This window comes from Barbus barbus, assembly GCF_936440315.1.
Source record: "Barbus barbus genome assembly, chromosome: 3".
Taxonomy (NCBI): domain Eukaryota; kingdom Metazoa; phylum Chordata; class Actinopteri; order Cypriniformes; family Cyprinidae; genus Barbus; species Barbus barbus.
In genome coordinates, this window is record NC_136731.1 from 20293170 (window position 1) to 20365258 (window position 72089).

A 72089-nucleotide genomic window follows, 5' to 3' on the forward strand; every position below is an offset into this window, starting at 1 on the left:
TCATGGAAACATTGCTAGTGATTGAACCGTTATGTGACAGGAACACAGTACACGCACACTCAGACAACACATGCAACATTTTTTTGTGCTACATTTAAAGCTATTTGGCCAAGTATGGTAACCCATACTCGGAATTTGTGCTCTGCATTTATCCAAAGTGCACACACACCCAGAGCAGTGGGCAGCCATTTATGCTGCCCCGCCCCAGAGAGCAGTTGGGGGTTCAGTGCCTTACTCAACGAAATTTCGAATGAAAAACGAGATTTCGGCTTGATTTTTCGTTTTTTAGTTCAGAGGCATAAAACGAATAAATGACTTCAAAATTCGTTTTCCACATGAATAAAAAATAAAACAAGGTAATTGCGACTTTTTATCTCACAATTCTGACTTTTTTTCTCGCAATTCTGATTTTATAACTCGCAATTCTGACTTTATAACTTGCAATTCTGACTTTATAACTTGCAATTCTGACTTTATAACTCGCAATTCTGACTTTATAACTTGCAATTCTGACTTTATAACTCGCAATTCTGACTTTATAACTCGCAATTCTGACTTTATAACTCGCAATTCTGAGATATAAACTCGCAATTCTGACTTTATAACTCGCAATTCTGAGATATAAACTCGCAATTCTGACTTTATAACTCGCAATTCTGACTTTATAACTCGCAATTCTGAGATATAAACTCGCAATTCTGACTTTATAACTCGCAATTCTGACTTTATAACTCGCAATTCTGACTTTATAACTCGCAATTCTGACTTTTTTTCTCACAATTGCGAGTTTATATCTCACAACTCTGACTTTCTCGCACCATAGCAAACCACTCTCCGTGTAAGGCTTTGCAGTACTTCGTTCAGTTTGCTATAGATGAACTATATATTGAACTAGATGAATGTTGCTCCGAATATGATTTTTGAACAAACATAAAAATGACTAATTCTTCTTTATTTCTGTGTTTTGCGCTCGCGGTTGGACAGTACCATTACTGCCGGGCTTTCAGACACAACATTCTTCATTTCTTTATAGTTCTGAGTTTGAGGCAGCTTCTATCGCGTTATTTTAATAACAGCTGTCAAGTAAAAACACGAGAGTGGATATATATGAATGCACGCAGGTGGATTTCCTTCACACTCGCATAAAGCGCGATTTCATCTCTATGTTCTTGCTATAGAATTATCTTATCTCCTGTATTTAATGTTGTAAGATATCAAGCAAGACATCCCCAATGAAAATTATAAATAAATTAAGGATTCATTAATTTGAAATAAGTTATTATTATTATTATTATTATTTAGTCAATTATATATGAAGAGTTCAGATGCAAAAGCCTCTAAGTGCCATCTGAAATTTTATTCTAAAATGAGCATTTTTCTCAGGTACAGGTTCTTTTCATTGTCATTAAAACCCTCTGATTGTTTACGGGGTCTTTTTTTTTACCCCAAATGACTTTTGCTCAATTTTTTAAAAATGTTCCCTTTGTCCAAATGGTATGAAACCTTCTATGGCTCTCAACACTTTCTAGATCTACAAAAAAAAATTAATTGGAATGATATCTGTTTTTATGTTAGCGTGACAAAATTTGTGACACTCGTGGCTTTCGGGGTCTCTGGAGACCCCGCAATCAAAATAGACAAAATTCATCATCAAAATCAGAAACAACGCAGAACACATCGACAGAAATGGCACAAATAAAGTGGCACACTTCCACCAATGCAAAAAACATCCACAATGCTAAATTATATTGCTCACAACACACACACACACACACACACACACATAGAGGAACACATTTTTAGAGACTATAAAAACTGTTCTCTTATCATTTGTAAAATAAAATCATCCAAAATGCAGTACCACCACAAAAATAAATTGGTGACACTGACACATTGAAAATGTGCACACTCACACACACACACACACACACACACACACACACACACACACACACACACACACACACACATTTGTAAGGCTATAATTTGTCAAATAAAATCATCCAAAATGCAGAACCAACACAAATATAAAGAGGTGACACTGACACCGACAATGTGTACTCACACACTCTCTCTCTCTCACACACACACACACACACACACACACACACACACACACTTATTGTTCCTCGTTGTTTGATTTCTTTTACTAAATTTTCTTTTTACTGCTTTATTTGCTCACTTGTTATTGCTGTTCAGTTCATGTGTTCATATGTAATATAACTGTTAATTTCTGTTCATTTTTGTTCTGTTACAGTTAGTAACTGAAATATTGATTAAAATTGTAGAATTATATTAAAAATAGATAATTGAAATAAATGATAAAATCTTAAGACTCCAACATTTCTCTTTGTAACATTTTGTTCAGGTTTGATTCTAATCATAATGTAACATTATTGAAAAACTGGGGGGTTTTCAGTACAAAAAAATACTAAACTTTGACAAAAAATATTTTATTTTTGTTATAATTGTGATTTTATAATATTTAGATATGAATCCAACTGAATCCAACTTGTGAAAAGATATCTTTCAGGTCTCTCAAATAGCAAATAGCATATAGTGGAGCTCTATGGCCATCTAGTGGTTAAAGGGATATTTTTTTATTTTAAAACTGCATTTTCCAAAAAATGGGTATAAATGTTACATTAAATCATTTAAAATGATCCATGTTATCCCCATGAATGAAAGTTAGAAATCTGGGCCTTTTATAAAGTGAATTTTACATCAAATGCTGTTTTTTTGTAAATTTGTAATTTAAATAAATATTTATTTATTTATAGAAATTTAAAAGATATCATAAATCCTCCAAAAACTGCACAAATGTTGAGTAAAAACATCAACAAACAGAGTAAAATTACATTTGTAAAAAAAAACAAAACTATTATCTTGTTACAAAATTAAATGTTATTGTCTGGGGTCTCTGGAGACCCCAAAAAAACTATAGGGTACAGAGATTTAAACCATCAGAGGGTTAAATTAAAATAACTGAATATAAACGAAAAATACTAATTTTAGAAGAGAATTTCAGATGGCATTTAAGCTTTTGCATCTGAACTCTTCATATATAATTGACTAAATAATTTTAATTTATTTATAATTTTCATTGGGGATGTCTTGCTTGATATCTTACAACATTAAATGCAGGAGATAAGATAATTCTATAGCAAGAACATAGAGATGAAAGCGCGCTTTATGCGAGTGTGAAGGAAATCCACCTGCGTGCATTCATATATATCCACTCTCGTGTTACAATAATACGCGCTTTACTTGACAGCTGTTATTAAAATAACGTGATAGAAGCTGCCTCAAACTCAGAACTATAACGAAATGAAGAATGTTGTGTCTGAAAGCCCGGCGGTAATGGTACTGTCCAACCGCGTCCAAAAGCCTTACGCGGAGAGTGGTTTGCTATGGTGCGAGAAAGTCAGAGTTGTGAGATAAAAACTCGCAATTGTGAGAAAAAAAGTCAGAATTGCGAGTTTATATCTCAGAATTGCGAGTTATAAAGTCAGAATTGCGAGTTATAAAGTCAGAATTGCGAGTTATAAAGTCAGAATTGCGAGAAAAAAAAGTCAGAATTGTGAGATAAAAAGTCAGAATTGTGAGATAAAAAGTCGCAATTACCTTGTTTTATTTTTTATTCATTGGCGGAAACGGGCTTCCATATCAAACTAATAAGACGGGTGACATAAAATACCCATACTATAACAAATAAATAAAATATATTTGGAAATCGCCCTTTAAAACGAAGGCTCGGTTTGTGGTTCACAATTATTTAATTAAAACAAAGACAAAGCCACTTATATATAAAAAAATATATATATGTTTTTGTTAACAGAAGTCATATTGCGCTTTTAATTGCCTCCGGTATCGTCCTGTCAATCATACTCGCGGGTCATTTTCAGTAAAAATGTATTTCACCATTATAGGTACCCAAGTTCTGACTGCTGACTGAACACTGGTCAGTGATCCTCTCTCGCTCGGCGCTGTCTAGCGCAGCTTCATCACACAGATTTAACTCTGCACAGCTAAATAAAACGGGCTGGTGGCAGACTAATATTTAATATTTCTGATGTAAAGATTTCTGTGAAACGCGTAAAGTTGCACAGAAGAAAGCCCAACAGGACCTGCCCTGTACAGTTTAAGAATCGGTAGCCATAGTAACGTTAGAGGACTATTATTTTGTTGAACAGACCTGAGCGACTACTGATGACGTCACATGCTCAGATTTGCTTGACCAATCGGCGGAAGGGGGCGTCTCAGGACCGCCCACATGTGGAAAACGAATTTTGAAGTCATTTATTCGTTTTATGCCTCTGAACTAAAAAACGAAAAATCAAGCCGAAATCTCGTTTTTTCGTTTTTTTAAAAAAAACGAAAAAACGAATAAAGGTGCCGTTTTCTCGTTTCTGCTTATTTCGTTTCAAATTGGAAAACAAACTATCAAAACGTACACGGACCGTACACGGACCCTAATGCCAGTTAACAATGCTGTTTACTGTTCACCCGGCTATGAAGTGAGACTTGATAAGTCATATTCCGTAACACTGACTTAGACTGAAACTGACACAAGAATGTTATTGTAGAAATACAACAAATATTACTGGTATAAACATTGGCCAGCGGATTTTAATTCGTCTTCACTATCCCGCCGGCGGGACAGTTATCCACCCCAAACATTCTCAGTTGTATGCACCATATTGGTATATGCTATGTTTTTCAATGTACAATCTGTATAGTGCATTATACTGTCAGATTAATCTTACTATGTCAAATTTAATCAAAAATGCCCTCCTCCTTGTGCTTCTACACAAAAGGGTTCATATGCAGTAAGCATTTGATTGTCAGTATGCATTTTGGATAACCAAAAGTCCTATGGGGAGTTTCCATAGGGCATTTTTTTACAAAACGCATGAGCATATCTTGACAAATAATGGTGAAATGGCAAACAAGCTTATTCACAATTTCAGCAACTTTGGTTCATTATCAAAAGATATGCATCAAAATATCTTGTGAGTAATGTATGTATTGTGTGCCTGTTTTCCATACAAGGCGGTTGGAATAACAATCCATCGGCACGCCAGTTCCAGGCCATCTTCCGCCGTCTGATGGTTCGGTGTGGTGTCTCACCTGGTGAGACAGGCAATGTGGCTGCCCAAGATAGCACTGTGTCCCTGTCTGCTGTGGAGATGTCCTCTGCTGAAACTGCTGAAGAGCACCCATCTCCATTCACCAACATTTCAGCCCTTGTGTGTGACCACAGTTATCTCCCCACTCGGTTTGGTGGTCTGGTGGAAAATGCTCTGGTCTACATAGCAGGGTTTGTAGTCCGGCAGGTTCTACGAAAGCTGTCCTGTGATGTGTGTCATGTAAGCTTGGTCAGTGATGCTGTACCATCTTCATTTGACAAGAGCTACCACCTTCTAACCCTGAAAAATAACGGCGGCCTAGTGATTCCATCACAAGGCACAGTGAATGTTTGATTTTATTATCTTGTTTTTTTCATCTTTGTATATTAAGGTTGATTTGTTCTTATTTCCTCTGTTCTATAAAGTGTCTTTGAGCACTGTGTAAAGCGCTATATAATTATAAATATAATGTATTATTTTTATTATTATTATTATTATAAGGTGCTGAGAGCTGCATGAGAGGGTGATCCGCCAATCTTCAACAAATCAAGCTCCGAAGGTGTCGACAGTCACACACATCGTCCGGGAGGAGATTGGAACAGAGGATGTTTTTCTACTTGGGGAACACATTGAGGACACACAGTTTGGGATTGACAACCATCATTTCGACCTGTTGTCATTGGTTGTGTCTGTGTTTCTCAAGATAAGGCTGCACCACATTGCCAAGCTCACCTCTCTTGAACTTCAGAAAGGGAGCACGAGAAAAAAGCTCTGCAAAACAGTCCTTTTTCAGGGTTTTTAATGTGCGTGTGTGTGTGTGTGTGTGTGTGTGTGTGAGCGAGAGAGAATGAAATACTCCAAGTAGACTCTAATGTAATATTCATATAGTGTTTCTTCAACTTATTAAAATACCTTTACCGTCACTATCTGTTTCTGCTTCTCTATCATATTTATAGTATGTGATTTGCAAAATTCCTATCATAGCCTACACCTCATATGGTTATGGTTGTGCTTTTGTCCAAAGTGACATAAATACAAAACAATATAATACTTAAATTTAACAGGGAACAGATTGAGATGTTGGTCAGATTATAGCTAATAAGGAGAATAGCAAAAATGAACAACGTCAATTCAGTCAATAGCATAATGAAATAAACAATGAAAATGAGGGAAAACAGCAATAATAAACAATGTAAATTCAAGCAAAATATAATAACAGCATGGTAAGACTACATTAAGGAGAATATCAGTAATGAACAACAATGTCAAATTAATAAACAGCCAAATGAAAATAGATTAAAACTATACAAACCATAACGCATTAGAAGTGCTTAATGAACTAAGTCCATGTTGTAAGTCTTTAGACCCTCTTAAAAGACCCAATACTATCACAGGAACTGAGATATTCATTATATTACTGTTAAGCTCACTATCAATATTAAAATACGCCAAACCATGTGTCATGTATCACAGCTACATTTATGACCATTGCAGCAAAAAAAACCGCGTGAAAATCAGTTCGGTATTCCGTGAGGTATGATTAATTAAATGCGTTGACAGCTCATTACACCTGCCAAACAGATTACACTGAGTGGAGCGGGTGACCGGCCCAAGATGGCGGCCCCACGTCTCGTCAGCCCCAGTAGGGAGTATCGGTCGATGCTGCGTCTACTCTCTATTATGTCTATGGCGTAGAGAGGGTCGAGCAAGTGCTACTCGATCAGCGCCGTTCTCGCGAGAGCGCATTTTTGCCCACGGATACTGTTCTGTGCGCACATATCATGTGCTCGCGTCTTGTTTTTATGTGCGCGACATTTGACACTATTTAAACGCCATATTACTCTTACCTTTATCAAAAATAAAAAATTAAATAAAAAAAATGCCTCCATGTCCTGCAGAGCGCGCTTTAGCTTCCACTCTCAGCACAAACTGAGATATAGGCTAGGGCACATTATTATTATAGCGCAGATTTAACGTTTAAACATTGTTATATACTTGAACTGTTTTAGTATATCTATAGATTTTATTTTAGGCAAGTCGTGATGATATGAGAAGGCTAAATTTATCAAACATAGGCTATCAGCTCACTGTCTGCCGCTGGCCGCTTGGTCGTTACTTTAAAAAAACAAAAACTTATAGGCTATTTAACGAACAAAACTGCTCCAGTCCAAACGTTTTTCTAAATTAACTTAATAAAAAAACAAAACGAAATATAAGAATTTTTCCATTACACACTACTGTTTCGGCTATTAAAATAGTTTTGTATAAACTGTTTTAGGAGATGGGGGGGAAAAGACGGGCTCGGGTGGGTAATTCTGATAAGTTGTCGGACGTGGGCCGGGCTAGGGCCTGAGCGTCTCGGGCCAGGGCCGAGCTAGGGCCTAAATTTTAGGCACGTGCAGGGCTCTACCTCAGTCATGGTATTGAAGGAGGAGAGAGAGCGCTGTACATTCACTCCCCCCACCTACAATCCCTGCCGGTACCAAGACTCGAACCCGCGGTCTTCACATAATCTGTGATTTATATGCTGTATACACATCCAAGTGAGTTCTAATTGTGGTAAACAAATGTGGCTTCCATGTCTCAAAATTTGTACAAACAGCCACTGAGTTACTGATGCTTAAACAAAAAGCGTTACAACCATCCTCAGACTCCCCTATAGGGACACATTAAAGTGTTCAGACCTTAAAGAAACGGAGGCTGAAACACCTTTCCTAGATGATGAGTCCCTGCACTCTGCAGAGAGGTTTTTCAAAGTCCTAGTGCCTCCCATGTGGACGTGCCTTAGTGTTTCACAGGTCTGGGAGGCACACAAAGCTCTAAAGGCTGTACTCTTTTCACATTAAAGAATATGTGAGAAGCATGACAAGAAGCCGCCTATCTTCTGCACTGGGGACCCCTGACTGTGGGCATTGCCTCAAATTAGGGAGCCAAAAAATCAGAGCATATCCTCTGAAGAGACACTGAGGTGTGATGGAAATTCACTGCATTCCACATGATTTTCAGAATTCATAAATAAGTTAATCATAATTTACATACACAGATTAAGCTCATGATACAGCATGATAATTTTATTTGTTGCACATCAAGATGCTAGGGTCTATGGCAACATCATTATCCAGCTAATGGAAATGATTAATAGGAACAAATGCTGTCTTCACATCATAGATCTGTCTGTGAGCATTTATGTCCAGACATCAAGTCTAAAGGTCAAGCGTCTGGAGTATGAAAAGGCACATAGGGAGCAGTGATATTTTTATCTATAACACTTAGGACCGAAGACGCAGTATATCTGTTCAGCTTATCATCAGAGAAAATGGAGGATGATTCGCTGCTCTTAGAGGAAGACCCTTCTTGTTCGGTGTGTGGGGAAGTGTTCAGTGTTCCAGTGGTCCTCTGCTGTGTTTCTTGTGGGTGCAGCTTCTGTGAAATTTGCTCTCAGCAGTTTTGGGAGACGCAATGTCCCTTCTGCAGAAAAGAGGCCTCTGGATTCCATCTCAGAAAGTTCAGGGAGCAAAGACTGAAGGCATTAAATACAGCACAGCTCAATGATAAAGATCTAATAAAGACCGCATCAGATTGCACAAGCTTATCAATACATGAAAATAATCAGTAAATCTTATTTTGTGTATCGTATCACTTTCTTGTGTAATCTAACTTATGTTTTAATCAGCGACATAAATTTAGGTCCAGTCCTTTTCAACAAGGACCAGCAATCTTGTTACAGTCTTACAAGACTTTCTTTATATATTCTATTGCTAAATTCTCAGTTTCACAGTTCTGTGAATAAGTTTGTGCTCCTTGTCTGAATTTGGACACATTAACGTTGTAAGTGGTCAGATTTTATGGATTTTTTTCACCTTATTTTTAATGTAAGAACTTGAATTAATTTTATAACTTGAATATGCGAGGCTTCTGGTGTCATTTGTCATCTGTTTACTAATAGAGCATAATGAATCTTGCACATTCACAGAAAATAGCTTGCTTTCATGTTGCATATTTGCTATTTCGAAGGCTCTAAACAACCACTGAACCACAATCAGAGTCATATTATCCAAAAGTATACAGTTTGGAATAGTCTAAATATCTTCAAGCCTCTTATGTCTGCATTTCATACAAATAGCTGGTCAAAAACAGTGGTGCTAGTTTGATGATTTGGAAATGTTTAGCTGTAACAGTACCAGGACATCTTGGCATCATTGAAAGAATTATAAAGAATGTTAAGCCTCCTGTTTTTAAATTTAGGCTGAAGCCTGACTGTTATGCTCCAAAACAATGATCCCTAAAAAAACCTAATCTTCTGAAATGGTCTAGTCACATTCCAGAATGAAACCGCAACGAAGTGTAGTTGAAGTGGCAGGATCTAAACGCACCGTTCACGCGTCAATGCCTACAAATGCCACTGGGCTGAAGCAGTTCTGCAAGCAGGAGTGGGCCAAAATTCCTCCATATAAATAACTACAGGAAACATTTGGTTGCAGTTATTGCTGCTAATGGGGGTGCAACCAGATACTGGTTACATCTCCATTAGCAGCATTAACTGCAAATAGCGCCGAATGTTTTATAACCATCTTTAATGAATGTATGAAAGATTTAACTTGTTGTGTTATGTATGAAGATTCATGGACGAGTTTTGGATAAAGCTTTCTTATGATATTCAGTGGGGGCAAAAACTTTTTCAGCCAGTTTTGTTCTTGCCAGTTTTGTTTATTTTTCCTGCCTTTTAATTATTCTTATGAGGTGGCATACATTATCTTTCCCAAAGAAAATCTTGACATATTTCCTCTTACGTCAGCGCCGGGGTCAAATCGCTTTCCGGGAGCTTGATGTTGCATAATGTAATGTTTAGGCATTCATCAGTGGATATCATGTGTCAGCCTAGTCCTTGCTCAGTGATGTATAATACTCTGAGTAAATACTGCAGCCAATCAGAAAACAGATCTCCCAAGGGTAATCTTAAATGAGAGGGAGGGCATAGTATCCCCTTGTGACCCAAATGGGAAATGAAGGGCTCAAAGGAGCAATGGCCTCCAAGCAGTCACATCTCGCAGAAGACCTGTCATGCCCCATCTGTGGAAATATCCTACAAAAGCCAGTAGTGCTGTTTTGCAGACATCGCTTCTGTAAACTCTGTCTGGAGAGCCTGTGGAATGGTGGAGGATCTTGCGAATGCCCCCTTTGCTGTCAGCCATCATGTATGGGGGAGCTAATAGTCAACACCATGCTTGAAAAGACCTGTGAGGGCTTTCTGGAGCGCTGCAAAAATGACCCTCTTGCGTGCAAGGAGCATGGTCAGACCTTGACGCTCTTTTGTTTGGAGGACCTGGAACCCACTTGTAGCAAATGCAAATCATCTGCCAACCACAAGAGTCACAGGCTATATCCCTTAAATGAAGCTTCACACGACTGCAAGGTATGTCTACATACAGATTCATGGTCGTTTGAATCAATGTTTGACATTGTTTAGATACAATGTTGTTTCAACAATTGTACCTTCAATTCAAGGACAAGAAGGAAACCAAAAACTTTTTTATGAGAATAACCATTTGGACAACCGTTCCTTCTCTTTAGGACCTCAGAAATGGTTATTTATGGATTCTTGGCTGGGTTCATTATCAGACTATTAATAGCGGTATGCTAGGTTTGAGGCCTCCTGGTAGGGCTGAAACCAGATGCCCATGCGCTTAGTTTAGAGTTGATGAAAGTTTACACTTGTAAATAAAAAAAAAAAAATTATCTCCTCAAAAGAATCAAAAAAATCTATTAAGGTCAAGACCAAGGACAGATTAAGGTTACGAGGCCCCCTCTTATCAGTCCACATTCTGCTGAAAAGGGAAACAAGACAGAATTTTTCTCTCATAATATTGGCCTGATCTTGGAAGCTAAGCAATATTTGGCTTGGTTAGTACTTAGAAGGGACTGGCAGTCCATCCAAGGTGGTTCTCAAGACATTGGGATAGATTCCAGCCCTTCCACCACCTTACGCTGGACAAGCAGTTTGGAAAATTAATGGATTTATGGAGGGGTTCCATGGATGTTAAATTCTAATTCCACTGGTCCAGGCTATTTCATCCTTGGTCAGGACTATTAATTATAATGCTTCTTTCTCCCTAATGGACCCTTTTCACACTTCAAAGTTTGTAAACCTGCAATAAAATATAGGGTGAAATTCTCTAGAGTTAGAGCAAATATTATTTTTGCACTCATATTTCTCCCAAACCAAAAATAAAACACTATTGCATTTCCATGCCTTTAATTTACAGCAGTTCAGTAGCAGCATTAGGAATCCCCTTGAAGCAGCGTTGATGAGTCCTTCGTGAGTTAATTCCAGGGTAATGTAACACAAAGTATGTTGTTATAAATGTACATTACATAAATAAAAGAATAAACGAACGTAAAAAAATGTTAGAAAAAGTCATCGAAGGCTATGAAAAGGGTCCATTCTTTTTGTGGATGCTGGTCCCTTTATATTTTGCCATTGTTTTTGTCCCAAAGATATTTAACAGAAAAGTTCAAAAAAGCTAACCCTAACCCTAAATGAATAACTAAGCAGGTGTGTTTCATTACTGGCACATCTAGTAATTACTAAACCTTTTTTGTGTTATTTGTATTCAGGAGGAACTCAAAAATGCTTTGAAACCACTTCAGGAAAAACTGAAGCTCTTCCGAAAAGCGAAACTCACTTGTGAGCAAACAATAGATCATATTAAGGTATTTTCAATTTGAATTGGCTTTGCTAAATCAAAAAATTATAGAAAGAGATAACAAATTTTCCATTTCAGGAAAGCAAATGATAGCATTCTCATTACAGAGTCAGGCAGAGAACACAGAGAGACAGATACGAGAGGAGTTTGAGGCGCTGCACCAGTTCCTGCGAGACGAGGAGGCATCCAGGCTTTGCATGCTAAAGCAGGAGAATGATCAGAAAAAGCAGATGATGACCGATAAAATTGAAGATTTGGAGAATGACATCACTTCACTTAGCAACACTATACAAACTGTTGAACAGGAGATGAGATCTCAGGATATACCATTTCTCAAGGTGAACATTTGTAAAGGAATGACTTAAACCACAAATTGCAATTCACATCTTGCACTTTTAGTAATCTGCTTCTGTTTTTATTTAACCTAGAATTATAAAGACACCATAAAGAGGTACAAATCCTTTGTTATAAATTTGACTTGTTTTTCCCCCATCTAAATAAGTATAATTTGCTGTGACCTAGTCCCAGAATAACTATATTCTTTGCTGTATTGACAGAACCTGGTGTATTCCCCAGGATCCAGAGATGATAACAGGTTCACTGCTTGATGTAGCCAAACATCTAGGCTCATTGAAGTTTAAAGTCTGGGAAAGAATGATGGAATTCATTCAATACAGTGAGTATATTCAGTATCAAATTACCAAGTCATTTCCACATTTATACAGTTATTTATTTGCCACTTTTAAACCACTATCAAGAAATGTCTGGATCAAATTTAACCAAAAAGGAAAAGAGACAATTATTTTGTATTTTTCCAAGATTAAACATTAGCAATTGCCAGTAGCCTATGTATTACTGTAATAATAAAAAAACTAAAATAATTACATTCAATGACATTTTATTTACGGTGCCCTTGTTACAATGTAATTATACTTTTGAGTACTGAGTAAAATGCATTAACTACCCTTATTGACCCAAATTTAAGACAATGTTTTTTTTTCTTGGAAATACATCTGAAAAAACGCGGTCGTCTTATATTCAGGGTCTAGACTTTGACATGTCAATAATACACCGACAACAATAGGTGACGCCAAACACGCATTAAACGAGTGTGCCATGAAATATGTAATGTAATGCGTGTTGTAAAGATCGCGAGTGAAAACAAAAGAAAAAGAAAATGCATACAGCGGCTTACTGAGTCGTGAATGTCATGTTAGCCTGATGGGAACAAACTTCCTCTGTAAGAGATTTTAAAATGTAAGACAGATTTGAACGCTACAACTATATAATGTAAATAAAATTTTGGTAGGCTACTATGAGATGGATAGCCTAAATGTTATAGAATTCAGATGGACTACCTGTTATTTTTAAGGTGTATCAAAAATTGTATGTTTTTAAATGTGATTGTTGGTACATTTTACCAGTATTTACCATACTTTCTAAACAAATAAAAAAATGAAAATAATTTAAGAAAAAAAAAAAGTTTTTTTTTTCTCAGTAAAACACAAGATTTGGTTTTCAAAAAGCCTTTTTCCAAGAGGTACATGTGGAAAAAGGGGAGTCGTCTTATAATCAGGTTCGTCTTATATTCGGGTCAATACAGTACATGTATATACTTAATGATTAGGATGAGGGGTTGTTTTAAGGTTGTGTGCAATTATGCATAATTTATTGTTATTAATATAGTAAGTACTTTATTTATAAGGACAACACACATTAATCAACATTTCTGTAAATGTGCCAATGTTTATCCAGTTGGCTAATTTTCAACAGCAGTCGTTTGGAAAGATGTTTCAAAACCCTTTTAAAATATAAAGAACACCAAACAAAACATCATGACAACAGTACTAAGACTATGACAACAATCAACGTTTTCACACAATCAGCCATACAAGCAAGCGACAACACACAACCTTCAATAGGTATATGTAAGCATGCTGAAAGACATCAATCATACATGAAGTACAAAAGAATCCAACATACCAGATAATTAGTCAAATATTATTAAAATAATCCAAAACATACATTTAGCCACCTGACAGTGAGCAAAGGTCATGGAACAAGTTAACAGTGGATTAAATAATACCAACATTAATAGTAAAATGAGCAGTAAGATTTATAAATTAAAAATGATCACCTGTTTTTTTTAACAGCCAGGCTTTAAGACTTTGCCTAAAGAAATGATATATGGTAATGTTAAATGTAACTTTTTTTATTTTAATGCTGCTAATTAGATTGCGCTTACATAATTTCGTTGTATAAGCATATGCAATGACAATAATAAAGATCTGATATGGTATACTTTCTTAAATTCAGTTGGAAGTGTATTTCACATCTGAGAAGCTCTTATAGAAAAGCATGATTGACTAAAGGAGGTGGACCTGAAAGGAATTTCACAGTCTCCTCTCTGAGTAGATCTTGTAGATCTGTTGTTTAAATTTTTCTGCTTAATAAAAACACTAAGGCCTGGTTTCACAAACAGGGTTTAGACAAAGCCAGGATTAGGCCATTGTTCAGTTAGGACAATTAAGTCATTTTTATTAACGTGCCTTAGAAAAAAACATGACTGGTGTGAATCTTGAGACAAAACAAGGGCACTGATATATTTGAAGATCAATCAGTGCAAGTTTCTTTCTGTTGAAACAGCTCAGACTTACATTTTAGTCTGGGACTAGGCTTAAACCTTGTCTGAGAACCGGGGGTAAGTGGTGGAGGAGCTTTTCCATTTAAGATCTTGAACATCCGACAGGCATCATTGTATTTTATTCAATTATCCCAACTAATATCATCATATTTGCCCAAAATATTGCAGTGGTGGTAAGTATTAGGTTTTCTATCTAATACTTTTTATGCCTGCTACAGAGAGAGAACAGGCTTTAGTGTTGTTCCTTTAGCTTGAGGCTAAGTTGTCAAACAATGTTAAGTGAGGAATAATCATTTAATTTATATATAATTTTGCTGCTGTAGTTGTTAAACAATTTCTTATATACCTAAAATTAACAAGATTATATTTAGTTATTTGCAATACTTTCTTCACTTGTTTTTTGAAGGATAGAGTGGAATCAAGGATACTACCAAGATATTTAACATGAGAGACTACCTGAATGATTTCTCCAGACACATACATTTTGGGATCACAGTCAATTACAGAGTGAGTTTTTGTGAAAAACATGCAAAAAGTCTTCTTTACATTAAGAACCAAATGTGACAAATTAAGACATTTGTTTACATTTATCATTATTGCACTTAGCTTAGAAGCTACTTGTGCTTTGCTTTTTGCATGGACATAAATTACAGTATCGTCTGCGTACATCTGAACATCACACCCTGTACAAACAGAGGGTAAATCATTTATATATATATAAACTAAAAAGCAGAGGCCCCAGGATGGATCCCTGAGGGACACCCATTTCATTAGACAGGAAAGGTGAAGTTGCACACATGTAACAAGGACACTAGAATAATGTGTTACCAAAAGTAGACAAACTGTAAAGTGTGTTTGGCAGTAATAGGTATTGAATTTAAATATTTTTTTTTATTAAAAAAAAAAAAAAATGCACCACAGTAATGAGAATTCGAGGGGAAAGTGGTTTAATTGTCATAAAAATGGTCAGTAATGTCATAATGCAAAAATATATATTAATTGAAGAAAAAATATTACTTATGTAAAAATATAATTTATGTATGCATGTATATATTTAGGTTGAAATGACCCGGGCTGTGTTTCCCAAAAGCATAAGCTGATCGTAGCTCCATTGGTTTCAATGGGTCTACGATGTACTTAAACTTACAATGCTTTTGGGAACCGCAGACCTGGAGATTTCCTCACGATATTCACACTTAAAGCAACTGCATGTAGTTTTGTGTATTTTTGCGACTTTGGAGCCCCTGCAGTTAAGCGGGTGGAATTCACAGGTAAATAACAGTGGATAACTGTTCACGTGCCGTAAAGCAATCTGCCCTTTTCTTGGAATCTGCTCACCAAACTTCCATGCTTCCCATCTGTTCTGGGAGCATGTAAAAAAACAGAAACCATTCACCTTATTAGAAGTCACTGCACCAATAAAATGATTTTGAAACTTGACATTTTAAGGTAAAAAACAAAGAAACAAAACTTGCACACAGTTGCTTTAAAGGCATTTTCAAACTATTCCTTTGCTGCAGCTCCAGTGACTCTTGATCCAAACACTGCGGCAAGCTGCTTCCTCCTGTCAGAGGATCTGACTACAATACAGTGCTGTTCTCAGACCTTTAAACTCCCAGAAAACCCTGAACGCTTCGATATAGGTGCAGAGGTGCTGGGCTATGAGGGCTTCAGCTCTGGGCGACACAGCTGGGAGGTGGAGGTCAAAAACAACACCTACTGGGTCATTGGAGTTGCAAGCACATCCATCAGCCGGAAGGGAAAACACGTGCTGACCCCTGCAGAGGGATTCTGGACCATTAGGCTACGAAACGGAGAGTATAAAGCCTGTACTGCCCCATGGTCCCCACTCACTATGACTAAGGAGCTGCAGGTGGTTAGGATTGTATTGGACATGAACAGGTCCAGGGTGACTTTCTACGACCCACGAGAGAGAACGCCTCTATTCACCTTCACAGATATCATCACTCTGAGAGCATTCCCATACTTCTGCAGCGCCTGTAAGGAGCACCCATTGAAAGTGTTGCCAGCATGGATCTCTATTAAGACAGACTAATGTGAAGAACGTCCTTCTCAGCATTTTTTTCCTCAAGTCTCACACGTTGCGTGTGGGTGAGCTAGGATGGAAGTAGTTTCACTTGTTTTGGATTTTAAAAATCCTGATAGATGATATAGTAGGTGAAAAACAGTATGTGAAATGAGTATTGAAGTTAAATGAAATTGAGAAGTATGTACAAATTTACAGTATACACAAGTGCTCAGGTGACCTGCTACTTCCAGCATGATTCTGAAGTGTGCATCCAATAGACACTTTTCTATCCCATAAGGCCACAGGAGAGTAGTTGTGAATGACAGTGAAGCAAGGCAACTGCTGGTAGGTCACATGACAATGACGTATGTCCAAATTACGTTAATTCTATATTGAACTTTTTTCATGGTCGCAAAGTAATTACTTATTCAAAAGTACCGACTCAAAAAGTATGTGAAACTCAGCTAACGTGTAGCTGCTACTGCTATTTTTGGATTTGTTTTTTACAATTAGTATATACTTTAAAATATGACCTATGCACAATTTTTGTGAGATTCAAGAAAAAGCAAACATCAATACAAGGACATTAAAATCATTTAACAAAAATTTAATGTTTATGTCAGGACATTAGAATAAGAAAAGAGCAGTCTGCAGTAAAAATTATTATTTATTATTTTAATCATTCACAAGTCTGCAGTAAATTAACGTGATTACACAGTTTTAGTTTTTAAAACGTCATGTGACATGTGAGGCAATTCATCTTGTCATACCACACATGGGCAAAGCTTGAGGAGGTACAATCTAAGGCACTTTGTTTTGGCTCTTTACAATGATACTCTGTAACTTTGAGCTTTCTAAACATCACTTTGGAGTTAGACATTTTAACAACAATTATGTAGTAAAAATCTTAAGTCTGTTAACATAATCATCATCTTTTCAGGCTCAAAAAGTATTGTAGTGGTTTAAGTCTATAGTGTCAAAATCAGACAGTGAAGTCTCATCTTTCATCCTGTTGGCTTTATTTTTTTTTTTTTTTAACTGGTTAAATTGGGAGTGCACATATTGTCACCTATACGCTACCATCAAATCAGAATAACATGTTAAAATAATTCTCTCTCACCGTCTCATCTATTGCATATCACATACTCAGCTTGTCATTGTGAAGACAGCTACCTACCAAATAGAAGAAACCTGTTCAAAAGCCATTTTTTTTTTCAACTAAAATGTATATGCAAAAACTGTCTAAATACTAGCAGAACAAATTTGAGTGGGTTCTGTTGCATTGTGGTAACACTGTGCGCGGTCACAGGTCAGAAGACCAGGTAAGTTCAGACTACCTTCTCTTCTTCGTCTCAAATGGATATCCTGCCTTCTTCAAAAGCACTGTACAGTTCCTCGGTCACAAGCTCATAACGGCCTGCTCTGGAGTTCAGAAAGTAGATCTGGTCAGTTGTGAGCCGTGGATTGTATCCTTCCCTCTGCAATCTGGTCTTCTGAATTTTAAATGTTCCTGTGAATAGTTAAAGGGTTAGTTCACCCAAAAATGAAAATTAGCCTGTGATTTATTCACCCTCGAGGCATCCTAGGTGTATATGACTTTCTTCTTTCAGACGAATCCAATCTGAGTTATACTAAAAATTGTCCTGGCTCCTCCAAGTGTCATCATTGTAGTCGGCGGTGTTTCTGTTGAACAGTCCACAAGACATCAAATAAAGCGCACACTTCCATAATAAAACGTGCCTCACACGGCTCCGGGGCGTGAATAAAGGCCTCCTGTAGCATATCCATGCATTTTTGTAATAAAAATTTTCAAATGTAATAAACACTTTTCTCTCACTCCTGCTGACTGTTGTACGCGGAAACCGTTTGGCGGATGATGTAGGACGTATGCGTCACGTGCCTCTGAGAAATGCTAGTCTCACGAGTTAGTTTACAGGAGCAAAGGAAGCAAAGTTTCCTTACTTTAGCAAAGGAAAACCAGCCTCCTCTTGGCTTTTATCGAAATCCCCTGACATTTTTCTTAACAAATCCTCGGTTTGTACTTCTAATTTTTGTGACCGGTGTTTTGTTTTCATTCTCTCTCTGCGTTCGTCACTAATCACGCAATGCCGACATCCTACGTCATCCGCTAGAACGACTTCCACGCACCACAGTTAGATGAAGTAAAAAATAAGTGTTGATTATGTTTGAAATATGGATATTTTTCTTATAAAAACGCATCGACTCGCTACAGGAGGTCGTTATTCATGCCCGGAGCCGTGTTGGGCACATTTTATTATGAATGCGCGCGCTTTATTTGACGTCTTTTGGACTGTTGAACAGAAACACCCGCCCACTGCAGTGATAACGCTTAGAAGAGATTTCTGTTATAACTCCGATTGGATTCATCTGAAAGAAGAAAGTCATATACACCTAGGATGCCTCGAGGGTGAGTAAAACACAGGCTAATTGTCATTTTTGCGTGAACTAACCCTTTAAGAGTAGGAAATCAGCTCACAGCATGCATATTAATATTTTAGAAAAGGGTGATTTTTTTTCAGATTAAACATAACCCTAATCTAACACTAGTGAACATGATAATATTTAGTTTATATTAAAAAAAAAATAATTGTAAATATATTTAAATAATATTATCTATAATTTCTTATCTATACATTTCATTCAGATTCAACACAAATTAAATGCCCATGGTAGGACAGAAAAATACAAAATGAGGAATGCAGTAAAAAATCTGATATTGTGACAGCCCTAATCATTATAATACTCAATATAATTTAAAAAATTAGTAACTATATTTAAATTTGACCCATACATTTATTTTTGTGATTCAACAAAAACTAAATGTCAAAAATTTGAAATTAGGAGTGTAGTAAAAATCTGATATTCTGACAGCCCTAATAAAAAATATATTTATTATAAATAATATATTGTTTTTTATAAATGAGTAATTGTATATTTTATTTAAATATGACCAATACCATGACCATACTCATTTAAAAAGTACAGTAGAAATCTAGTTTAAATAATGCAAAATGGTATTGAATAATTTGTAGTTATTAACAGAAACTTAATTTTTTTACAAAAATATTTTAATAAATGAGAAATGTTATGCTGAGATTTCTGTGAGCATTTTTAGATGATGAAAAATTATTTGAAACGGACTGTTTGAAGAAAGTTTAAATAAGAGAAACTTGTAACATCTCTAAACGCTCTCATATTTAGACAAGTTTGCTAAATGAATTGGTTTGATAGCTTGATAAAAGCACATTAATCATTGTGATATTCACAATGTTGCTTAATTTTATATTGCTTGCAAAACTACAGTACAGTGCATATGGCATAATACTTAATATATTATTGTTTCCAGGCCGTTTATTTTTATTTAATGCTATGTCAGCATCTTAGGCTATTTACATGGCAAAAACAATAAAAAAAATACAAGTATAACAAATACAATAAAAACCAGCAAACAAACAAAAGTTATATTACACAAGAATTTTTAAATTAAAGGTGCCATAGAATGCATTGATACCATATTTTAAATTGTACTCATGTAAGGGCAATGGAAATGGTTTTACATATCCATTTAAAACCCTAGCATTTGTCCCTAGAATGAAATGGTCAGTTACTACCTTACTTGGAAGGGTCATGAATAATAATGTTGATTGGCTGTTTCACAGTGCGTCTCAATGTTGAGCTCTGCTCTGATTGGCTGTTTCACAGTGCGTCTCAATGTTGAGCTCTGCTCTGATTGGCTGTTTCACAGTGTGGCTCGTTTCAGTAGCTCACAAAGCAGGAAGGAAACACAGAGAAAATATATACTTCAATACTTTCTCTCGCAGTTATAGTGTACAACGGGGCTAAAGGCCCCCCTTAAGAAAAAATGTGCTATTCACTGTGCCTAAAATGTATAATTGCAGAAAAAATACATACGTTGTATTGAACATTAACGGATTTTGTATGAAAATAAATCATTCAAGTGGTTTATTTTGTTTAAAAATCTTATAAATGTATGAGGTGGCAAGAGGAGCCTGTTACCCCACACCCGGGGGTAAAAGGCCCACCAGCCTGGGGTAAAAGGCACACGGTATTGATACAAATACTTCAGCTAAAATAATGGTTTTTAAAATAATGTCTAAGTTGATACTTGTTCAAAACAATCACTTTAGCAAAGTTTGTAGTATTTTCTGCTTATTTTGAAAAATGAATACTACTGTCATTAAAATATGTTAATAGAAAAAATATATTTTAAAATAGAGAAACAAAATCATTTTAATAAGTAAAGATTCTGAACGTATTGAAGGAGATCCAATAATAATTGAATATATATTTACAGTAATAAATTATATTTTATTATGTGACATGATTAATATGTTTTTAAATATGATGGTTTCATTCTAAATGGTGATTATCTCTAATATGGACACCCAACATAATATATGATTTACCATCTGAATCTAACCATGTCATGTCAACAAATGGACAAGTCATTGATCTATTAATTATCATGTTAATTACTGTGCGCCTTTAGCCCCAACAGCAGGGGCGCTTTTTATCCCAAATACCATACTTTTACATATTCTTTCGTTATTTAAAAACTGTTGCTTTAATTATCTTAAACAAAACTGAAAATCATAAAGAAGACCTTTATCTCAAAATATATGCATTCATTTTAGTGATTCTCATTTGCTACTTAAATCAACAACATTTTAAAAAACATAATATATTAGATCAAGTAAGCACAGAATCAACTTTGCACTGCTGCGTGCGATCTCGTCAAAGATCAGATAAACATACAAGTGCATCTTGAAAAGCAGATGTTTTGGAAAGTGCTAAGCCATGTTTTTGTGCCATCTAGTGGTGTAGATGAAAATAATATCAAAGGCGCCTTTTACCCCGGGGCGCCTTTAGCGCCGTTGTACCCTATCGTTGGGTAATTATACTGTATATAAAATGCGGGCATCAGGGAGCCGCTATTAATATGCGGGGCATTGAAACTGCTTTCGAATGCACGATCACTTTTTACTTTCACTTTCGGGATTCGCGAACGCACAAACTCTTTATACTATGGAGCGGCAGTACTTACCACACATTTTACAAGATCAGATGCTTGTCAGTGGTGCTCAGGATCTGTAAATCATTCACCATCATCCTCAGTCATCTCTCCTTACTCGGTTTATGTGATAAGTGAAATCTCATGTACTGTAATGTAACAGGCTACTATTAGCAAGAAGCTAACCATGCCCCTTTAGTGGCTCGCGTTATTTTATTAGAACGCGTTATTTGCTTTCCGTGCCTTTCTGAATACAGGCACCAACCCATCCCTGCACATCATCCCCTGCACAGCTTGGAACATAACATTTATTTCCATGAGCTGCCATTTTTGCTATTATCCTCACTTGTTTCTTCATAATATAATTTGGCTGTGCACATTCGGCTGGTGGCTGACATAGAACATGGCAAATGTGTATATGCAAATGTTTGGGGCGTAACTATTAATGATCCCGACTGTTACGTCACAGTTGGTGTTATATTCTGATTCGCCTGTTTTTCAGTGGTCTTTTGGAAACAATGGTGTTTGAGGCTCATGGTATATCATTTCCATGTACAGAACTTATTATTCAACTATGCCAAGGTAAATACAGTTTTCCATTCTATGGCACCTTTAAAATATGATAAAAATTCTAAAACTTTTTTCCAGGCCGTATAGCATCTGGAGATCTTTCCTCACCTGTGGTATCTACACATGGGGAGATGCGTAGAAATATTGGCCGTGCGTATGGGGGAAGAGCTTGCTGAACCTCTTTCAGGAAAGAATTACAGTTGAAGTTTCCTGTTGAGTCAGCAATGGCAGCCATTCCAGCCTTTCCCTCCACACCTATACAAACACACACACACACACAGTACATGAGGATATCTAACCTATACATATGGAATTATGGGTCCTGGGAACTTTAGGACAAAATTTGCTGTATCTGTCTCACCTGGTACGTTTACTCCAAACACTGCTACATCAGTTTGTCCCAACAGGCTGCTCAGTGTTCCCTCCACTTCAGTAGTGGACACGTTCTCACCTTTCCAACGAAACGTGTCACCACACCGGTCCCGGAAGTACATGTATCCAAGCTCGTCCATAACTAAAACATCACCTAAGAGACACCATACCAACAAAATAAGTTTACTACATAGTGAAACAGCCAATTTCATAAGTTTAAAATGTGTTGAACCAGAAACCAACACCTTTGAGGGTGTTGAAGAAAAATAGCAATATCTCTTGACTAAGAAGAACATAAAAAGTAGACTTCATAATGCTACAAAGAATTTGCATAGACCTGTGGAGTTATGGAAGAATGTTTTATGGATTGATGTGACAAACTTTTCGGAGCCATCAGCAGTATGTCTGGTGCAACAACGTCAAAGTTTATGAGTGGAAGAACACAATCCCCACAACATCATGGATTCTTGGAAGTATCATGGAAGTTTCAAGCCATTTTGGCAAAAATTGTGATGCTTTTGGTGCACAGACTGAAGCTTGATAACTGGACTTCCAGCGGGGCAATCATCCCAAACTATACATCCAAATCTACTGGAGCTTCGTTCAGGGATCAGTCATAGAATGTTCATAAATGATGCATCAACACAACACACACACTCTTTTTAGAATCCAGATTCTTATATATTATTTAAAAAAAACTAAAGTGTACTTTTTTTGTAAGCCCCAGTTGGCATTCAGGATTTGGCGTTTTCTAAGACATCAATTACATGTTCATGTTACATTTTGGTTGCATTTGTAAATGAATGAAAATAAGATAATAATATCCTAATATCAATTGCAGGCCACTAATTGTATTTTGGCATGATTTGAGGTATCTGTAAATAACGTTTGATAAAATACTGAGAATCGTCATGTATCAGAATGTCACATGCTATTAGCATATACATTTACATTATTATTTTTTCATTTCACCTTCCACAACGGTAACTTTCACACTGTTAAAAACTTCTAGACACTGGCACTTCATTGCAGTTTGTTATGGGTGCACCTGACAGATATGCAGAGTCGTTTTTCTTGAACACATTGTAGGCAATCTTCTTCCTGGTGACATCCTGACTTGCGTACCCATCAAACCGACGCAGAGGATCCTCCTGATTAATTCTCCCCACCAACAGCCCAGGCTCTCCTGTGAGTGGAAGTCAATACATGAAGATAAAAACCCATGATAAGAGCACAAAAGAAATCTGTGGGAGGAAAATGACTGCTGATTATTTTGTACATTGTTCTAGTCTGATGCAGTCAAATAATAGCCATTTTTACTTGATAAGCATGCTTATTGTTTTCTTTAAACAAATTAAAATAAACAGCATTTGGAAAAAATTCAATGGCTTTTAAATTTGATATTTTATGCAACACATTAACATTAATATATTTTTAAAGGGGTCATGATATAAGAAATCAAATTTGCCTTGATCTTTTGCCATATAAGTGGTCTTTGTACCATTAAAACATCAGAAGGATCCCAGTGTAAGGAACAAGTGGATAGTTTAATTTTAATGGCACCCCAGATCATGTCAGAGGATTGTTCGGAGTGTTTTGTTTTGTAGGCACAGTGTCACGGAGAGTTCACAAAGAAACATTTGTTGAAAGATGAAGCGGTACTAGATATGACTGCAGCTGCATCACAAGCCAAAAGTAAATGATTTCATATAATGCTTTGTCTGGAAATTACCATTTTATTTTTGACCACGTTGTCGAAACACTTGCATGCAATAGTGAGGGGGCGTTGATACTGTTTCCTATGCTATGATGTTAGACAATCATAACAGAGGCCGATTCCTGACAACCCTTAAAGAACACACCCCTTAAAACAGGCCGTTTTAGAGAGGGTCAGAATGAGGGTTTTGCGTGCGCAAAAAAACCTCAAGGAACATAAAAATAGTAAAAAAAAAAAAAACGAAAGAAGAATCCATGTCATGACCCCTTTAAAGTTTCCAAATACGTTTTGAGGCCACCATATATCAGACTTCAATTACAAAGATTAGATCTGAAATTATGCGAAACCTATTTCATTAACATATATTTGGGAAACATAAATCAAAGGGTACTTGGCAGTGAACGCACCAGGTCGGCAAGGCACACACAGTCCCTGCTTGTCCCGAACCAGTTCCATGTTTTCCTCGTTCACTTTCAGCAGTCGGATGGGGTACACGTTTGGCAGAATGCGACTGTTAAAACCACAAGCTCCAACCTGAAGCATTCAGAGTGAGTGTTTTACTATTCAGTTACCGGTTACAACTGATAATTGCATATTCAACGTTCTCAGAACAACACTGTAGGGTATCAGAGCGAATCAGACAATTTAAGATTCAATCAAGAACATGGTTGAAACTAGGGATGGGTATCGTTAAGGTTTTAACGGTATTACTACTCTTATCGATACTGCTTATCGATCCGGTACTTTAACGGTATTCTTATCGGTACTTTTTGTTTTACTTTGTTTCTTTGTTCATATTCTTACAGTATCTTATCTTATGTATATAAAACACTAAAAATGCCTGCTCTTCATCAATTTGTAAATGCACCAGTGTGCAGGTGTTTTTAGTGTTTTATATACATAAGATAAGATACGGTAACAACATGAACAAAGAAACAAAGTAAAACAAACTGACAAATACAATAAAACAAACACACAAACGAAATGAAATAAACAGTGCTTTCATTTTTCCATGAAGGTCTACTAATATTAATGTTCAGGTAAGTAATAGTTACAAAAGTAATCAAATGTAAATGAGCACTGCATAGTTTTCACTGTATGTACTGATAAATTTATGTTTATTAAAGCTATAACGTTGTTCAGATTAAGAGCTGTGGGTGATTTTCTCTTTGCATTTTGTTCTTTGATTAACATTGATGGCTCAAGCTCCAGTCTAACACTTTAAGACAATATACTGACACGCAACGGATTTTCTCCCAACTGTTCTCGTCCACTTAAAACATAAAAGTGAAGACTCTCATAACCGGCCATTTTGACACATTGTGTGTGTATTTTTTGGCATATTTTTGTGTGTTATATCGACGCGCCCAAAGCTCAAAGTGTACTTTGCTTGTCCGTTTTGGAGCACGCCGCCGCGCAGACACACGCGCGCACACACATTTCAGCCTGGGGAACAGCAGATTGTACTTTCAACGTTTTACTATCAAATATGTCCTGCAATGTAGCAACAGTAAAGACGACATTTTATAACAATCACTGATTGAGCTGATTCAGATGTTAAGTTTTGGTTCGGAGGAACGAATCCGCGCCGCTATGAAGGGAAGGGAAATGCGGCTATAATCCTTGGAAGCCAAAATCAAAAAAAAAAAAAAAAATACTTGGCTTAATATAACAGCCACAGGCCTAAAGTGTGAGCAGATGTTTGAATAGTTGGTTCTCTCTTCTATCATAATTAAACAGGACTTTCATGTTGCGTGTGCTGAAGCTCCTCCGCGTGAGCGCGATCTGGCTTCTGAATTGCGCATAGCAAAAATGCATCATAGACAAATGTTTGAATATTATTGCACATAAAAACAGCTGGCGACATATATATATATATATATATATATATATATATATATATATATAGAGAGAGAGATAGAGAGAGAGAGAGAGCAACAATAAATGTATGTTTGTTTTCTTAATTTCTCCAATACCGACAGAAGTACCCATAACATCAGAGCTTATCGATACTCCGGTCTTTCATAATTTAGCCCCGAGACCGATTTAATACCGAGTTTTGGTACCCATCCCTAAACATGAGGAGCCGAATTCCACAAAGAGGCCCAAGACAACCGGATGTTTGTAAATCAGATCCTAGCACAAAAGAACACTTATTTATAATCACAACTCAGGAAGGAGATTGTCAAATTTGGGGCAAGTAACCAAGATTAATGGTCAAAGAGATGCACAGCATGGCCATCACATGTAAATCAATGAAATTATGAGCTAAAGACTTCCTCAGATTGACTTCCCCCAACTAGCAGACAAAGACCAGACCGAGATTCCTTCTAAACCCTTTTGATCTTCTTGGTATGTCTTTTGAATAACTATTGAATAGTTTATAAGTTTATATTCACGTGGGGTATGTATGAGTTTGAAAATTCATGCTTTAAATGTTTCCATCAATCAATACTTTGTAAAATGTATTATATTCTTTTTATATGAAATGTCCAAAATTATACTCTGCAAGAGCGGGAAAATTCGGACCATGTGACTGATAAGATAACATGTTGATTTATGTATTGGGAGGAGAAACAGAGTAACACCCCAAGCTAAGACGATGTCTAATTGGTAAAGACACCATTTGGGATGGGTCCAACAGCCCAGTTTATAAATTCAGGACACCATCAAATTATGCTTTTAGTCATTGCTTTTTGCATTAGGGCTCTTAGCCATGCTTTTTGCACCGTTCCAGCGTGCTTCGGCCTGCATGCCTGCTGCTACTTAACCACGATGAGAAGAAAAACCATCTAGTCTTGTTACATCCCTTTTATTCTTTTACTTTAGTTTCTTTTCTTTTCCGTTGTGAGTTTAGTGTTCTGAGTCAAGTTTGCCGCAACGCCGTGTCTCCGCGTTCACCCCGAGTCTGTGACCACCTCAAAACTTCAACTGGACTTCCAGCCAATCAACAAACTTGGGAAACTCCCTTTCTGCAATGACGATAACAATCCCTTAACACAAAGGCAATGCAAGTACAACCTCTGTATTCTAGCTAAACTGGTGCATCTAATATAAATTTTAACCTTATTCAGGAACTCAATGCGAGGGTTAATTAGATGATTGATGGTTGTTCAGGCCTATGCAATTGCATATATTGCTGTAAACTTGGGATTTCAGATTTTCACTCTACTAAACTCATTCTTTCCTCACTTTCTCTCTTTTCTGCAACCTATATGAATATATGAGCTAAATTAACCTGTTTCCTTTACAACACTGATACTTGACCTTGCCATCCATATTGGCAATGCTGCAGTTGCACTCGGTGGCTCCATAGAACTCGCCGATCTGTTTTACTCCGAAACGCTCCATGAAAGCCTCCCATACGCTCGGCCGCAGCCCATTTCCCACGGCTAAACGCACACGGTGCTGACGGTCAGAGGGGCGCACAGGCTGAGACAGCAAGTAACGGCAAATCTCGCCTATGTACTGCACAACCTGCAAGAAAGAAAAAAAAAAAAAAAAAAAAACAGTTGTAAGAGCACAAACTATCCATACTTATATGACCTTTTTATTTTTTTATTACTCAATTTACGTATTCAGTAACAATTAATCATTAAAGGGGTCACCGGATGTCCGTTTTCCACAAGTTGATATGATTCTTTAGGGTCTTAATGAAAAGTCTATAACGTACTTTCTCAATGGTAGTGTAAAAAAAAAACACCCTTTTTACCCTGTCAAAACCAGCTCTTTTCACAGCAACCCGTTTTAGTCCATGTTGCTTTAAATGCTCATGAGCTCTGCTGACCCTGACCCTGCCCCTCTCTTCCATGGGGGGACGACCTGTTCTCATGAGACTAGGGATGCTCCGGTCGATAATCACATTTTATGACTCGATTGGTTCTCACTACATTTGACCGATCTCACGAAGCGATTGCAATTTAATGACGTCAGCACGTCACAACATATATGATTTGGCGCCGCAGTCATGTCATCGCCGGTGTGGAAATGTGTATATTTTGCATGATGATATGATGAATGGATGGTTCATTTTTAACAGCAGATTCAGTGACGTTAGAGCTGATCTGCACATCAGTGCACGCGTCTGCAGTGTGTTATGGAGCTGATCGCGGCCGCTCAGTCAGTGCTTGTGTTTATATCGGCCACTCGGCATGTTTCTGAAGTGGCTCTCCACACTGCTTGGCTAAAAATAGTTATTTGAGTTGTCACCGCGTAGAGGATGGAACAAAACCTCGTCGGAGCTGTAACATAACAGTAACATAATACGCTGCTTTTAAATGAACATTTATTTATAAAACAAAATATCCTCTTTGGCCATATTAGCCTACTCAATAGCATTAACACCTTTCAAACTATCTGGAATGCCACTGTTTCTGTCACTGCAACTTGATCAGGCGGACACACACACACACACACAAATGAAATTGTCTGCCTGATGAAAAATGTATTTTTTAAAAAATGTAGTTAACATTTTTGCATCATTTATGATCATTTTATTCAGCTGCAAATAATCAGAATATTTTTTTTGTATTACCCCACCCGTGAATTATCTGCAGCGCCCGTGGATATAACCGTGATCAAACTACTGTTTTGTTCTTTCAGTAGTTTAAACATTTAAAAATTGGACCGCATTAAACCTTAGGAGTTACATCAGACTTCTCCATGTTGGAGTTTAAATGTTTCTATTCATTTTGTCCTCTCTCTAACATTGGACAATGTTAAATTAAACTAATCCAATTAGTTCTTAGGAGTTAAAATTTTATTTTTTTAAGTAATCTTGTTAAAACTGATTTCATAAAATTGCTATTGAAAAAAGTATCGTTCAGGAATCGGTATCGAACTGAAGGTATCGGTATTAGTATCAATATCGAACATTTTTGAACGATGCCCAGACCTATCGAGGGCGCATTCCCTTCAAAAACAAACGTAATCCTCTGCCTCTTCAGCGGCTCAGATGTTGGGAGATAATGACGACTGCTATGTTCATTATTACATCCAACAACAAAACACCTCAATCGCTTAATCAGAGACATTCTTGTCTACTCCTGCTCCAGCGTCGAAACAATGGTGGACAGCTCACTCAGGGTGGGTCTAAGGTAAGACGGCAGGGTCAATCAACAATTGTGGGAGGGGCCTGTGTGACATCACACATCCAAGAATCAGAGAATGACTTGATTTGAAAAAGGGGATTTTATTTATAGTGTAGCAAATTAGATCAAAGTAAGATGAACATAATTTATCATAACGGGTTGTTATCAATTATATATTCATCTTCAGGAATTAACTGTAGCATTAACAGTACAATAAAATGATTTGTTCGTCCGCAGTATGGACAGTTTCATTCGTCTATTGACTAAGGAAAATTATTTCTCTGGTCACTAAGAATAATCTCCTTCTTAACACGTCTCTCATAGAGCGTGTAACAAAACCGGAACGTTAAAGTGACCTCCTTCTGTGAGCTGCAGACACAGACAACCAAGCGTGAATACATATGGATGTTTATTAAACTACACTACAGGGGTACATGTAACATTGAACTAAACACAACATACATACATTAAACACAGATGCCAACGCAAGGAAGGCATGGAGAGAGTGAGAGAGAGGGAGAGAGAAAGAGAGAGAGAGCACGCTTGCGCGCGTGCGCAAGGGAGAGAAGGAGTATAATGGCAGGAGTTGTACATCAGCTGACACAACCTGTTAGAACCATCAAAGAATTACATCACCTTAATCAAAAGTGGTCGAAGCCTAGAAGCGCGTCTAAACATTATCAAGCGGTTGCTTGCACTGGTTTGTTGCAATGTTGAAAGTGTCCTGCTGCATATATAATGCGCAGATTCTTGATGAATTCCTTTAGGAGTGGAAGCTTTGTCATTCCAGTCATGGGTTGATTGGTCCGAAGTTAAATCGCCAAAGTTACTGAGCTCAAAGCTGCCAGGAGCTCGGACTCCCCCGGAGGGGAGTCGCTAAGTTTCCACGGTGATGATGTCTCTAGTGCACCGAAGGTAAAAGAGAAGAGAAGAAGAAACTCTTTTGGGTGGTGTTAGAAGTTTTTATCTGGATCCAGCAACGCCCATTTCTGGTCAGTTCGACCAGTAACAACGCGCATAGTTTCGGCGGGAGAGTGTTCCTTTGTCTCACTTACACCTCATTTGCATGTTTTATGACTTCTGCTGGATCAGTGTAATTCTTCCCACAGTACTGTAGGAATATTATGATGCATTTCACAAGTTCACAGTGTACATCATTGTTTGAGAAACGAAGAGCAGATCATTTTGATATCAAGAAAGAAACATCTAGCATATATTAAACCAGAGATACATTCATACACCTGAATATAGGCGTTTAGAGTCTAACTAATACAAGTAAAGGGTTGTAACTAGGTTAATATAATAGGGGAATATACATACAACACACGCATATATCAGATACATTTATAACTGCTTAATTATAGCCTAAATAAAGCAAATGTCTTTATGTGTGTGTGTGTGTGTGTGTGTGATGTGTATTTGAAATTGTGGAGACCACTGGTCTAGTCAGGCCATTGGTGCCTGGCACAGGGGGGGGGTCATTCACTCCTTTTCGGAATGTGTTTGAAGTCCGATGGAGAGAATAGATAGTCAATTTTGCTTAGCATCTGACAGTGGGGGGGAACAACCACTGGCAATTACGCACCATATAAATGTAGAATTTGGGGCCAGGTCTGTGAGTTATTTAGCTAATGTCACAGGTTAAAAGGGGTCTCTAAGACATAAAACCACAATGACCATCAAGGATCATAAGCAGACGCTACAATAGAGATTTAAAAAAAAAAAAAATACCACTGGGTGGATTTTTATCATCATAGTGTGGTTGTGTACACACATTTATGTTCAAACAATACGTTGTTTTTTTCTTATGTTTTCTATTATATATTACAATACATTTTGATGTTTTTGAGGGTATTATATGCAATCAATGTCAGGCTCATATCTCCCTCCCTCCAGCTCACTAAATGAGCAACACCTTGATGTTCCTTCACAATGAACCAAAATCTCACTTTCCACAACCTTCACCCTCTCTGGTGGAATAAGCTACCAAGCAACTGAAGACATACCTCTTCCACAAGCCCTTAACCCATTGGTCTGAAACTCAATTCCTGGAGGGCCACAGCTCTGCACAGTTTAGCTCCAGCCCTAATCAAACACACCTGATCCAGATAATCAAGGTCTTCAAGATCACTAGAAATTTCCAAGGTACGATTTAGAGCTGAACTCTGCAGAGCTGCGGCCCTCCAGGAATTGAGTTTGAGACCACTGCCTTAACCACTCAAACCTTAAACCAATGCACTTAACGCAAACACACACAGAGTCAGGTCAGCTATCCTTGTAGGGACTCTCCATAGGCGTAATGGTTTTTATACTGTACAAACCGTATTTTCTATCGCCGTACATCAACCCTACCCCTTACAGTAAACTTTCTGCATTTTTACTTTCTCAAAAAAGCTCATTCTGTTTGATTTATAAACTCTTGTACCCATGGGGACCTCAATTTAGGACCCCACTATGACAAGAGTCCCCATGAGTCTGTGTGTATTCATGTTTAAATCCCCAACAGGATATATAAACCTGTACACACACACAAATTATCCTCTTCTATGGATCTATTCATATTTATATCCTCAATATGAATTTCTCATTTCTCAAATCTTTGTTGGAAATGGTATAAAGGTTTTTCAAAAGCTATATGTAACTAGTGAAAATGTTACAAACTTGATCAAAATGATTTATTCATAAAAATGATCATTGATGATGGTTTAAAATGATCATATTCATAATTTTGGCCATTCTTATTTGTCATTAATAACCCTAATAAAAGTGACTTACGGTGCAGTTATGTTTGATGCAGTCTTCCCAGAAGCGACTTGCAGAGAACTTCTTCTTGACCACCACAGTTATACCGTGAATCAGACACTGGCCCACCCCCATAATATTACCTGTAAAAGAGTACATTCAACAGATGCGCAGCATGCGTTTGGCTGTTTGTAAAATCTACAACAAGTATGTTTGAAACCAACAACTTCTAACAGCTTATTCATTGAAAGACAAGGAGCCTATAATGTCAGCAGCTGATCAGAAGCAGCATGTCTGCCATATGTACAATAATATACCTGCTGAATGGTAGAGGGGTAAACAATCATAGATGATATCATCTGGCCGCATCCGAAAAGAATGGTACCCGAAAGCGGCAATCCTGTAATACCTAGGAAATAGAAGCAATTTATGAAAACTCATTTCAAAAATGGGCCTAAAAGTATTTCTCTCTGAGATTTATGAATGTGATATGGCTGTGAGCAGGTTACCGACTGTGCACCACTATAGCAGCTTTAGGGAGTCCTGTGGTGCCAGAAGTGTAGATATAGAACAAACGATCTGTGACAGAAAGGGGGGAAAAAATGGATAAAACTTAATAAATGCATATGTAATGTAAATAAAACAGTGATGAGACATGGTTGATGCTTGGACTAGTAGTTTTCTGCTAACTGTGCATGATATACTGCTTACTATGTTTAAAAACGTAAACATAATACACACAATTTGAAATTATGAACTATGAAAATTCTCATAATATATTTGCTTAATTCAGTAAGTTCCATCTTTTTAAAATCACAGAATTAAATATGTCAACATGTCTTAACTATTAGCAGTCTGGTTAAATAACACATTGACATTTATAATTTACTTATAATTCACTTATTATTATAAAAGCAATAGCACATTATCTTTTGCTGTAGTACCAAAAATTGTATTGACAATCATGATATTTCACTGCCATTACTACAAACTACTGACATTTTGGTACTGTAACATACCTAGTGCACAAATGGATGTTGAATTTTGCACTGGCTATGATGAACATGGTGCAATTATGCTATTCTAAGATTTTTAAATTCTGAAACATTCTAAATTTATTCTACTCTGACATTCAAATATTTCTTTCTCTGTATTTTCTGTCTGACTCGTGCCTTTCTCACGCAGACACTTTTCTTCAAGTATCATCAAAAGAGCTCTTGACAGAATTGAGGGCCACTTCAGATGAGTGTGTACATTTATTTCAGGTAATTAAAAATCGAATTAATATGCCTCTCAAACTTGTGACTGATTAAGGGGTATTATGCAAAGAAAACAATTGCCAGCAGCACATTCTGAAGTGGTCTTATAACAACTTGTGTAATAGGTAATCCACCATATTTTGTAATGAATAGAGGGCAAATGCAGTCTTGGAGGACTTTCTTATTAGACATCAAAAATATACTTTACATACTAATAACCAAGAATAAACACAACTAACCACCAGGATAAGCAGACAAAGTTTATACATCATTCTAATACCGTCTGTCCACCTTAAAGGCTTTAAACTAATTGTCTAGAAGTTCCTAACTTACCTCCATAAAAACTTTAATAATGGCCCTCAACAGAAATTTTGCTACAAAACTGCAGCAGCAGAGATTGTAAAAGCACAAGACATGAAATAAATGTAACACTCCAGTGCGCTGATAGTCAAAGTAATGTGCACATAAAGAGGCTAATATTTCCACCTGATCCATTCATCAGACGGTTCATTTGAGTCCTCTCTGAATGAACCTCTAAAGCAAGAATGTCAAACTCATTTTAATCGTGCATGCCACTTTTTTAAAGGGCAATAACTTGGGTGCCCTTTTAGGATAAAAAGATGTGGGTTTACATGCAAAGTTGATCTGTCCTTCTGTAACTAAAAAAAAGAATATTTTGAATACATCATACCCATTTACAGGGGTCATGAATTGATTTTTTTATTATTATTTTATAATATTCTCTGAGGTCCACTTATAATATTGGTACATCAAAAGCAGTCATAACTTAAACATAACTTTTTTTGTTAATATTCTGAATAATATTTTAATTTTACATTTTCTGTTTACGTTTTCATTTTAGTTCAAGTATTAATAACTTTGTTGTGCTTTGTCATTTTTATTGGTTGTTTTTAAATATGTCTATATGGTTTATTAAGTTTTTGTTATTTTAGTACTTGTGAATATGACTTTAGTACAATGTGAATATGAATATTCAGTTGATTGCTTGATTTTGCATGATGAATAAACCAAAATTCATTTATTTTATTTATCAATACTTTACATATAAAAAGAATTTAACACAGACCAGGCTTTAGAATTAAGCTGCTTACTTCAACCATTTTTTTCAATAAAAGTGTTTGCAAATCTTGTGTTGAAGGCATGCAAAGATAATGTTCTTCCATACCTAAAAACTGCAGAACATTTGGAAAATCTATATCTAAATCTATATTTATTCCAAGTGATCCTGTTGTGATCCACATGTGCAAGAACGAAAGATGCGTTGATCGGTGTCTGTGCAGGCAGTCTTGCGCTAATGTATTCATCTCTCCTACATAATCAAATCCTTGTAGTAGAAACTGAGTCAGCTTGGTTTCAATAAAAGCAGTTTCTGGACTGACAAGGAAGTTTTGAGTTACTTGCGATATGTTTTTGAGAAAATTTTGATTTATCAATTCATGACCCTTTTAATAAATGGAACATCTTTTTCCCTAAAATCTATCCAGACTCCTCCACAAGCCGTATCTGACCATGACCCATGTGCTCTAAATCTCTGCTCTAAAGCTAAAACCTCGTAATGCTGTAAAACTCACTGTTGAAGCCCTTGGACACGGTACAGGGTGGTGGATTTCGACAGGCAGATGCCAGAATGGAGTCAAGGGGGTGACATTTCAGAGCGGCCATCTGGTCTGGTCTGAGGTCTCCCGTGCTGAACCGCACCATACTCTCACTCAAAGAGGAGCTCACTTCAGACATAGCTACATACACACAGGGAGGAACGTGCAATTAATTAGGTGCATGATCCAGGTAAAAGTTAGGGAGAATGTGGTAGGCTCACCGTCTGCTAGCTCTGCTCCAAAAACCAGCGCTCGGGATGCTGACACCCCCACACAGTGCATGAGTGAATCCCGTCGGAGGTTAAAGTTGATGAGCGCGGCTTCTACTCCTACTTTGGCCAGGCCCAGCCAGAGTGCTACTTGGAGCGGCCGGCTCTCCATGAATAGCGCCACCACGTCTCCTGAGGTCCAGCCCTGGCTCAGTGCCCAGTGAGCCACAGCATTGGAGATCTGATCTAACTGGGAGAAAGTCCACGTTTCCCCAGTGGCTTCATACACTAGCGCAGGCTTGTCTGGGTGCCGAGCCACGGTTTGTGCAAAGATGGAGGGTATGGTGTTTCCGTTTCGAATATGATGCCGTAGTGCCAGTTTAACCCTCAACAGCACGTAAAGACCGCTGATGGACAAGAGGAGGAGAAATCGGTTATTCAAGCATGCTGAGAACAATATAGTGAAGCATTAAGACCCCGATATACTTCAAACGAAGTTCGTTTTCATTCTTCGTTTGGGGGCAAAAAGAAGTTCGAAATGCCTGAGCGACAGTATACTGTTTTCGAACATTCCAACACCCCCGAGGTGTATCTAAGTGTGAGACGGGTACCAATGGTCAGAATATTATAAACAAAAGAATAATGATTAGCAGCAGTTCAGAGTCAAGTATCATGTTTGCAAAACAAAAAAGCACCATTTCCATAATCAGTCCTTTAAGTGTGAATGGCTCATAGTCTGAAAACTTTAGCATCAGGGCTCGCAAAATCGCTAGCCCGACGTCCCGGGGCTATTGACCTTGTTTTTGAGTCTTTGACTTTGAGTCTCTTGCTCATCAAGGCTGTATTCATTTCAAAAATACAGAAAAAACATTGATATAGTGAAATATTATTGCAATTTCTAATATTGGTTTCCTATTTTAATACCTATACTTTAAAATAGCATTTATTTCTGTGATCAAAGCTGAATGTTCAGCATCATTACTCCAGTCTTCAGTGTCCCATGATCCTTCAGAAATCATTCTAATATGCTGATTTATTATCAGTGTTGAAACTGTTCTGCTGCTTAATATTTTTTTGGAACCTGTGTTCCTTTTACCTTTGATTAATAAAAAGTTTAAAAGAACAGCATTTATTCAAAATAGAAATATTTTCTAACAATAGAAGTCTTTACTATCAATTTTATCCATTTAACACATCCTTGCTGAATAAAGTTTATTGAACTTTCTTTAAACTTTTTTAAAAAAGAAAAACATTTCTGACCCCAAACTTTTGAATAGTTTATATTGTAACACAAAATCTCTATTTTGACTAAACACTGTTATTTTTACCTTTTTATATTTTTTTTTGAAATCACAGGTCCCAAAAAATATAGTATAAAAAGTAAAATAAAATAAAAGCAGTACAACTGTTTCCAACATTGATTAAAAATCAGCGTATTAGAATGACTTAAGGATCATGTGACTCTGAAAATACTGCTTTGCTTCACAGGAATTAATTACATTTTAAAGTATATTAAAATAGAAAACATTTATTTTAAATTGCAATATTTCACAATATTATTTTGTGAAATAATATTCAGTATTTTTATCAAATAGATACAGCCTTGATGAACATAAGAAACTTCTTTAAAAAACTTTATTGATCCAAACTTTGAACTGCAGTGTATTGTACAGTAAAAATGTTTTCTCAGGTAAAATGTACATAATTTAGTTACATCAAGGGTCAAATATAAATAGCACATGAAAGTTAAAAGTTACACACTTTTTTTGTGTGCGTGCTGTACAGGTCTGGTATAAAGAATGCTTTTGCTCAGGTGCCCGAAATGTCCGCCCAATAGAGAAAAGTTTTGCTCAGCAAGAAAAAAAAATTGAGGAACATTGCTCACACGGGTCCTTAAATTTGATACAACTAAACTGAAGAGTTTTTAAGGCCTTAGACAGTTTTAAATACGTTAAATGGTATAAGAAATTATTTTTCAAATTGCCTTAAATGAAGAATTCTGCAAATACCTTGTAAATAGTAAAATAAAACTCTTTCCTTGATATTCGTTGATATTTGTGTATTGAAAATGGTTTTGATTGACATTTATGGTCTATTATATTTAGGCTAGTTAAATTAATTTTCGGGTTACCAAAATCTGAAGAGTACCTGCCCGAAGGGCTACCATGGATTTAGAAATTTTCCGAGCCCTCAGCATGATGTGGAAAAAATATTGGAGTCATCTCAATAACACAAACCTGTTTGTTACTTTATTTTATTAAACTGGATAAATTATTACACCTTTTTATATTTTATTTGAAACTCATCTATTTGGTACTTGCTATTTCTTTACTCTTTTCTGTCATTCTTTTCATGGCTTTGGAAAACTTGCATCTGATGTTTCTCTCTTTTTGCATAACTACGGGTCGTCGACACCAAGCTTCGTTGCGATTTCTTTCTAGGAATTAAATGCTTTCTCTGAATCTTTAAAGTCTCTGCGTGAGCGATCGTTCAGGTGCGGATATATTCGACACAATGTATTTATGTTGCTAGTGACTTGGAGATGTTGTTCTCCTGCCTGACCTTTGTTGAACTGGAAACGAACCAGGGAGAGAAAAAAAAATTAAAAATTGCATGTCAAAGAAGGTGAAGGTCCCGAACCCACCCACCGATTGCATAATCGCCACGGACCAATGGTAGCTCAAAGGAGAAAACAAAGGTGTTTAGAATTAGAAAACATTATTACAAGCTAACCGTTGTGACTCGGGCTAAAGTAAGATGATAGTTTTGAACACTGGCAGGTTATGTACTTGCTCAAATATTGATTTCGGATTATTTTTAACCAAAAAAAGTTACAGACTGCAGCTTTAAGGTTCTGTCACATTTAACACTCTTTGGCAATTTTTTTGCTGCCGAAATCCAGTTATTTCAACAGGAATCCACACGATTGAGAATTTTGTGTGAGGATGAAAGATTTCCCTGTGATTATTTCACAACAGGTTCACCAGGATTATGTTAATGTGGATTATGTTCTTTGGTTTCACAACCAAATTTGCACTGATTTGCCAACCACTTAAAGTTGGCACAAAATGGACATTGCGACAGAAAGAGAAAGTTACTATACTATGTATGGATGCTACGCCTTAAAAAAATACATGGATGAACTGTTTACAACAAGACCAGTGACATGCATTAAAAAACTTTAAAGGTGCCATAGAATGAAAAACTGTCTTTACCCTGGCATATTTAAATAATAACAGTTCTGTACATGGAAATGACATACAGTGAGCCTCAAACACCATAGTTTCCTCCTTCATATGTAAATCTCGTGATTAAAAAAGAGGGCTTTCACACTAAGAGGGCTTCACACGACGACTGCCGCGGTATGATAACCTTTATTATACCAAACCAACAAATGGTCATTTCAATTCAGCTGGACCCACTTTCCTGTTTATCAACTACAAATGGCCAAGCAAGTGCACACACTGACAAGATACACGATACAGTACGAGACCAAACGCGATTTCAGCAACTCTCATCCTAGTAAACAAAATAAGCGTTTCCTAGCAACGGCAAATGCGCTAAACACTGAGACAAGTAAATACACTTACAAGCTGATTTTAAACTTCCGCTGATAGACTGCTTCTCTTAAAGACCACTTCCATTACACTGCCTTCTGCTGGCGCTTGAACCCACTTTCCTGTTTATCAACTACAAATGGCCAAGCAAGTGCACACACTGACAAGATACACGATACAGTACGAGACCAAACGCGATTTCAGCAACTCTCATTCAAAAGCAGTTTCAATGCCTCGCATATTAATAACGGCTCCCTGATGCCCGCGTTTTATATGCAGTATAATTACCCGACGATATAACTGCGAGAGAAAGTATTTAAATATATATTTTCCTCCCTGTGCTTCCTTCTTGCTGATGAGCCGTACTGTGAAACAGCCAATCAGAGCAGAGCTCATTATTATTCATGACCCTGCCAAATAAGCCAATAACAGACCGTTTCATTCTAGGGAGAAATCCTAGGGTTGTAAATGGACATGTAAAATTGTTTCTGGAGATTTTTTGCTCTTACCTAAGCCCCATACCTTCTGTGTAGATATCAGAGAACAATTTAAAATACTGTATCAATGCATTCTATGGCACCTTTAATATGGTCAATTTTGATTGCATGCTGATGTTTAATTTAAAGGTTTCATGGTTTCGGTTTCTGATCTGATGGAGGCAGTTTTGAATGTGAGCTTGCTGTTGATTGTAAGTAAGGGGTGGAGTTTAAGTGGACACATTATTGGAGAAGTCCTGGACTAATCTCCCAGGAGATGTCTCTCATTTCATCAGAAGATGAAGAAATTTTGCTCATTACATGGAAAAAAAAAAAAAGAGAAGAAAATCTAAAAATGAATCATGCACAGATGAATTGATCGCAATGCATTCAGAAAATAGATAGGGTACATTTCCATTTCATGCCGACCTTAACTTCTGCTAAAAACAAACAAACAAAAAATTCAACATTCCATGTCAAATCAGCTCAAATATTTGATATTGCTAATATTTTTTCTGATAATCCACTTTTTTGTAGAAGGGGGTCAAAATGGCAATTTTCACCTGAAATTCAGAGCCAAATTAAAGGGAGGCCATCTTTCTGAAGTCATTTTTACCCCCCTGTAATTTGGCTTTGAATCTCAGGAGAAAATTACAGTTTTGACCCTCTCTACAACAAACGCAGATTGCTCAGTAAATATTCATCCATGACATTTAATATTTAGGCTTTCATCACTAAACATGTTTATCTTTCTTCAGAAAAAATATTAGCAAAATCAAAAATTTGAGCCGGGGAAGTTTCCTAAATTTGGTTAATTTGACACGGAATGACCCAGCTAAAGCCAGCATATGATAGTTGTCTGGTCTTTGCTGGTTTAAGCTGATCTGGCCAAGCTGAATTTTTGCTGATAGCGGTCTACCAGCCCGACCAGCTAAAGAAGTGGATAAAACCCCTCTAAAATCAGCCTGCAAGCCATGTCTGACCAAGCTGGAAGACCAGATAAAATCAAGCAACCAACTTAAGCCTGGCAACCAATTTGTAATTGATGTGACATCCAAAATATCAGTTACTCACTTGATGTCCCTTTTAGCTGTACGAACTACCACATACAGGTACCGCCAGCCTCCTGTTCCTAAGTAAACACCCAAACCTGCTGCCAGGCTCCAGGACCAGGATGCCCCAAAGAGATGGAGCAGGCCCAGGGAACCCAAGGACAGGAAGCCACTCGCCACATAGTGCATCCTGAAACAGGACCATGTTGTACATCACTTTTCAATCTTCAAACACAGTAAACTCCACTTTGGTATTCAGAGAACATGTGTTTAACAGTAATTGTTTACGGTGGTATCGTAAAGCAATAACACAGTCATGAAACCTTACCTATGGTAGAGAGAGATGTAGTTCAGTCAGTCCTGATCTGTCAAGACATGAGACGACCTTGCAGTGCAGTTAGAGGTTGACTGACCACAGTTATGTCCAAACTACTGACCCCCTATGAAAATAACACGAGCGTGCGAGAGCACAGAGAGCGGGAAAACTTGCTACAATAGTCTGTTACATTCAAAAGTTACACTATTCACTAAGTATCTTCACTTCGTGAGCAGCACCTTTTCGACAAACTGTGTTTACGAACCATCACTGGCTGTTTGGAGCAACATGAAGCCGGAGATTGTGAGAAAGAGTTTCAAAATGGCTGTAAGGAGAGGGTGTTTCACAATAAAAGTGTCAAACTCGTCGAGACATTAATGAACTGATAACAATGAACGGATAGTTCGTTATTTATTATATAATTTACCATTTTTATTTACGTACTTAACGTGTAACACACACGCGACATTTTGTTTAACTTTATAAATAATCAAGACATAAGTTTTTCTTAATCAACAGAATGCATTTAACGTAATATGAACAGTATAAGACATCGACATCAGAAACTTTCATGCACAAACTTCTGTGACAATAAATAGGTTTACTGCTAAAGCACCCGTTAAACAAAGTAAACATTCAACTAAGTACCAAAGTACAAAATATGATAACAATATAATAATAATAATAATAATATTAACAACAACAGAAACACACACACAAACACACACACACACACACACACACACACACACACACACACACATATAATAATTCTAATTAGGCTATAGAGTAAATATTTTGTTGTGGTTGTTGATATTTAAAGCAGCATATTATTTTTTTCATATAATTTTTTTAAGCTGATATTTTTGTAGGGCCTTTAAAGAGTGATTAACAAAACTGCAGATGTTTAACGAACTAAGTGCCAATGAAGACAAGATTGTAGCATACTTCAACACTGAGATGAATGGGATTTGTATTTATTAATTTTTTCTTTTCTTTTTTTTTACATTTTATTTATTTTGGCATTACTATTTTGATGGTTACTGTGGACATTTTTGTAAACTGTAAGGTCAAACCTTGTGAAAAAGAAGTACACTTCAGCATATTTCTTACGGAAATAAGTGTAGGCCTACTTATTATGGAAATAATAAATAATAGGCCTATAGCTGCTATAAAAGAATGCAGTGCAAAAGGTGCAAAATTAATGTAATTTCAAAACCGGAATGTTTTCAGACACTTAATTTCATATTAACTAAATTGTGACCATGGACCACAAAACCTATCATAAAGATCAATTTTCTGAAATCACCTGAAAGCTGAATAAATAAGCTTTCCACTGATGTATGGTTTGTTAGGATAGGGCAATATTTATATAATATAATATAATATAATATATTATTAATAATAAAAAATATCTAGAAAATCACCTTTAAAGTTGTCCAAATTAAGTTCTTAGCAATGTATATTACTAATCAAAAATTAAGTTTTGATATATTTATGGTAGGAAATTCACTAAATATCTTCATGGAACATGACCTTTACTTAATATCCTAATGATTTTTGGCATAAAAGAAAAATTTATAATTTTGACCCGTACAATGTATTGTTGGCTATTGCTACAAATATACCCCAGCGACTTAAGACTAGTTTTGTGGTCCAGGGTCACAATAGTTAACTGATATAAAATGCAATTAGCTGAAACTTAGCTCAACACATTAGATCACATTTTTTGTATTAATAAATAATTAATAAAAAACAATAAAACATAATGATGTAAGCGTACTCTAAAGTAAAAATTTGACATGATTACAAAATGCTCTTTTTAAAGATGTATTTAAACAGTGATGAAAGTGTTCTCTCTCAAAGTACACTTAAGGGACCTTTTATTTCATTTAATTTCATTCTTTAAGATATACTATAAGATTTCTTCACTTCTTTTACATGGAAAAACAGTCATTTTCACACAGTTTTGAGCTCATTCTTTAAATACTTAAGTTCAAATATTTTTGGTGAGTGACCACGTGTAAACATCTTCGAAATGAGTGTAAACAGTTGTGTAATCAGTGCAAACTAATTTGCTTTCTGTGTGAGTCTCTGTAGGAGCTGCTGTGTGTAAACATGACTCTGTCCGGCTGCAGAAGCTGAAGCAGTCTGCGCAGAACCGCTCTCCGGAGGAGGATGTAAACCCACGGATCCAGAATCTGGTTCCAGCTCGCCAAGCGCAGAGCCAAGAGAAGCAGCTTCTCACACTGATGTCTCGGCCTTCTGATTCCTTCATAAAACCTGCTAACGGATATGAGGATGTAAATCTGTGAAACGAAGAGGAAAATAGTCAAACAGTCTAGAAAATCACAAATTAAGTGACACATAAGTGTTCATCAAATGCACAATGTGAAAAATGATAGTATATTTTTTAACGGCAAAAGACTATAAAAAACCTGTTAATTGGTTAATGGTATGTTCTCGTACTATTCGGTGTCATTTGCTTTTATGTTAGCTGTACGAAATAGCTCATTATGCTGCTGGATACTGTTGAAAACCAGCATATGCTGGTATGTTTTGAAGCATATGGTGCTGGTTTGAACTGGTTTAAGCTGGTCCTTAGCTGGTCATGTGCTAGCTCCTGCTCATGAAGGACCAGCTCAAACCAGCACCTATGCTTCAAAACATACTAGCATATGCTGTTTTTTCAACTTTGCGGGTATTTAGACTGGTATGTTTTTTTTCAGTCATATTATTTTAATGCATTGTTCTGTAACACAAATAGTTTTACATTTACTTATTGAGAAGTCTGGAATGTTCACAGAAAATCGCTTAGGCCTACTTCCACCTTGCACAATAAGGTTGTTAAATGGTGAAAAACTGTAAAAACAATGTAACCGGACATTTCATGTAATTTTACACAAAAATACTGTTAAATTTACAGTGTTTGGATGTCATCGTATAATTTAGAGTGAAACAACCTAAATTGACATTAACTGAATTAACCGACATAAACAGCTGGTTGAGTATGTTTTAAGGCAACTAGCTCATGCTCTGGACCAGCTTATAACTAGCTCATGACCAACTAAGGACCAGCTACAATGCTTCAAAACGTACCTAACCAGCATCTGCTGTTTTGTCAGGCAACATAATGTCAATTAATGAATACATTTTTTATTGTAAATGTAAGTTAAATATGTAAAAAAAAACTTTTTTATGATTTTCTGCCATTTTTCTAGCTGGCAGTTTTAACGTAAAGTTCACAGATTCTATTTTATTTTTGAAGGTGCACTCACAAGAAAAGGACTCCAACAGACACAGGAGACCACTGTAATCGTGGCCAGCTGCATCATCATCTCCACGTCCAGGGAGTGCAGAGACGAAGATGAGAAGGCTCCATGTCTCCGAGCGATGCTTGTCTTAACACATCGGTCCTTAAACCTTGCCTGGACCAGCTTCAGCCCACTTATTATGTTAGACACAACTGAGACGGTCAATGTTACAAGCCCCAGTGTAGAAAAAGCCAGAGCGAGGCAGGCATCAGTGATGGAGAGCAAGCTGTTAACAGGTAAAAAACACCAGGTGCCAGGGAACTGTGGTTTGTAATTGCCCACGTTTAGCAGAGGGAGTCCTGCCAAAATGAGAGCCGTAAAGGTGATTAGCAGCAAGGTGACGCGGACGCGTGTCATGGTGACGATCGTTGGGTGCAGGAGAGGTTGCGTTATGCCTATGCAGCGCTCCACTGCCATCGCACTGCCTAGCAGCAGAGGGCAAAGGCCAAAAAACACCATGCAACCGCCAAATAATTTGCAGTAAACCTGTGGAGGCTCCACTATTACTGCCACCCTGTGATGCTTCACCCTCCCAAGATGGAGGTGAAGCGCCAAAGCCCCTGTAATCACATGACCGGCCAGGTCGCTTACAAGCAGGGCTGAAGCCAACAGTAGAAATGGTGCTTTGGCTCGTTTGCGTAAGCAGGCGTAGGAATGGGCTAGGATTGCTAGTGCGGTTAGATTAGAGAGTGCACCAAGGGTCATGGTAAAGTAGGACATCCCAAATGCTGGAGGGCTAACCAGAGCTGGAGACGTTGAGTTTACAGTTTGGTTGTCAGGACAGACGGTTGTGAGATTATAGTCTCTAGAGTTCTGGCATGAAACAGGGAAGGAAGAGGTGAAAAGATTATCCATGGTGTCAGGAAATCCTTATAGGTGAGTGTGGTCACAGCAAGCTGTGATGAACGTTTTTCTTCAGGGATGCTCCTGCTGGGAGGTTTTTTGCAACTGTTGTCAGCAGGAAGGGTTTCATCTACTGCTGCTGCAAGTAGAATCATTCAAAGAGAGCAATTCAGACTTTGTATTCACTGCTGAATTCTACATTCAAATTCAGGACTGGAATTATACTAGAGTAAAACACTGGCACCTTTAAATAATGTATGCTGGGTCATGTGTCCAAATATTTGTCCAATTTGTTTCTGACAGGAAGACACAAAAGAGCAAGCTTGGCATAAGAATAATTTCATACTGAATAATTTCAATACAAATTGGACATGACAAATATGATAAAAGTCATTTGTTATGTTATTTGTTAAAATATATTATAAATAACAGTTATTTTAAATTATTTGGCAATCAATTATGTTCACCTCATTAAAGGATGGATTTACCTACAGTCTTATTTTAGTATATACTGTATACTATAATAAATAATATATTTTTTATTACCATGTTGATTTGGATTTTATTTTTATATTTTATAATTTTAGTTTTTATTACATTCTAGTTTTTAGTTTAATTCATTAAATTTTTTGTAATAAAATAAGTCAAGTTTGTATATTTTATTTGTGTTAATGTTTATTTTATTTCATATTTTATTTGTTTTATGGTTTTAGTTTTAGTCAAGGAAAACTTTATACACTAAAATATTTTGGCTGTACTGTAACAGACGGACAATAATACATTTAGTTAAACATAAAAAGTACAATGAAAGGAAATAAATAAGTAACAATACACAAGGAACAAAAAAAATAAAAAATAAAGCATCAATGCACTGACAGCGTAATCTTCAACCTAAACCTTCTTCTTGTCAAATTGCTAATATTTATTTTGTTTTATGTTTGTGCTGTTAATTATTTGTCCGTCCAGTGATTTGTTTGAGAATGCATTGCCTTCATTTCCTCCTCTGAGAAAAAACTATAAATGTTCTATGGCAAATTGTTAAGGACTGAATTATAGACAAATAAAAATAAAATAATACCATAAACAAACAACAAATAAAAATAAAAATATTTGCATTTTACTGTGGGCTGATTACAGTTACAAGCAAAGTGTTGTTTGTTTTTATGGATTTAAAACCATTTGCCAGAAGTGAAAGTATCCCTTGTTTATCTCCTTGTTCCCTCTCTGCTGTGCCAAAAAGCCTTTCATCCTCCTTTCCCCCCAGGATTTATCTCACTCTCTGCTGTCTTAATTCACGCTGTTGTCTTGTTCTCTCCCCTGAATCTGTTTGCTAACATTAGGTTTGTTCTGCTAGGCACAAGCTTGTGTGTTCACAGTGGTTTTCACCTTTATTGCTAGTGTTGAACTAGTACTAACAAAATATATAGTGAAAATTGTTCTCAATCTCAAGGGGCAATTTCTAGCTGATCTGACCCATAAAACGGACTTCCGTGATATAATATGAAGAGTTCAGATGCAAAAGCCTCTTAAGTGGCGTCTGAAATTTTCATCTAAACAGAGTATTTTTATCAGGATCGGTAATTTTACTCGAATGGCAATGTATACGTCCTTTTCTATGCAATTAAAGAAATTACTGAACATTACTGAAATTACTGAACATAAATATAGGAGCTTGATAAAAATGTCATTTTAGAAGAAAATTTCAGATGGCACTTATACGAACTCTTCATATATTTTAAAAAGACCAAATCAGCCTGACTACTTTTTGATTTATAACCAGCATTATAGTAGAGATATTTACCAAACGCAGTTTAAAAATGGAAATCGTACAAGCAGAGGCATTTAAAAATACAGTAAAATAATTCAAAGTGAGCAGTTCAGACTCTATATTCACTGCTGAAGCCCACATTAAAATTCAGGACTGCAATCAAACTTGAGGAGATAACCTCACTGAATGAAATTGTTTTATCTCAAGGGGCCATTTCTAGCAGTTCTGACCAAAATTGACTTATGTGATATAATACAGTTTAAAATGACCAAATCAGCCCGACTGCTTTTTGATTTATAACCAGCTTAATACAAAACCGGACATTTTTTTAAAAGAAGCTAACATTTTGAAACAATTTAAGGGTAACACAAGTCCCATTAGTGAACATAAGTTAATCATTAACTAAAATCAACTAACAAAGAGCAGTACGTTAATCTTTATTAACATTAGTAAATAAAAACACATCTGTTCATTTTTAGTTAGTGTTAGTTCAGGTTCATCATATAATATTAACAGATGCAACTTTGGACTTCAATAATTCACTAAGATTAATAAGATGTACTTTAGAAGTGTTTTTCATTGGTAGTTCATGTTAATATAGTGGAAATGGAACCATAGTGTAAAGTGAAAAACGTTTGTGCATTTTTCTTTGCATACACAATGTTGCAGGCACAAAAGTCTTGTTGAGCACAGTTTTCCTTTCTGTTTTGATATAATTCCACAGCATCAAATCCAGTAAACATCATAAACCTTGATTTTACTATTTCTAATTACACTGGAAGTATGTATAATTTAGGAGGAGCGGTCGTTGTCATTCTAGAACATCTTTGGATAAAAATCTATTTCCTGGCAAACTGTAAAGGTTTATCTGCCAAAGGCTACATTTGTTAACTTTTAGGATTACATTTAGCAGCTAACAGACATGAACAAAAAGCTCCCCTTGATGTCACTGATCTTAAAAACATTGAAATTAGTCCCTTGTCGTGCAAATTTTTACAGAGAACTCCAGATGTTTCAATAGGAATCCACGCATTGGGGTTTCTACATGCAGCTGGTTCAAGTTTTCATGTATTTGCCATGTGAAAGCTGCTTGGTTTGTGTGATTTCTGTGTGAGCTGTGCTTACAGTATTGAAAATTTTTTTTTTCAATACCTTTATCGCCCACAGTATTTTGCTAATGTACCTACAACTTTACTGTGACAAACCAACCGTGTCACAGTATTTCCCTTACTCTACCACTGAAAATGCTGTGCACATTTTTCCAACAGCTACTGACAGTCATAAATTCTCCATCAGAAACTCAGAAATTATGTTTTCTTCCTTCAGACAGACAGATATGGGGTGATATCCCATAGAGGTGTACTCTAAGAGTTTTTCACACTCAGAAAATAGACTTGGGATAGTTGAGAGGGCAGATTCTGTCCGTCTTCCACTCTTTCTTTTTAACACTACAATGACATGCTGCTCCACAATGCACCGAAATGAAAGTACCGTGAGGCTGTAATGGAGTAATCAGTGCACCCGCTCTAACTTGGCACATTTTCATTTTTATTACTGTCCCCTGCACCTGGTTCTCCCTCTGTGCAATCATGCATTTCAGTTTTAAATCTTTTGCTCCTTTTAAATCTTCATTCTCATTTTCTTGGGCAACACTGAGCCGATCGCAGTGATTTCAGTGAGGGATGATTGATGTCAGATGACCAACAAAGAGCAGCAATTTTCTTTTTGAGAAAGTATGAGGACTGTGTTAAGAGTCCCAGCAGGAAGCCAGTATGACCATATCAGGTCACGGAGCGCCCATCCGACTGAGAGGAATTTCAAGAACATTTAGCTCCTTCAAAATGGCTATGATCTAGTTTTGTTTTGGAAACGGTAGATTGCCACTGCATTTTAAAGTTTTAAACCCATTGCGTTTTAAGTTGACCCCATATCTTTTATACTAAATACTTTTATACTAATATACTTTGATTTACACTATAATAAGATATCTGGATGATTGTTGTGTGCAATCCCATCAGATTGTTATAGTCCTAATTATGAGATAAAAAGAAATCAACTTTAAGTCTCTCATGAAATCAGTGTGATTGGTGTTGATGGTAATTAGCCATAGTTGCAATTGCAGAAAAATACCAGTCATTAATTCATAATTTATCATACGCAACCAATATTTTATTCGGTTTTAGATATTTGTATTCAAAAAGCTCACCAAAATGCTCTGTCATATGAAATGAAGTGCTAAAACAATGAAGAGATGTCTGCTTGACTCACCCAGCGTCCCTGTGTCTGTTTCTTCTTGGTGTATCAGCAGTGGCAGCACTTCTTCCATGTGCTCCAGGCAGCTCTACCCCTTATCAGTCTACAGCCGCTGAGCAATACAGCCCCCCTCCTCTCCCTCACCCTCATCCTTTGTTTTCTATCTCTCCTTTCTCTATCTTCTTCATCCTTGTAAAGCTTCCAACCTTTTTTAAAGGAACACATTCTGAGGTTGCATATAACTCTGAGTCACAGTTTAATAGCTGTCAGGTATTGAATGTGTAAGAATCATTATGATGTACATTATATATCTTTGAACAAATTAAATATATAAACACCCGCTGCAAATCACTGAGCTGCACTCCAATTTCATTCCTGAGAGAACAAGATGTTAAAAGTCTTTGTTCACAGCATGGAGAACCTGTGGATTTGAATGACCTATACAGAAAAACACAATGAAAGTGATTGCCCTCAGCTCAGTGTTAATATGATTTGATTATGTCCGATAAATGGTACATTGTGTCTTTCCCAGAAATACATATATTCTTATACTTAATACCTACAGTTAAGTTTCAAACTTAATACCCGCAAGATATTAAAAGTGACTGAAATAAAGATTTTTTTTTTTTTTTTTTTTTTTTTTCAAATGCTTGAGGTTCTCAACTGGAAAGAAAGTGGGTCACATCAGCAGGGAAAACAATGCTAAATGTGCATAATAAAATCTAACTTTATAAAGAAATATCTAGGCCATTTTTTGCCATCTGTCACTTGGAAAAAACTTGCTAAAATAGGCACAAGGGAACATGGAAAGGTTGTGTGATATTATTACAAATGCCAGATGGAACTATGCAAGACCAAATAAAATAAGATACAACAGTGCAAAAATATATGACAAAGATTCCAAAATGAATATATTGATGAAGAAACATCATTTGTGTAAAAAGAAATGGTTGGTATAAAGATTTTAAGTAAATTTACATTTTAAAGTAATTTATTTTTAATTAAAGTATACATTAATTTGAACATTTGTGACCCTGGAGCACAAAGCCAGTCTTAAGTCGCTGGGTATATTTGTAGCAATAGCCAAAAATACACTGTATGAGTCAAAATTATCCATTTTTCTTTTATGCCAAAAATCATTAGGATATTAAGATCATGTTCCATGAAGATATTTTGTAAATTTCCTACTGTAAATATATCAAAACTTAATTTTTGATCAGTAATATCCATAGCTATGAACTTCATTTGGACAACTTTAAAGGTGATTTCCTCAACATTTAGATTTTTTTGCACCCTCAGATTCCAGATTTTCAAATAGTTCTCAATCTCAATCTCAGCCAAATATTGTCCTATATATCATAACAAACCATACATCAGTGGAAAGCTTATTTATTCAGCTTTCAGGTGATGTATAAATCTCAATTTCGAAAAATTGACCCTTATGACTGGTTTTGTCACATTTTCACTTCAGCAAAAATTGCAGTTAAATGTTTGATATATGTAATCACTTTAATTACCTCTCTTAAGTATTTTTATAAAATCTCCAGTATTATTCTTTTTTAGTACTACAGTATGTTAGATCATGTACAGACATATTAAACAAATAAATTATAATAGAGTACTGCAGCCTTGATGCCAAAATCCAGAAAACTAAGGGTGTGTTAACAGTTGGCAGCTTTGATTCATGTAGTTTGGTTCACTTCATTCTTTTAATCCGGACAAAAAAGAAAATGATACATTTAATCCTGGCTCACTTAGCGTTCCCAACAAGGACCAAATAAACCTAAATGAACCAAAAACAGGATGTTAAAGTCACAAGATTCGAGGACAGAATGATTAAGCATACCTGTTTTTTCTTGTCATAGTCACAATGTTGTCCATTACAGTTCAGTACAGGGATTGGGCCCACTTTGACCTTTTATGCTATCTTTTTTTATGACAGTTTTGTGTTAAGCAGCCATGATCGCTGCTATGTAATGTTTTTGGAGTAAATCAGATAAAATAAGCTCTTTTTAACCTGGGCAGCCTTGAGCGTCTTTTTTGAGTAAGTGATTCTCCACAGATAATCGACATATAGTTCTTGAGGCAACTGTGAATTTCATAATGGAAGACAGAGAGAACTAATTTAATTAAGATAAGCCTTCACCTGTTCTTTGTAACAGAGCCATTAGAGGTCCACTCAGTTCTCTGTTATTTGTTTTCCACTGATCTGTGTCTGTGTGAATCATAATAATGTCACAATCTGTGTTATGATTCCCCTGCTGCAGAAGTGTTAATACACAACGACTACCGAAGCAGAACTTAATCTTTGTCGTGTTTCTTTCTATATTCAGCGGAACAGAACATTTTCTTGAATGACAGTTTAAACACGATAACTTACATGGTTCCTCTGAGCCAGTGAATAGAAAGTCAGAGTGACCAGGAAGATGTCAGCCATCAACAGTGTGTTTTCAAACTTAACTTATATTATTAACTGGAAGCTACATGTTTGATTCATTATCCTAATCATACAAAATGTAAATGCTAAATAATTATACAATAAAATGATAGAATGCAAATTTGCATTTGCATACTAAATATGGGTATAAAAAAGCAAATAAAATATAAGCTACGGTTTAAATTTGTGTGAATTCAGTATTATTATTTTTTTGCACTGTGGTGTAGCAACATAAATCTCCCATAACTGTACAGTCTAGATAAATCGATTTATCTCTTTATTTGAACTAGGCCATCATTTGTTTTGTAGCCTACAGAACAAAAGCCATAGACCAGTTTATGTCTTAACTCATATTTCAATCTTTGATTTCCTGTTTCACCAGTAGCATTATTCAGCTGAACCATAATAGGACTGCATGCACATTCACAAATTTAGCATATCAAAGCATGTTCCAATATTATAATTATTGACATTTAAGAAGCAGCAGGTATCTGAGACGTGAGGGGAATCCAAATAAACATTTTAATATAAAAAAATAAAATAAGCACTAAATAGTGACAGCCAGGTAAGGAAAAGTGCAGAAAATTAAGGATTCATGTGCAAAACGTAACACTCAACTTCACCATAACTAAATATTCAGGACAAATCATGAACCAGTTTATGCAGAATAATGTGCTGAATATGGAAGACAAAAGCATATACTTATAAGTTAATATTCTTGAATGTTTTAGCTATAGGAATATCCTGGGAAAAGCCTCAATCATTTGCCTGCTTGGTAATTGATGACAGCAGCATTGATTATTCTTTGTTTTAAAAAATATAAATTGTACATAAAAAAAATTTAAATAAAAAAAAAGGAAAAAAGCAAAACTAAAAAAAAAACATTAATAAACATTCTTAGGATTTTATTTACACTGTTGAAAATGTTGGGGATACAACATTTATTTATTTTTTGAAAGAAATTAATACTTTTGTTTTGCAAGGACACATTATATTTTTCATAAGTGACAGAAAGACATTTATAATTGAAATTTTAAAAACATTTTTTTAAAGAAGTGCTGTTGATGAAAACAAGAGACATGAAAACAAATATATGAAGCACAACTGTTTTCCACATTGATAATGATAACTGTTTCTTGATTTCTAGATTTTATTTATTTATTTCTGAAGGATCACGTGACACTGAAGACAGGCGTAATGATGCTGAAAATTCAGCTTTACCATCACAGGAATAAATTACATTTGAAAATATATATCAATAGAAAACATTAATTTTAAATTAGAATATATATATATATATATATATATATATATATATATATATTTTATTTTATTATTATTTTTTTTTTTTTTAATTTTAAAATAAAGAATTTCAGCTTATGACATAAGATATCAAAAAAAAAAAAAGAAAAGAAAAAAATAGGGGTCACTGGAGGTGAACACTTTGAATTTGAAGATCAGTGTAAATTGAACTTATTTTGCCTTCTGGAAAACATGTAAGTATCTTCTGTAGTTTCTGAAGGGCGGTACTAAATGAAAAAACTAAATGAAAACCCAGCTCTTAAAGCATGGTTTTTCCTTCTGAAGCATCAGCGTTTGAACTTTCTGTAATAGTTGCATATGAGTCCCTCAGTTAACCTCAGAGTGAAAAGATGGATCTCAAAATCATACATTGTTGGAAAAGCGTAAAATACATAAAAGATGCTGGAAAACCAAAGAATTTGTGGGACCCGAAGGATTTTTTCTGAAGATCAGCAGACAGTTTAACTGTTCAGGACAAACAAGGGATTCATGAACAACTATCACAAAAAAAAAAGGTCATGATTGGTCATGTGTTGATTTTAAATGAGGTTGTGCCTAAATATTTTTTGTATTCCTGATGAAGGTCATGTGACCAAAATGTTAAAGTTTTGGATATATGTGCAAGCACTGATAGTGTTCGGGACCTTTGTTTTGTTTTTGGACTTGGTTTGGTCTGTTTTCCTATGCACCTAATATCAGTCAGATTTTAGATGTTCTTGATTTTAAGGAGTAATTGCAACAAAAAAGAGATGCTTTTAAAATATTTCTTTAAAAAATAAAGATTTAAAAATATTAAAACTTTCTTTATAAAAGGATCCTAATGGAAAGAAAAGTTCCCCTAAAAGATAAATTCCCCAAATACAATTTATGAACATTTCCACAGAACACAGATAACGAAATGATGTGACACTTGCAAACGTAAGGAAAATTGAATGGTTTGTTGAAATGACCTCTTAAATGTGTGATTCACCAGTGTGATTATCGCTCCTGGAGGCCTGTGAAAGAGTGCAGGAAATCAGATGATCTGTCTAGCTGATTTATATTCACAGTCACAACTAGTTACTATAGGAAAACACGCAGCTCAGTTTGACTAAAATGCTTCAATGATCATCTCTCTTCTTAAGCATTCAGAAAGCAAACATGCAAATGAGAAATGCTTTCTGAGAAATTTCCCTTCTGAGCGTGCGGTTAGTATGTGATCTTAGACATCCATGTTATTATTGTAATGAGTACGATTCATCTCATGACCTGATTGATGATGATGTCAAAGCAGCAAGTAAACACATTTTATAGTCTCAAAATGTTAAAAGAATAGTTCAGTCAAAAAAGTAAATTTATTCACCCTCAGACCATCCAGGATGTAAATAAATGAGTTTGTTTCTTTATAGGAACAGAACTGGAGAAATTTGGCATTACATGACTTGCTCACCAGTGGATCCTCTGCAGTGAATGGGTGCCGTCAGAATGAGAGTCCAAACAACTGATAAAAACATCACAATAATCCAGCAAGTAATCCACACAACTCTAGTTTATCAGCTAATGTCTTGCAAAGTCAAAAGCTGCATGTTTGTACCAAACAAATTTATAGAGGCATTTTAACTTTACAGTGTCACTTCACGCCAAAATACCAGTCCACGATTCTTAATACCACTTCCGCCAGTGAAAGGCCATCCACTGTTGTCCTCTCACATCAAAATCAGCTGATGTATTTGTTTATTTTGGACTGTTTTCTCTTATAAATGGTGCTTGATCTGCGCATATTCCTCCCCTGATTCAGACAACATGACTTTTTTTTTTAGTAATATTATGGACAGAGGATATTTTAGGCAGAAACAATGGTTAAAAATGTTTAATGATGAATTTGTTTCTTACAAGACACCCATTCACCGCAGAGGATCCTATGGTGAGCAAGTGATGTAATGCTACCAAATCTGTTCCCATGAAGAAACAAACTCATCTACATCTTGGGCAGCCTGAGGTCAAATTCTCATTTTTGGGCAAACTATTCCTGTAATGTGCACATATTTGCAAAGCAATGTGACGGAGTTTACCTGCAGTTTGCTAGTTTGGTTTGAGGTGAACTCTGTATATTTCCTCTTCTGTGGTGCACAGATACAGGACAGGAATTTGGCATACTCCTCTCTCACCTGTCAGGAAATTGCAGAAGCATTTATCACAGACAATAGCAAGTGCATTTTTATGATCATCAATTTATCATCATAACAAATGTGTTTGTGAGAGTTTATCGGCTTTTAGTCTCTGTTTATGATCTTTGAAGTCAACTAATGCTAATGTTTTCTTTAAGATCTTAATATATCAAAGGTGCATAAAATCAACCAAAAAATAGATACATAGTTGGTGGACTTTTTGGACTTCTTGGCTTACTTGCTGCTCATCTAGCATTAGCATTACTTTCCTTCTGCAACTTGTGCGAGTGTGTGTTTTTGTGTTAGATTAGTTTACATTTACATTTATTTAAAAATAAATGTATTTTAGTGTTTAGTGTTATTCTGTTAAAATTGGCTATAGATAGTATAATCATTAATAATTCCATCTGAGCTAAAATGAGCCGTTTCCCTTACAACTCTTAAAAAGGTAACAAAACTTTAGTGACCGGATACACATTTAAATTTTACAGTCATTCTTTTCCCAGAAAACAGATCAAAAACTACTTTTTTATAGGGGAAAAAAAGATGTTAACAATCAACAGAACACAACGGATGTCTTTACAAACAACTCAAAACTACTAATGTAATATTCATAATTACAGTTGTTTTCAATCATTTGATTTAATGATTGCGAATTTAAACCCAGCCACCTCTCACTAAAAAGTTTGCTATCATAAATGAACCGCAATTCTTCCTAGTGTTCATTTTAGTACTCTATTTATCATTCCCTGTCCTGTGTCAACATATAGGCCCGGCTTCACAAACAGGGCTTAGACTAAGCCAGGATTAGGCCATTGTTCAATTAGGACGTTTATTTTTATAAACGTGCCTTAGAAAAAAAACATTGCTGGTGTGCATCTAAAGACAACACAAGATCAGTCAGTGCAAGTTTCTTTCAGTTGAAACAGCTCAGACTTACATTTTAGTCTAGGACTAGGATTAAGCCTTGTTTGTGAAACCATGAAACCAGGGGTTATTGTTTTATTATTACCTCTCCATGGCTCAATATTTTGGCAAAGCATGATTGATCGTCCCATATTTTTAGTTAAACTCTGCTTCTTTGTAATGAGATGAACAGGACTCACTTGTTTTAAGAGCCAGCAGTGCATGATGAACATCAGCACCCCCTGCAGGCTGCTCAGTATGGTGAAGATATATGACATTGCCAGAGTGTTTTCGTTAAACTGAAAACAGCCAAACACCCACATGATGCCAAGGACACACAGCTGAGCAATTGCAGTGAGCATAAATGCCCTGTAGGTGGAGATAAAGATCCGCTTATAGCCCAATGTTACAAACACTAAAAGCATAAATGCATAAGAGATGTCATTCAATAACATTAACAAAACCATAATAATTCCGAACTTTGACCGGTAGTGAAGGTTTAATAACATTTCTCACTTGATTTTGTGTAGATTGTCTAAGTCTGGGTTGAGGGAGGAAAATTTTTCTGCCAGCTTCCATATTGTTATGAGGAAGAAGAATACATTAACCTGAAACGAACAGGCAAAACGTAAAGTCCCCACTGGACAAGATGTAACATTCCTAAAAATTCTGACATACATTTTATGGTACTAAAAATTGTGACACACAACAACAAAAATATTAGAACCCTTTTTACATCATTGTATTGTAGAAAGCCATTTACCCATTTACATACTTTTTTTAATGCAATAAAATATGTGATATAATATTTAGTTTGGCCTTCTCTCATTGCCTTGCTCTTGACACTTAGATGCTATTTCCTAATATATTTGTGCAAAATGCCATGTTAAGAGGTACTTACAATAATTATGAGACAAACTGGCCCATAAAAGCTCCAGATGAAGCCATCTGGAATGCTGAGCCAACAGCTACAGATAAAGAAAAACACCTTAATACCATCATGAACAAACATCAGTAAAGACATCAGTAATGTCTAAAACTCACTAGTTATCGGTGCCATATCCACTTGCGTTCACTGTGGCTGAAATGGCAACGATAACAGCAGGAACTCCATAACCAGCGGCAAACATATAGATGGGCCTCAGCGTTGTGTTGAAGACCAGCACCACCATGCGGAAGAGCTGCACTCCCTCCAGACACATCCAGCAGAAGGAAGCCAGGAAGAAGTAGTGCAGAATGCCTGCAACGACTGCACAGCCCACCTGAAGGACAGGAAGTGAACGCTCAGGATGTCTATTATCAGACCCAGACAAACCAACCCAGAACAATAAACTTGTGTGAAGCCGCAGTTCACCTTATTCTCTGTGCGGGTGATGCCCACGAGGAACACAAAGTAGGCGATAAAGAGGCTGATGCAGAGGTGCAGGTGGATGGTGTTGCGTGTGCTCTGGATGGATCGCACAAAGTAAAATGTGACAATGCAGATGAGGAAGCAGATGAGAGACAGCGACAGTCCCACCAGTGTGACCAGACGGAGCTCGTATACATCCTAGTTAAGAGAGAAAATGAAGATTCTCCTTAACAGATTTTAACATACAGTTAGAGTGTGAGCACACATTCTTCTCTCTTTTACAGCATGTATTTTAATCCTCTGTTGCACTGCACATATCATAATAAGTCATTGCAATTATTCAGGGTGTGACCTTTGACCCTCGTCCACAATCCTGTATGACTATCCTCTTATATCATATAATCTGCTGCATCCGACATCTTAGGTAGCAAGTCAGTGACTTTGCAGTTGTTCAAAAACACACATTCACCCAAAAACTAACCACCAGCTGCAACTTTCAAACACAAATAATTTTTGTCTTATTAATTTTTGTTTTATTATGTGCTCAATTTTTGGTGACAAAAGTTAGGAATACAAACCCCAATGTCATAGAGAGCCATAAGCACAGCAAAGCTGCTGAGGTGAGAACAGGAGCAGACGGTCTGATCGGCACTGGATCTCACTGTAGAGCAGCCATGTGTTGACCACGCGCCCCCTTTCAGTTTATGATCCCAGAACACACACATATGCTTCTCATTCTTTTTCTGGAGGGAAATGCACATGTAGAAATATCAATTAATAATACATCACACTGGTGTAACACATTATATGTGGTCCATTGAGAGCTAATTGTTCCATACCTCCAGATGAAAAAACGTGAGATTTACTGGTTTCGTTAGATTTTCTGTCTCTTTGTTACTAACAATGGCAGTTACTACTTTTGAATTAATCTTGAAAGTTTGCTTTTGCTGTGTCTCTAAATGGTTAAAATAGCTGTTGAGTGATTTCTCCAGATCTTTGTAGCTGAGGATAGCTGCAGTCGTAAAGCCTGGTTCATGCACAAAGACATGTCCAAAAATTAAGTAAAAAGGTCACTTTTTATTTTTGTTAAAATTTACTCTGTAAATGAAATTAGGCATATATACCAAGGTGATTATTTCCTGTTGCTGTGTCCCAGTGGGAGGTAAATTGTATGTCATTGGTGGACATCATGAAATCACCCTCGGGTGGAGAATTGCCCCTCTTAACCAACATCTCCACTTCTGAAAGGCAAAAACCACATTACAAATGTAAGAATAAATTCAGTGAAGTGGATGTATGATACTGACATACAATATTTTGGTCTTACCAGTTTTAACGTTTACTTTCTTGGTCTGGCTTTTAGACAACAGAGGTCCTATCAGTTTTAGCATGCTTTCCACAATACTAAACAATGCTGAGACTTTAGCATTATCACCACTGAAGCCACCACGAAGCAGATCATCTAGAGCACGCAGAAATGCCTGTATGCGGGTGGGTAAAATAAGAGAGATTTGTGGATCAAGATGATGTGTAAATATAAGCTCTCATTTGAGCTAGTCGGTTTACTATGTTAGTCAACTCACCAAGAATTAGTGTACTTCTTTAAAGCACAAAATCTTATTGAAATTTGATGATTTAAAATAAATTTTACAACGTTTAATTAGAAAAAGTGCTTAAGTGTGTTGAGAAACAGTCAAGAAAGTATACTGTCTTTAGGTACACTTAAGTAGCCCTTTGTTTAATTAATATTATATCATCTGCAAATATTATTCTATAAAAGTTATAGAAGTATTTAAAAATATGCTTTAAATTTAAGTTTTTTCACAGGGGTATACATAGGCAAACTATTGTATTTTTGCAATAAAACTGATTTAAAAATCAGACTGATTTATCACCTCCAAAAATCTTTCTCCGTCCCCTTGTGTAACATGCTCCTTGCTGACAGACTCGCTCTGACTCAGAACCAGACAGGTGTTGGTCATCAACGAGACGAGTTTTGTGAGTTCTGGAGATACCTACACGGACAACACAGAAAAAGAGAGATCAGCATTCTGGTCAGTATGAATGACTGCAATATTATTTACCAGTAATCTAGTAAAAATGACACAGTACCTGGGATGTGTCACTCTCATTTAATAATCTGTCGCAATTAAGCTCTGAAAAACAAACAAAAAATATATATAACTAAGCAATATCACATGAGAAAAGGTATGGCTGTGATTAGGTGATCACATCTGATATTAAGACCAGTAGTACAGATTGTGTGTTTGCAAGACAGATCAAATCAGCAAGAATCAATAATATTACACTCCAAAAATTGGTAGCCTAAAACATATTAAGTCAACAATATTAATATTTGGTGCAAGAACGCAACTGTTTTGTGCTATGAATTATGGGAAAGCATAAAATAGAAAGGATATTTAGGAACCAAAATGAACTTTCAACAGAGAACTCTAACCTGTGCATTTCACTTGTTTGTGACCATAGTTGGTGAATCCTGAGCTGCACACACATTCATGACCATCTTTGCTGTTTTTGCAGACTCCTCCCCCACATATAGATTTATCAATGTCACATACACCTTCAAAACAACATTTTGGAGGAAGATCTTAAATTTTTCAAAAATAAACTTAAATGTGTCAAAATGTGAACTTGAATGGTTTTAAAGGACCTACTCTGGCAGAGTTCACTTGTATCAGTGAAGTTAGTTTCTCCTGACTTTAATCTGAGTCCAGCATCACAGATACAGAGGTATTCGCCAGGAGTGTTATGACATGTTGCATTTTTTCCACAAAAACTGGGATCATCGCATTCATCTCTGTCTGTAATTTAGGGGTAGATAATAAACAAAACTCTCAACTGAAACTTTCACATTAGACTGCAAGCCAAAAAATTTCTAGGCTTTAATAGTTTCTTACCCATACACATAACTCCTTGTCCTGCATTAAATATCTCTTTCCCGTCTCTGTTAATGTAGCCAGCTGCACATGTACAAGTATAACCTCCTTTAGAATTGACACATTCTGTATTAGGACCACAATCAGCGCTGCCAACCACACATTCATTGATGTCTGAAATGAGATGAACAGAGATTCAGATGTTTTCTCTGCTACACAGAGATCGTATGAGATTCATCACATCGAGCTCTCTTGCATTTAGTCGTGTTCGCTTGTTTGATATTGCCATCTGAGTCAGTTTATGTTGAGTAACTTACATTTAGGCTACACTTACACACAGTATTGTCAGTTACCTTTTGCAGTGAAATTGTTTTAAACAAAGCCATGGTGCCTCTGGCATATTGTCGCTCCTGATTGAATTCATGTTTTAGAATGAATCATTTTTTAGAATGAATCATTGATGATTTGAATGAATTATCCCTGTAGACGCTGAGCCACATCAACAGAAGAGAAATCTCTGCATTTTATCTTGATGAATTTCCACACAGAGGTACGCAATAATGTAGCGAGCATGTTTTCTCTTGTCTTTGATATACCACTATCCGCTTTTTAATCTGAAAAACATGAATTATTTCTATCTAGCCAAGTTTCGTATGAAGTTTCCCTTACAGTAAATGCGAACGTCGCAAGACCGGAAGTAATATATGCACACACTTACGAGGACGTGAACACTTTTTACAAGTTGGTATCTCGTAATTACGGTAATTACTATATGGCGTGCACGCACCTAATACCCACCACTAAGACTGTCAGAAACAAGCAAACATAGACGAGCAGTTTGAGCATGAAAGTACATGGGGAAAAAATCAAGAGATATTTAAAAACCATAATCTTCTCTTTTCCACAAATGGTTGGAATAGACTCACACTCATTGTCATCTATAGCAATGACAAGAAAAGTATGAATAACCACAGCACTTTTTCTTGATTTTTATTTACAATTAATTTATGAGTGCTGTTTCAACAATATCAACAACACATGATTATTACTTTTTTGTGGGGGCCATTATAAATGTTAACATGTAGTTTCTAAGAAATGTATGAATGTATCATATATGTTAGTTTTTTGTTCATACCTACACACTTTCTTTTGTGTGTTGTCTCTCCATGTTTGCAGGTTGCTTGCATCACGATGTTCTCTGTCAGTGCTAACAGAAGAACTATAAGCAGAAAATAAAGAGTCTGTTACTGCAGGTTTAATGTCTTTGGTGTAGTTTGATGCACATATAGTGAGCCCCAAAAGTCTGAGACCACAATGACAATATGGGATTTTTAAAAAATGTTAACTTGCAAATATGCAGATAGTTTTAGGAACTGTCAAAAGTCAAAATAAAGGCATTCAGAAATTCATATTAATTTTCAATTTGACTTTTCAGTTTTCAAATACTTATGTAATTGTAATTATCAATAATAATAATAATAAAAAGCAAAATAGAAGCATTTTCAGTAGTGGTCTCAGACTATTGGACATCACTGTATATAAACCTTTTTTGTTTATGGCACCACTGACTATTTTGCTGTCATGCATGTTTTTACCCATCCTAATCTCATAGTTAAGACATGCTAAAATGACTCAAAATGATTTATTGCCTATATTGGCTAAATTGTCACTAAATTCACTAGGAATGACAGTCTTAGAGACAAAACTGGAAGAAGTATAAAAGAAAAGAATAATTCTATTAAGCTAATTCTATTTCCACTCTTTGTTCATGACGGTTGCATTGATGGCCAGTCACTGCTCGAGAGCTATGGGTGGGGTGCTGCGCAGTACTGTTGCTAACAGATTTAATTAGAATAGAATCAGCATCAACACACTGTCACATGCTCTGACCACAGTCTTGGTCAACCAGAAGACTGTTAAAAAGTGCTGTAACACGTTTTACTACCATATTGGTGACTCAGCCATAACCTAAGGTGTGGTCTTGCTCATTATTTTGTAACCAAGCAAACAATATTTTTATGATTTTGCTCTTATTCTTTTCAGTTTAACAGTTAGCTTTTTTCGAACACTTTATTTTTGCTCTTCATGGTTTTTGCTGGGTTTGATGTCAGTGTCCCATCAGCCTGGGCCTCTCAGCTGTGGACACATGAAAACACCATGGATTTCCTGTCCTGCTTTGGTTTCCGTCAATATTTTTCCATTGTCAAAATCAAAGCCACGTAACATCATGCTTTAAAGGGATAGTTCACTCCAAAATAAAAAATCTGTCATAATTTACTCACCCTTAAGTCATTTCAAACCTGTATGACTTACTTTCTCGTGTGGAACATAAAAAGGACATTTTGAAGTGTGTTTTTTCTGTCAATGGTTATCAAATTGGTTTTGTTACCAACATTTTTCAAAATAACTTATTTTGTGTTCCCCAGAAGAAATAAAGCCATAAAGCTTTGCAGCGACAATGAGTAAATGATGACAGAATCTTCATTTTGTTTAGTGAACTAACTCTTTATCTTTTTTTTTAAGTTTTTTTTTTTTTCTCGTTTGGCTCTGTTCGAAGGCGGCCGCATTTTTCTTCCCTCCCTCCCTCCTGAACTTCCCTGCTTGCTCTCTTGTATTGTCCTGTCCTTCTTAAGAGACTCTCGCTGCACTATTTACAAAACCGAAATTATGGATCTGATCAACTGGTCTCTAAATGCAATTGACACCATCTTCTCGAGTAGGAAAGCGGGATCTGGAGAACCGAAATGTCCTGCTGGGACGTTTGCTGCTGGCTACACGATGGACGCATGGGAGAGATGGCGGGTCGTGTGTCTGGCGGCTCTCTCCGTGGAGGACATTGAAGACATCTTCTTATTCGGAACAATGATAACTGGGTTTCTGCTATTTGGATTAGGCGTTGCCCTAAATTATCAGAAAATTAAGGAGACGGGACTGGCTATCCAAAACCTCTCACGGCTGCCCGTCATGAAAAATTGATGGACATGGAGATCAGAATGGACAATGAGAATAGCTGTGAAACTGGAAGACAGCTGTTCGCACTAAGACAAAACAATCTTATCTCTTTCCGGCTTCCCACAACAGAACGGCTTGGCAAGGCCGCTCTGGTATCAACTCTCCGGTGAATACTGCAGGGAGACGCTCTTTCTTCCATTCCCTCCTCCCAAAAACACCTTGTTATTGTCGGGCGCTTGTGCTCTGTCCAAGGACGTTTCCATGGCAATTGCTATGTCGCATCACAACCTGCGAACTGAGTCGACTGGTTTGAAGTGCTGGCGAAACGGATTTCAAGGCATACGAACTCACACGAACTTACACATACACACACTCATACACCTCCCTAACCCCATCCCACGCCTTCGTCGCTTCATCCTGTCAGGTGTTAACGGGTCCGTGGGTTTGCGCTGTAATGGCGGCTGGCCGGATGGCTGTTTCGTCTGAACTAGGATTACTATGCAAGTTATGTTCCTGTGTTGACTGTGCTTTATGCTGAGGTTTTTTGTCTGTTCTCACACTGCACTCTCTTCCAAGAACGCAGTGCGAGGACACTTTTTTTTCTCCTCTCTTTCCTCATGTTATGCTGTATTTCTTCTTCTCTATTGCATTTCGTTGCCTTGTACCTACATGTGCAATGACAATAAATTGAATCCAATCCAATCCAATCCAATCTCTTTTAACTCTTTGCCATTTTCTCAAAATATTATATCAAGTCAATATTTTGATACAGTTTTACTATTGCAGTGTCTTTAAAGGTTACTGAGTTTGCATCTTTCCCCAAAATCACTTCTTTCATTTCACTTCACAGCTGATTCCCAAACACTTCAACAGTATATCTTAAGACTATGAGAGCAGGAGCAAAACCCTTTGACAAGACAAATAAATGTTGTGTTATTTCTCCATTCATCACATTCAGCTGGTGCTTTCCAGATTACTGGAGCTCAGGCCCTGCTTCAGATAAAGCTACTCCATTGTGACATCAGATTTTCCGATCTGTGGCAGTTTCCTTTCATGCCCATTTACTGTTTGTCTATTTCTGAAACTGCAACGTTGTTGGCAGGGCAACGTTTCATTTAACAAAACCACACAGTGGCTCCATACAAACATCTGTCTCTAGATTCATCAGTGGAAACTTCAGTCCTGAAGCATGACTCACCCAGACTCAGCAGATACTTGTGCCTCATGGTCAAAGAGTGAAAGAAACTTGCAAAATGAAAATGAAATGATGAAAACGGCCTATGGTTTGATCCTGCTCAATTCCATACAAGTTTTTGAAGCTCTTCAAAAGTTCTTTCTTCAGGCTCCTCTCCAACTATCTTTGGTTTCTATGCAAGGTTAGTAGAGTCCCTCCTCACCCTTACCATCCAGAATAAAACTTTATAAGTGAGGCAACTTTTATATTTGAATGCCTCCTTTTCTCAGTCTTGCTCTCAAACAAGGTCTTGTGTCTCTCTCGCTGACTCTAATGCTGAACAAGCCTGAAGTGCCTGAAAGAGTTTTGTCGGTCCAGCCCCCTGCTTTGGTTGACACTGAGAGGGAGGGAGTGAGAAAAAAGTTGCAAGAAAATTAAAAGCGGCTTCATGATGTCAGTGTAGTGTTGAGTAACTCTTTCTTGGATGTTAATATGTTCACAGAATTTTTCAATTTCGATAAGAAGCATTAAAAATAAAAAAATAAAAAAATAAATACTGTTTTCAGTGTGTTTTGCTGAACCCAGTTCAATGTGTAATATTGTTAATGTTACACATAAAGCATTCAGGTAAAGTTGTAAATTAAATATAGGTTTATTAATGCAGCATTTTAAACATTAATTTGGGGTGGGGTGGGGGGGGGTGGGGGTGACCAATTAAAAATAGGTCAAAAATATGACCAATTTATTAAACGAAACGTTTATTATATATATAGTTATTTATGTAACTCAGGATAATCTATGCTGTTCAGCTGAATCCTTAGCCAAGAAATGGCTAAAAACACATATCTTCCATCTTTATTTGACCCTCTAATTATAGCACTCTCTATTCTACTTCTATTTTATATGTCTTCTTTTTATTAAAAAAAAATGTATATTATAATTGAAAAAATATTCTCTAACTACTAGCTTTTATTGAAAAACTAACATTAGCTTTCTTTTTTCTATTATATCTACTTTCTATTCTATTCTATTCTATTCTTATAAAAAAAAAAAAAAAAAAAACACTAGGGCCCGGTTTCACAGACAGGGCTTAGACTAAGCCAGGATTAGGCCATAATTCAATTAGGACATTTAAGTAATTTTCATAAACATGCTTAGAAAAAAACATTACTGGTGTGCATCTTGAGACAAAACAAAGGCACTGATATATTTTAAGCGCAATCAGTGCAAGTTTATTTCAGTTGAAACAGCTCAGACTTACATTTTAGTCTAAGACTAGGCTTAAGCCTTGTCTGTAAAACCAGGGGCCGGTTGCATAAACATAGCCATTGTCTTAAGACTGCGTCTAAGAATTAGCCTGACCAACTAAAGTCAGTGGGGAAAGACTGTTGCATAAAATAAGTCCATGGTTGTCTTTAGTAAGACAGTCTAATTCGTACTGCATTGTGGGAAAAGTAAGACGCTGAACAGCTTAAACAAAATGGCCGACAGTGGGCGCTCGGCTCAGTTTTCCTTTGCTGAAAACATTTGCATATTGGAGGAATACAATGCTGTCAAATCGATTTTAATGAACAAATTTAGCGATTACAATTCAAACAAGAAAAAACACAAGGCTTGGGCCACAATAACGGATAAAGTTAATAGTACAAATCCCTCGGTCCCGCGAACCGTCAAAGATGTACAGAAACGGTTAAAAAATATGGTACAGGAAGCAAAGAAGGAAATATTCAAACGAAAAAAACCCAGCAACGGGAGGAGGACCAACTCCTAAATTAAAAAGAACAACGGAAATGATAATTGAAATATATGGAGACGAATCGCCGATGTTTTGGGGAATCGCCGGAGGGAGGGAGAGCGGAGTTTCCTGCACGATGTCACCCACTGCAGGGGAAGAATTGCCTCATACAGCTGTTGCTACATCAGCTCCGCTTGAACAGTCTCGTAAGTAGTAGTGTTTTTTTTTTTGCTAACGTTTCTATTGTTAAGTGTTCTGTAGCTTAGAAAGTGATAGATTTTATTTATTTATTTATTTGGATCCTTTTAAGTACTATTCTGCTGTTTTGGATTGAGTACCATGTCTTTTTTTAGTAGATTGCGAGGTAACGTTAACGTTGGTCACTGAAGAACCGCCTGTGACAATCCAGGACCAAACAACACAAAATGAAGGTAAAACACATATTTACAATCTTAAAACAACGAGCTATATAACTCGCCAAGTTAACTTTCTGGTAATCCTTACTTAGAAATTCATCAGTAATACCATGGTGTAGCCACTAGATGCCTCTATATTTTACAAGGATGAGCATCCTTTAGTTTCTGAGGACAGTGTTGTCAAACATAGTGAACTGCTTACTGTTTTAGGTTTTGATTTTGTATATGTTTAGACATTATCAAAGACTACTTTGTCAAATTCTACTTTTTTATTGCAATGTTAATTTATCAGTTTTTGTATTACTGTTACAGTCCATTTTGAACCAAGAGAAAACATTTTGTTACCCATAATCTAGCCTTTTCAAATCATGTTTACAGTTTGTGTCTGTGTTTACACACAGCCAATGCCACAAAAGTCACCATGTCTCCTACCATTCCCATAAAAATGTCAATTTTTTTGCTCTAAAATTACTGAAGACTACAGGAAATATTTACGACAAAGAAATTGTTTCTGTCACTCATATTGTTTGTTTTGTTTTTATTAAAGGAGATGATTTGGACAGCACCCAAGTGGCACCTGTGGGAAGTGACTCAGACACAGAGTCACAGAAAGGCACGGCAAGCAAGATAACCATGAACCATATACTGGAAAAACAATATGAAGTATTAACACTGGAGGAAGCAAAACTAAAATTAGAAATACAAAAACTGGAATTAGAGAAAACTAAGCTAACATTGGAGCTACAGAAACTTGGACATGAACTGTAGATCTCATTGATATCCAATAATTAATCAATTAACTACTTAATAATAGTTAAATGAAAGCAATGTTTGTATACAGATATATTTGTGTATTTAATAGATTTGACATGTATTTGAGTGAATATTAAGGTAGTTCTGTTAAAGTGATTTTAAGATTATATTGTATTTCAGAAGTTACTACTGATCCTCTGTATGCATTTTTTGTAAATATTGGTTTGTTTGATTAATAAATTAAAATGTCAAGTTTCAAAATAGTCAATCTTTAAGTTATCTCAATCAAACAGAGAAAATGTTTTCTACAATCATTTGTCGAATATAACGCCCAGATCCATCTTCATCTCCTGCCTCAGTGATCTCCAAAGCTGGTTCCTCAAGCATTTGGTCTTCCTCCAGGTCTGGGAGTGCAAGATCTCTATTAAAGGCAAAGTGATCTTTTACTACTATAACTTAAAACTGTTGGGGAAATGTAGCTAGGAGTTGAAATTATGGCTAAAATCGTATTTATTACCTTGCTAAGTTGTGTAAAACAACACATGCACAGATTATGTTGCAAACCCTCTCTGGTTTCATTTTGAGCTCTCCATGCAGACAATGAAACCGTCGTTTCAGGACTCCAAAACACCTTTCAATGACATTCCTTGTTTTGGCATGGGCTGTGTTATAACGAGTTTGAGCTGCAGTGACTGGATTCAAGAAGGGCGTGAGAAGCCAGGGTTTTAGTGGATAACCAGAGTCACCTAAAAGCACCCCTTGCAATTCTCCTCTCTCAAATGCATCATGAATTTGGGAATTCAATAGAATTCGTGAGTCATGGGTTGATCCTGGCCACCGAGCAACACAGTTGAGCACTCTGAGTTTGGCATCACAGATTGCCTGCACATTAATACTGTGGTAGCCTTTCCTATTGACAAACAATGGCTCATGGGTTGAAGGTGCTTGAATCCTAATGTGTGTTCCATCAATGGCCCCTATTACATTAGGAAATCCGGCAATGTCAAAAAAATCCACCTTTACCTTATTCAAGGTAGAGACATCAGTCGGATACAGTGGAAGTCTGCCTGACAGCACACAGGAAACTCTATGAATGATTCTTGATGCTGTAGACTTGTGTACCCCAATTACGTCTGCAGCTGCATTAATAAAACATCCTGTGGCAAAGAAGCGTAGCGCTAGACATATTTGTAGCAGTGGAGGGATGCTACAATTTCTTGAAGTTTCGGGCCTCAGCTGCTCCTCCAAGTCAAATGCTAATTGTTGAATTGCATGTCTTGGAAATCTCAATTTTTCGAACAGTTCCTTTTCAGAAAGGACTTCCAGTGGATTTGAACGGTCTTTGAAAACCCTTTCTCGTCTTATTGCACGTTCATAAAACCAAAGATTAAAATTTGCCATAGCACAAGACAAACAAAAGTCTGGCCACTTTTCTGAATCTGGCACAGCTGACAGTTGGTTTCCATGGCAACATAGATTGTAAGGAAAAGTTAGCCATGGGGTAATCAGTCTTAATTTTTAGTCTTAAATTAGACCAATCTAAGATTTTATGCAACTGGCTTACAAAGTAAAGACCAGTCTTAAATAAAAAAATTAGATGACTAACTTATAAAACTAGTCTAAAACAGTTTTATGCAACCGGCCCCAGGGGTAGGTTTATTTTTTTTCTATACTCTATCTACTCGTTTTCTTTAAAAAAAACAAAAACAAAACAAAAAACCTTGCTATGTGTACTGCGTTAGGCTAAGACTTGTCATAGCACTTGCATGTTGTTGCTCTTTTGTTGGTTTTGATTGCTTCTATTGTCCTCATTTGTAAGTCGCTTTGGTTAAAAGCGTCTGCTAAATGACTAAATGTAAATTTAAATGTAAATGTTTCCGGTTTTCACGTTGTCACAAAGGTGTCAAGGACGGAGATGCTCTTTAAAAGAGCGTTCTGCGTTCAGTGTTGCTATTTTATCACCCAGTTTCTAACACATACATGTTTTTTTAGTATTGTTTTAGGTTAACAATACTCCAGTGTTCCTTCCTAAAAACGCATTTGCCAAAATAACCTTTAGCCTGTATTCATATGCAGAGAATGGGAATGTTTGTTTGACAGATTTAATTGCACTGACATTGTCCAAAGTTATATTTGCTCAAACAATGTCTTCTAGCTGTGTTCCTTTGGGCTAGATTCACAAATGGGACAAGTCAACAAGTAGGCTAATGTCCCAGACCTCTCAACAATGGCACCCATTTGTGTAGTTCTGGAGTTGCTGTGACCTGTTGATTGATTCTTTGATATTGCAGTTTTAAAGCATTGTAGAAGAAAAGTGTTTATTTTGAAAAAAAAATTGAGTGTTTATTTTATTTAATGTTCTATAACATATAGATTTCAAAATTCCTATATGAAATTAGAAAGCAGTACATGGGTTCGATTAAGAAAATAGCTTAATAATAATAGCGGAACAAAATGTATTAGTTACAAGTTACTTCTTTCTGTATTATTGTAGTTATTTCTGAAGCAATGTAAAAATGTTTGAAAATGTACACTTTGTGAAATGCCACTTGTCACTATACACAAACTGCTTGTTGATGGTGTAAATGCTGTACTATCAGTAATTAATAATCAGTACAATGTGTTCTGTCTTTGTGCTGTCCTTCCTCTTTCTTAGTAGCTCCTCGTTTGCTTTTTATCTCCGCTTTCATCTTGAGTGCTTATATAGCGTTTAATTTTAACCAGGAACTACCCAACAGCCACCTCTTCCTCCACAAACCACAAAACCAATATGGTGTGTATCACAGCTTCACACTAAATGTGTAGGCGGTTGCTATGTTGTTCTTTTTGTCATTTCGAGAGTGTTGATAGGGGTGGTTGCCAGTTTGTAAGTGTAATTGATTAAAGTGGTATAAGCACACCTCTCCTCAATAAGATATGATTTGAGATGTCATTCATGTCAACAGCACAAACAACTAAAGTTGAAAGTAACAATAATTATGATGTTTGCCTTATAAGAACAAGAACAGTTTATAGGTCTTGTATGGTTTCTGTATTTGCTGTTTACTCTGAACAACTTCCCGTTTTCTTTCAGGGTATTTCCCTTTTGTACATCTTCTGTGGAGGCCTAGAAGAGGAGAAAGTTTCCATAATTAACTTGTAGTTTGACTTCAAATTTAATTCAATCTACCTTCACAACCACACCCCCCCCCAACCCACTTTTAAATAGCCTGTGTACATGCTCTATTTATTTATTTAATATTATCACTTGCAGTCTGGGTTATTCATGCCATGAATGATAAGTAAATTTTTTTTTTTTTGTAATGTTATTTTTATTACATTCTTGAAACACTTACAAGACTGACACGTACATACCGTGTCAGTAACAACACTTACAATATACAGAACAGAAAACGACGATAAGTTGATAAATATACAACTTAGACATTACACTTTTTTTCAGCACGTTCATTGAAATGGGGTGAAAATGTTGTCAGTCCTTATGAAAATAATTGTCAACCTCAAGACAACAAACCTTCTATTAATCTTCTTGAGTTCTAGATACCAAAGTTTTACCATGATTAATTTAATTATTTATATAGTTTGATAATTTAGTTGAACTCTAAATATGCAGCCAACACCACAAAGTGTTAAATATAAAACACAGTGGATGTAATATCACACAAACATATTTAACTATTTAACTCTATTAGGCTCCCAGACATTTTATTCCTCTTTTTTGTCAATGGAAAAAGCATAGAATGAATCTTTATTATGAGCTGAATTCATACTGTGGAGGGCACCAGCGAAATTGTACATTTGTGACCCTGGAGCACAAAACCAGTCTTAAGTCTCTGGGTATATTTGTAGCAATAGTCAAAAATATACTGTATGGGTCAAAATTATCCATTTTTATTTTATGCCAAAAATCATTAGAATATTAAGTAGATATCATGTTCCATGAATATATTTAGTAAATTTCTTACTGTAAATATATCAAAACTTCATTTTTAATTAGTAATATGCATTGCTAAGAACTTTATTTGGACAACTTTAAAGGAGATTTTCTCAATATTTAGATTTTTTTTTTTGCACCCTCAGATTCCAGATTTTCAAATAGTTGTATCTTGGCCAAATATTGTCCTACACTCTTAAAAATAAAGGTGCTTCACGATGCCATGGAAGAACCTTTTTGTCTAAATGGTTCCATAAAGAACCTTTACCATCTGAAGAACCTTTCTGTTTCACAAAAGGTTCTTTGTGGCGAAAGAAGGTTCTTCAGATTAAAGATAAGAAAGGGATGGTTCTTTAAAGAACGTTTGACTAAACGGTTCTTTGTGGAACCTGTAAGGATTACAGAACCTCAGACACTTTGAACTCCTGAGATGGACAACACACACACACAGTGCATTAACATACAGACATCTGTCTCCACACCCCACTGAGAGAGAATACAAGAAAATGCCTCTCTCACATATGCATCAGTTCCTTTTCATCCCCTTCCTTCCCCCATCCTTCCCTTCACTCAGAATGGTCAATAGAAGAATGTAATATTCTACATTAATGCAAGTGTTATTTACAGTCATGTTTGGTATCATTTGAATAGTCTCAGGGCGACTGGTACAATGGTCTCATTCTCCCAACCATAATGAAAAGCTAAAAGAAGTTATAAAATATGAGAAAAGTGATGTGTCTCTTGAAAAGGTGTTTCCCTCCCCAGATCCCCCATTCAGATACCTCCTGCATGTAAAACAAGAACCCATTCAAGTACAAATTCTGATCTCACAGCGTGAATCCCTCAACAGGGAACCAAATTGTAATTATAATGACAAACGCCACCTTTTGGTAAGAATATTGAATTAGCTGGGTATATAAGGAAAAGGTGCAAAAACGTTCGCGGAGTCTGTAAGCTGACTTCCCACACAAACGCTGTGTGTAGTTTTGTTGACAGGTAATAATTTATAATTATTGATTCATTACCTGATCAATAAATTGTAGACGTTTGATTGTATTCTGATCGGCTCTGAGATTTGTTTTTCCCAAGTAGATTGTCGGATTCGTATATTTCCACAAGTTTGCGTCAGAGATTAGTGACGACTAATACCCGATACCTGGATTCAAGTGTGCTTGGATGAGGAGATGAGTAAGTTTCTGTCTAGAATCAGCAGATGCTGTTTTGATCAGCCTAGATCTGAATGCGTCGATGACCTCTGTTCTAATTTAATGTTACTTTAGATAAGTTTACGTGGAACAAGCCACGAGCTTGGCCAAAACAAAGCCATTTTGATAAAGGTAAAGTTGATCGACTAATGTCTTTAAATGGTGGT

At 36.4% G+C, this 72089-nt stretch overlaps 4 protein-coding genes across 4 annotated transcripts; 1 reads left to right on the plus strand and 3 right to left on the minus strand.

The window, feature by feature from the left end:
• Positions 1–10137: 10137 nt before the first annotated feature.
• On the plus strand, positions 10138–16533 carry LOC306848741 (zinc-binding protein A33-like; the record flags this gene model as incomplete). Its single annotated transcript, XM_079383482.1, has 6 exons — positions 10138–10542; positions 11745–11840; positions 11941–12171; positions 12262–12284; positions 12391–12509; positions 15998–16533. The coding sequence occupies exons 1-6, from the start codon at positions 10153–10155 to the stop codon at positions 16531–16533; spliced, it is 1395 nt and encodes a 464-aa protein (XP_079239608.1). The 5' UTR covers positions 10138–10152.
• Positions 16534–17098: 565 nt separating this feature from the next.
• On the minus strand, positions 17099–40885 carry LOC306856256 (long-chain fatty acid transport protein 1-like). The gene is made up of 13 exons (XM_079395413.1): positions 40548–40885; positions 40242–40409; positions 35147–35541; positions 34902–35066; positions 32560–32629; positions 32368–32459; positions 32084–32193; positions 27486–27695; positions 24626–24752; positions 23550–23687; positions 22491–22655; positions 22238–22384; positions 17099–18016 (listed from the first exon to the last, which is right to left on the minus strand). The coding sequence occupies exons 2-13, from the start codon at positions 40406–40408 to the stop codon at positions 17859–17861; spliced, it is 1944 nt and encodes a 647-aa protein (XP_079251539.1). The 5' UTR covers position 40409; positions 40548–40885; the 3' UTR covers positions 17099–17858.
• A 1710-nt stretch (positions 40886–42595) lies between these two features.
• On the minus strand, positions 42596–44704 carry LOC306845501 (prostaglandin E2 receptor EP1 subtype-like; the record flags this gene model as incomplete). The annotated part of the gene is made up of 2 exons (XM_079378349.1): positions 42596–42844; positions 43814–44704. The coding sequence occupies 2 exons, from the start codon at positions 44702–44704 to the stop codon at positions 42596–42598; spliced, it is 1140 nt and encodes a 379-aa protein (XP_079234475.1).
• A 7799-nt stretch (positions 44705–52503) lies between these two features.
• On the minus strand, positions 52504–64221 carry LOC306849024 (adhesion G protein-coupled receptor E5-like). The gene is made up of 18 exons (XM_079383872.1): positions 63904–64221; positions 60889–60972; positions 59775–59927; positions 59532–59678; positions 59315–59437; positions 58969–59012; positions 58752–58871; positions 58184–58337; positions 57981–58097; positions 57696–57883; positions 57435–57599; positions 56860–57054; positions 56550–56767; positions 56407–56473; positions 56022–56113; positions 55706–55874; positions 54504–54599; positions 52504–53447 (listed from the first exon to the last, which is right to left on the minus strand). Exons 1-18 carry the CDS (start codon positions 63929–63931, stop codon positions 53406–53408), a joined length of 2202 nt encoding a protein of 733 aa, XP_079239998.1. The 5' UTR covers positions 63932–64221; the 3' UTR covers positions 52504–53405.
• Positions 64222–72089: the final 7868 nt, after the last annotated feature.

Coding starts and splice junctions, on each gene's coding strand:
- LOC306856256 (XM_079395413.1), bottom strand. CDS start 40,408: ATGCACTATGTGGCGAGTGGCTTCCTGTCCTTGGGTTCCCTGGGCCTG. Junction 24,753..27,485: donor TTGCCAATATGGATGGCAAG/GTCAAGTATCAG, acceptor TGAATGCTTCAG/GTTGGAGCTTGTGGTTTTAA. Junction 18,017..22,237: donor CCCATGTGTAGATACCACAG/GTGAGGAAAGAT, acceptor AACTATTCACAG/GAACATTTAAAATTCAGAAG.
- LOC306849024 (XM_079383872.1), bottom strand. CDS start 63,931: ATGAGGCACAAGTATCTGCTGAGTCTGG. Junction 58,872..58,968: donor ATGAGAGTGACACATCCCAG/GTACTGTGTCAT, acceptor TTGTCCGTGTAG/GTATCTCCAGAACTCACAAA. Junction 56,768..56,859: donor TCACCCGCACAGAGAATAAG/GTGAACTGCGGC, acceptor CCTGTCCTTCAG/GTGGGCTGTGCAGTCGTTGC.